Here is a 69,096-nt window from a genome sequence, read left to right as displayed (position 1 = left end):
GAAAACCAAACACCGCATGTTCTCACTCATAGGTGGGAACTGAACAATGAGATCACTTGGACACAGGAAGGGGAACATCACACACCGGGGCCTATCACGGGGAGGGGAGACGGGGGAGGGATTGCATTGGGAGTTATACCTGATGTAAATGACGAGTTGATGGGTGCTGACGAATTGATGGGTGCGGCACGCCAACATGGCACAGGTATACATATGTAACAAACCTGCACGTTATCCACATGGACCCTAGAACTTAAAGTATAATAATAATAAAAAAAAAGTTCCATTTCTGACATGTCTATAACGAACTTCATTGCTGCTTTTTAAAATTTTTCCTTTCGATAAGAAATTAAAGCTGATTTCCTCTTTACAAAAGAAAATGCCACTTTATTCCCCATAGACACCCTCTCTCTTAGTAAAACAACTCTGATTTTTATAGCTGGGCATCTTGCCACCCAGTTAAAGATATATTTCCCTTGCAGCTAAATAAGGCCAAGTGACTATGCTCTTGCCAATAATATGTAAACTGAAGTGTAGCATGGTACTCTTGGAAAGTCTCTTTAAAAAGCATCCTCTCTTTTGTATTTGTCCCTTCGTCTTCCTCCTACTTGAGATGTACATATAATGGCAGGCACTTCTGTAGGCATTTTGGACCATGAAGTGTCTTTGATGGAAACTAAGAAAAGTAGAGCAACAGAATTGAAGGTTTTACAATTCTAAAACATTTGTAAAGGTTTTGTAAAAGGTTTATATGGATATATCCTGTAAAAGTTTTACAAAACCTTTACAAAGGTTTTACAATTGAAGGTAATTAATATTACAGTATTAATTATAGCAAAGGTCATGCTTCTGCAGAAAAAAAAAAAAAGAGTGCCTTGACATGATGGTTCAAACAAGTTAGGAAAAGCAGACTGTGCTTCTCAAAATCACCAGAGAATCAGACTGGCCGAGCACACTGCCATCCTCAATGCATGGCTTCTCTGTTGCTTTAGCATTTATCATTTGAAGCCAATAGGAAGCAAGGAGAACATCAAAGCTCATTATCAATGACTGAAAGCATCCATCACTTCTGCTCACATCATTTTGACAATGTCACAGTCTTCTTGATCACACTTGAATGCTGGGGAAGCTAAGCAGTGTAGTACAACTGGACAATCAGTTCCTATGTCCAAGAACTTCTTTAAGACAGTAGGGTAGAATGCTTACTCTTGATCAAAAAGCAGTCTCCACCAAAACTGTAGGTCTTCATATTTTATCCATGTGATAAAATATCTACTTTTCTCTTGTTTAGCTTACTACATGCCTGGCCTTTATTATTTATAGTTGAACATAATCTTCACTGATATACCCCTTTTATGTTTTTTCAATGAACCTCATCAGTACATCATTAATTGGATTATTAGATAAGTGCTAAATAATCCTCCAGCTGTAAAATTCTAAGAATAATTAAAACTTCCTTTCTTAACATTCTTAGTGAACAACTTACAGGTTAAAAAACAAATTCAAAGAGATTATTTCCTGCGAAGAGTCTTTAGTACGGTAGCACCTACTTCTAGAAGGCCCATCATAAACTGTCGTCTAGTGAAAGTGATGAAAAAGAGTGACTGAGAGTCCATCTTATCAGGAGGTGGAACAGGTGAAGCCCTCACCAGTGAAAAATCTTGGCAGATGCAGCCACTAAGATTTCCTACTACAAAGAATAACAGCAGTTAGAAAAGCAGGTTGGAGAGTCTGTTTCGTTCAACAATACTTCATTCTCTTACTTATCCCAGCAAAGTTTACTCCCATAGGATAAGAGATTTGTATTAGTCAGAATACTTTTAACTTTGCAGGTGACTGACAACTTACGCCAAAAAGACTTAAGTAATGTATGACATATATCTAGAGTTATATTTGTTTGAATAGAGAGAGCAAGTTGTTTGGATAAGAGCTTGATTCCTGGTTCAAATGAAGTCAACAGATTCATTTCTTGGTTCTGCTTCCGAGTTGACTCCATTTATAGGTGAGCCAGATCTAGGTCCCCAACAGCACAAAAGAGAAAGCTTGCTTCCCCATTCAGTAGTCCTAGAATTGTGCCTCATTGTTCTGATTGCACAGACTTGGCTTATATCCCTGATATGAACCCAAGCACGATGACCAGGAAGTGAAACAAGCAGGTTGACTTAACCTTGGTCGCACACCAAACTGTCGTAGATTGAGAGAGAGTTGGCCTCGTGCTAAGCACATAAGCTGAATGCAGGGAAGTCAGCACACTGTGTTCCCAAAACAGAGAGTAGATAATGAGTGTCAAGGACAACAGATGAAACCTCCATGTATTCTCTTTGTTTTGTCCAAAATGTGAAACCTCAAAGGGAGAGAGTTCAAGGTCTCATTTAATTAATGTGTCCATCTTCAGGTCTCAAATCTCTGAGGGATGTGCACCCAGTGAGATTAGGATACAGGTCCCCGGGGTTCACTGATCCATGGCTAATCCATGGCTAATTAACCATCCCTACATATCCGGTGTGCAATGGGGAGGAAGGACCCTGCACCTATAACCAAAACACATATAGAAAGGATGAGGGGGAATGAAAAACAATGCACAATGAATCCTATTTCATCGTACACACCTATCCCATGGGCAGGAAAAGCAATGACTCACCACTCTGGCTAAAGCCCTTTGGTCAGTCAGTGTGGCTGACCTTGGCTCTGTTCTCTTAAATCATTGCCCATTTCCATTTTTTCCCCCATATCTCCTGGTTCTGGTCTGTGGAAGGATGCCCGTTGAGTACTGTCCTACTTAAGAGATGCGTAGTGAGGATGATGTCCTTTCAGGGACCTGCACCTCTTTTGAAGCCCACTTCATTTTGGTGCATGTCAGGAGCCTGAGAATTATTTTAGATGTTGACCAGAAACCTTTGGTGACTTATCTCCTCTTCTCAGAATTTTTACATTCTATGTTCAAGAGTTTGTAACACAACATTCCAGAAGTTAATTTTAATACATGTAGTGCTCTTTTACTTGAAAAAGATAAAAAGCTCAAATCAATCTGGCTTAAGCAAAAGGGGAATTTTTTGATGTAGATAACCGAGAAGTCCAGGGATAGCATTGGCTTCAGGTAGAACTTGATTTCAGCTGTGCACAATGCACGGTCTATTGATCTGCTTCTTCTATGTCTATTTCATTCTCAGACACCCTATGGTGATGACCGGTATCTTCAAACTCATACTAGAGTAAAGCCTTGTAGGTTTTGTTTCTCTGAATCAAATCAAGATCATTACCAGAAAAGTAAACATATTCTACATAGCATGAAACAAACAAACAAACAAACAAACAAAACCCACCACACAAATCTAGTCAATGTGTGGACAGAATGGTGAAGATTGCTCATGTTTCCTCACATTCCATATTTGAGAAGAAACCTATAAACTCAGATTCCCTGAGATAGAAAACATATAGTTTAGTCTAGCTCTAACCAGCTCAGCAGAGGGTGTGGTGCAGGAAAAATATTGCCTAAATAACTTGTATTTATGACTTTGTTCTGTGAATACTTCTTTTTGCTCCTGAGAATTGGAAGAAAGAAAATGTACAAAAAAGCAGTAAACAACACAATGTCTGAGATGATAGTAGCTGTGTAGCACCTCCCTGACATGCTCTGATGGTTAATTTGATATGTCAACATGGCTAGACCATGATACCCAGAAATTTCGTCAAATACTCAAGGGGATGTTGTTTGAAGGTATTATTTTCAGACCACATTAGCATTTGAGTCAGTAGACTGTGAGTAAAGCAAAGAATCATCTATATTGTGGGTAGGCCTCATCTTATTAATTGAAGGCCTGAAGAGAAAAAGATCGAGTGAGGTCCCTCTAGGAAGAGGGAATTCCTCCTCCTCCAAACTATATTTGAACATGAAATGTAACATCAGTTCTTCCCCAAGTCTCCAGCCTGCTAGTCTACCCTTGCACATTTTTTGGACTTTGTAGACTCTAAAATCATGTGAGCCAATTCCTTAAAAGAAATAATAAATACCTCTCTTTCAGTCTTTCTTTCTTTCTCTCTCTCTCTGGGTGTATTTCCCTCTCTCTCTTTCTTTCTCCTTTTCTTTCTCTCTCTCTCTGTCCCTCTCTACATATAAAGAAGTAATACACACACACACACACACACACACACACACACACACAGAGAGAGAGAGAGAGAGAGAGAGAGAGATGCCCTCAGGATTCTGTTTCTCTGGGGAACCCTAGCACATGCACTAATGTAGACGTGGTGCTAATACACTGGGAAGAGCCAATATAACACTTGCCTTAGTTTCCTATTGCTGCTATAATAAATTACCATAAATTTAGTGGCTGAAAATAGCATACATTTTTATATTGTAGTTTTGGAGGTCAAAAGTGTGACAAAGGTCTTGGCTAAAATCAAGGTGTTAGCAAGGCTGCATTCCCCTGGAGGCTTTAGGGGAGAATTCATCTTGTCCAGTTGCCTTTGCGGGCTCCTTGCATTCCTTGGCTCGTGACCACGTCTTCCACCATCGGAGCCAACAGCACAGCACTTTCCAGTCTCTCTCCAACTCTGGCTCTCATGCCTCTCTCTAATAAGGGCCCTTGTGATTAGAGTGGATGTACTTGGATAATCCAGGATAATCTTTCTCAAAATATAATTATATCTGCAAAGTAGCTTTTGCCATGTAAATTGACATATTCACAGGTTCTATGGATTAAGGCGTGAACATCCTGAGGGGGTATATTATTCTGCATACTGCAGACATTTATAAAGACTGGTATTTAGTGACGCATTCAGTCATACATTCAGTAAGTGCTTACTGTATAGTATGAGCTGAGACTTCTTTGTGCTACTCTAGAGGTCAACATATTAGCCAACAGCGAAGAAAATGCATCTGATTCTTATGCCCACGGAGCTCACATCTAACAGGACCAGTCAAAAATAGATAAGAAGATTATATGGTCTGAATGTTTGTGTCCCTCCAAAATTCAATGTTGAAATTCTAATTCCCAAGATGATAGTTTCAGGAGATGAGAACTTTGCAGGGACGTGCTCTTATGAATGGAATTTGCGTCCTTATAAAAGAGGTCTGGGAAAATGAGCACTGTAGTCCCTTCTAACATATGAAGTGACAGTGAGAAGACATTCATCTATGAAGAAAGTGGGCCCTCACCAACACCCGCCATGCTAGTTCTCTGATCTTGGGCTTCTCAGCATTGAGGACTATATGACACAAATTTCTGATTTTTATAAGCTACCCAGTTTATGGTGTTTTTGTTATAGCAGCCCAAGTGGATTTAAACAGGAAATAAATGTGTAAATAAGACAATTTCAAATAGTGATAAGAAAGTTGAAAAAACAAAACGTGATAGAGTAACCGGAAGTAGGATGAGGTAGCCTCTAAGGTGAAGGCTTTCCAGCTGCCACTTGAATTAGCAGTCTCCAGCCACGTCAGGATCTGTGAGAAGAGCATTTCAGGCAGAGGAACTAGCTGTTGCTCAGACCAGGTTGGGATTAGGGTGATTTTTTTTTTGTCTTATGTTGTTCTGTTTTTTGAGATAGAGTCTTACTCTGTCACCCAGGCTGGAGTGCAGTGTTGCCATTTTGGATCACTGCAACCTCTGCCTTCCGGCTTCAAGCAATTCTCATGCCTCAGCCTCCCAAGAAGCTGGGATTACAGACATGCGCCACCATGCCTGGCTAATTTTTGTATTTTTAGTAGAGATGGGGTTTCCCCATGTGGGCCAGGTTGGTCTCGAAGTACTAGCCTCAAGAGATCCACTCGCCTCAGCCTCCCAAAGTTCTGGGATTACAGGTAAGAGCTACTGTGCCCGACCGTGAATTAGTGTGATGTAGTTGAGAAAATGGTCACACCAGAGCACACTGACCAAGTGAAAGCATAGTACAAGATGGTGTCAGAAAGATAGGCAGAGCCATACCACGTAGGACTTTGTTAAAGGGTTTGGAGAATATGTTAGTCCATTCTTGCATTACTATGAAGAAATACCTGAGACTGGGTCATTTCTTAACAAAAAGAAAGAAAGAAAAAAAAGAGGTTTAATTGGCTTACAGTTCTGCAGGCTGTACACACATGGTGCCTGCATCTGCCTGGCTTCTTGGGAGGCCTCAGGGAGCTTTTACCCATGGTGGAAGGTGAAGCAGGAGCGGGTGTCACACTGCAAAAGCAGGAATAAGAGAGAGAGAAGGGAGAAGTCCCACATGGTTTTAAATAAGGAGATTTGTGTCAGTGAGAGCTCATGTTCTACCAAGACCATGGAACCAAGCCATGAGGCATCAGCTCCCATGATCCAAACACCTCCCACCAGGCCCCACCTCCAACCCTGGAGATGACATTTCAACATGAGATTTCAGGGGCTAAACATCCAAACTGTATCAGAGAACCCATTATTTTTCCCCCATGAGATGTTCCTTGGTAGAGAAAAATGTAATAATATTAAGAATCTGCTCACCACATAAACTGTTGATCACCAGAATACTTCCTACCAGACCATCGATTTGTCAGAGTTAGTATGCCTGCGGAATTTAAGCAGTTAGTACAAATTATTTGAGCTTACATACAAATATGTGGATTTGCTGATCATTTCCAAGTGCATTTTGCCATGGGTATGTGGAAATATCCATGGAATATTCATAGGAAAAAAAGGAAATGAGTCATGTTGTACTCCTAGCCAACAATTTAGTATTAGTTTTTTTAATCACTAACCAATAAAAAAGTATAGGTGCTCTTTGCTTCTCCCCCATTACAACATAGCTAGGTTTGGAAAGGATCTATTTTAGGTTTCTTTATTTCACAACAGGAGAAAGTCTGTGTTTCTCAACACTTACAGAGCTGCGGGAAAAAGAGCTGAAAATAAAAGGGAAAATTGCTTTGGTCATTTTGCAGGATAATTCAACTTGAAAAGAATCAATGTTACGACCTTATATTTAAAGTCCAAATAAAAAGAAATGTGTCCTGTGGTGTCTGGGAAGACAGGCCAGAAATCAGGAGCCCAGATAATTAGCAATTTGAGAATCGTGGTCAGAAAATAGTAAATTAAACAAAAAGCGTTATAGGGGAAAAATAACACCATGACAAACTAAGGCTGACTTGGTCCTTGATAAATATCTAGTTGTTCTCTCTCTCTCTCTCTCCCTCTTTCTCTATCTATAGCTCTATCCATATCTGAATTCTCCCTTCCTCACATTTCCACCCATTTTCATTAATTTATTGTTATTCTTTCTGTGTTTCTTTTAGCAAAAATAAGAAACTATATAGATATTCTTATTACCTTGTCTTTCTTACAAAAAAATGGAAACATAGTACCCTGTGTTTTGCTTTTGGTCCACATATCTTTGTAAAAAATCTTTCGTATCAGTTGATTTCTTTCTCTCTCTGTGATTTCACAGTACCTTGTTTTACGGCTCTTCGGTGTACTCAGTATCCCATAAATGGTTATTTGGGCTGTTTTCTCTATATTGCTACTATATTGCTATATTATCTATCTATATCATATTATCTATATTATATAATAGATTATATTATCTATATTGTATATTATCTATATTGTATAATATATTATCTATATTATATTATCTATATATTGCTATTATAAATAATGATGCATGTGTAACTTGGTTTTGTTATTTGTGGGCGTATGTCTTCAGACATATTCCTAGAAGTGGATTGTTGCATCAGAGGATAAATGTGTGTGGCGTTTTGTTGGACACTGCCACTTCCCTTCCATAGGGATGGTATCATTTTGCACACACACCAGCAATTTCTAACTGCCTTTTTCTCCAAAGCCTCACCAACAGACTGGGTTCTTAAGCTTTTTAATTGGTGCCAAACAAGTTAATAGGTAAGAAATTGTAGCACACGGTAGCTTTAATTAGCATTTCTTTGAATATGAGTGAAGTTGAGTACTTTCCCCATGTTTTTTAAATGCCGTTTTTTTCTGTCAGATTTTGATATTTCCTCCCTTTGACAGTAAAGGACTCTTTATGCATCCAGGAAATCAGCCTTTTATCCATGACACCTCACCTATTTTATCAGAGTGTTATTTTCTTTATCTTTTACTATGGTTTATTTGTCATGCAATTTGTTTCTATTCAGTAAAATTTACCAATCTTTTTGTTGTTATTATTATTGCAACTGGATTTTGAGTCAAATTACAAAGGTTTTCCTTACTTTAAGCTTATAAAAAAATGTGCCCATGTTTTCCTCTTGTACATATCTCTCTCATTGTTTATACTTACATTTCAGATCCATTTGGAATTCTTTCTGATGCATTATGTGAGTATGAATCCAATTTTCTTTTCTTTTTCCAAATGACTATCCAGTTGTGCCAAATTCATTTATTTAATGTCTATGTCTGCCTCAATGATTTGAGGTCTTACCTATGTTAAGTTTCCATATGCACTTCAGCTTGTTCCTAGGCTCTCTATTGTGTTTCATTGGTGTGTCTGTCTGTTATATCTCAGTATCACATTTTAAAAACAGAACTTAATAGCGTATTTTAATGTTTAGTAGGGCTAGTTCCCCTTTATTCCTCTTCTTCTTAAGGGGTTTTCAAGCTATTTTTTGCACATTGATTTTTGTTGATTTTTTTCATTCGGTCTTCAGAACAACTTATCTTATTCCAGAGAAATAAGCAAACAAATGAACACATTATTTGTATTGCAATTGCACTAAATTTATACATGAAACTGAAAAAAATTGATATCTTTATGAAGTTGCATAATCCTATCCAAGGACAGATATCTCCTTCCATTTGGTAAGTCTTTCTCAGAAATGCTTTCAAGTTTTCATCATATATGCTTTGCTCATTTCTTATTAAGTTTATTTCTAAGTATTAGAAGGGAAGGGCAGAATTATAAGAGATTTTTTTCCTAACATTTTCCAATGATTTATTCTATTTATGAAAGTTATTGATTTTTATGTAAATTTTATATCTTGTTGCCATACTTAAATGTTGTGTTAGTTTTACTTTAGATCTTCCTCGTTAATAGGTGCTCTTTGACACATAATATATTATTAAATTTTATAAAATGTTAATGGATGTTGGAAAAATGCATGCTCAATTTTTAAAGTAGAAAATTCAATATATCCATGAACTGGTGCTCAAGAATTCTGCTAGTCAAATTTTCTGAGTTAGTTTTGGCATATTTGATCACAAAGTCTGTTGATATTTGTTAACGTTTCCCAACTGAAAAAGTTATATTTAAAAATTTTTTCCTTTTTCTAATAGCTTTTGCTTTACTAATTTGAATCCATGTGATTTGGCAAGTGATAATTTGTACTATATCTTCATTGTGCATTATAATCATCAACTTAACTATGTTATTTATATATTCCTCAAATTAAGGTTATCATTTTGTTTTATTTTTTCTGTCTCAACAAAACATTTTTACTCTTTTTAGTCTAAGTTTTCCTTTTACCTTTTGTTTTACACATATTTCTTCTAAGGAGACTCTTATTTTTGTGGCTATCGTGTAATTTTACTACATGTTTTCAAATGTGGTAGAGACCACCAAACTGTTCTCCCAAAATATACTTAGTGATTTGTACCCCACCAGCAGCCAACGAGAGTTCAGATTGCACCATATTTTCACAAGTCCATACATTTCACCCAAATGATGGCGGTAAAATGGATTTACATTGTGACTTTTTAAACATTTTTTCTTTTCTTTTTTCTAATTTCAATTTTTAGATTCAGGGAGTACATGTGCAGTTTATGTGACTACACTGCATGATGCTGAGAAAGGGGTATGGATCCTGTCATGCAGATAGTGAGTATAATACCCACAAGGTGGTTTTTCAACCCATGAGTCTTTGTGTCCATGAGCACCCAATGTTTAGTTCCTATTTTCTTGTTCTCCACTTCTGCAAAATGCTTGTTTAGATACTTACTTGTATTTCCCTTATTAATTTGTAGTTCTCTAAACATTCTGGATGCTACTCATTTGTTAGTATACTCACTGGGAATTTTTGTTCATTTTTTATTTATTGATATTTTTTAACAGTTTTTGGTTTCAATTTTAGTTTCTAAATGGTATTTTATAATGAACAAAAGTACAGTTTAATACAAATAGGTTATTGATCTTTGCTTTCATGACTTGTGCTTCTTTTGTGTCTTATTTAAAAATGCTTCTGTGAGTTCTAGCCAGAGCAATCAGCCAAAGAAAGAAAGAAAGGTCATCCAAATAGGAAAAGAAGTCCGAATATCTCTCTTCACTGACTATATAATTCTATACCTAGAAACTGTAAAGACTCCACCAAAGGTCTCTTAGAACTAATAAATGACTTCGGTAAAGCTTTAGGACACAAATTAATGTACAAAAGTCATTAGCATTTTGATGCACTGATAACGTTCAAGCGGAGAGTGAAATCAGGAACACAATCTCATTATCATATAGCCATGTACAAAAAAAAAAAAAAAATGCCTAGGAATACATCTAACCAAGGAGGTGAAAGATCTCTACAAGGAGAACTACAAAACACTGCTTAAAAAATCATAGATAACACAAAAAAATGGAAAAATATTCCATGCTCATGGATTGGAAGAATCAATATCGTTAAAATGGCCATACTGCCCAAAGCAATCTATAGATTCAGTGCTAGTGCTATCAAGCTACCAATGTCATTTTTCACAGAACTAGAAAAAAAAATACTAAAATTCATATGGAACCAAAAAAGAGTCTGAAAAACCAAAGCAATCTTAAGTAAAAAGAACAAAGCTGGAAACATAGACAAATGAAACAGAATAGAGAATCCAGAAATAAAGCCACACATGTACAGCCATCTGATCTTCAACAAAATCAACAAAAATAAGCAATGGGGAAAGGACTTCCTATTCAATAAATAGTACAGGGATAGCTGACTACTCATATGCAGGAGAATGAAACTGGACTTCTACCTTTTATCATATACCGAAATTCACTCAAGATGGATTAAAGATTTAAATGTAAGACCTCAAACTATAAGAAACCTGGAAGAAAATCTGGGAAACAGCATTCTGAATGTTGGCCTTGGGAAAGAATTTATCATTACGTCCTCAAAAGCAATTGTGAGTCCTGTCTCTACAAAAAGTAAAAACAATTAGCTAGGCATGATAGTGCATGCCTGTGTGAGGCTGAGGTGGGAGGATAACTTGAGCCCAGGAAGTTGAGGCTGTGGTGAGCCATGTTTGCACTACTGCACTCCAGCATGGGCAACAGAGTGAGACCCTCTTTCAAAAAAAAAAAAAAAGCAATTGACAAGTGGGACCTAATCAAACTAAAGAGCTTCTGCATAGCAAAAGAAACTATCGACAGAGTAAACAGACAATCCACAGAATGGGAAAAATATTCACAAACTATACATCTAACAAATATCTAGTATCCAGAACCTATAAGGAACTTAATTCAACAAACAAAATAACAAATAACTCCATTAAAAAATGGGCAAAAGACGACTGGGCATGATGACTCATGCCTGGAATCCCAGCACTTTGGGAGGCCAAGGCAGGCAGTGAGGTCAGGAGTTCAAGACCAGCCTGGTCAATGTGGTGAAACCCCATCTCTACTAAAAATACAAAAATTAGTCGGACGTGGTGGCACACACTGGTAATCCCAGATACTTGGGAGACTGAGGCAGGAGAATTGCTGGAGCCCAGGAGACAGAGGTTGCAGTGAGCCAAGATTGTGCCACCTCTCTCCAGCCTAGCCTACAGAGTAAGAATCTGTCTCAAAAAAAAAAAAAAAAAAAAAGGCAAAAGACATGAACAGGTACTTCTCCAAAGAAGACAAGAAAGCAAACGACATATGAAACGTTGCTAATATCGCTAATCATCAAAGAAATGCAAATCAAAATTACAATGAGATACCATCTCACACTAGTCAGAATGGCTCTTATTAAAATGTCAAAAACAACATGTTGAGGCTGTGGAGAAAAGGGAATGCTTATACACTATCGATGGAAATGTAAATTAATTAAACTGCTGTGGAAGGCAGTTAGGGAATTTCTCAAAGAACTTAAGACAGAACTACCATTTGACCCACCAATCTCATTACTGGGTATATACTCAAAAGAAAATAAATTGTTCTACCAAACACACAGGCACTCGTGTGTTCATCACAGTGCTATTCACAATAGCAAAGACATGGACTCAATCCAGGTGCCCATCAATGGTGTGTTAAAAGAAAAAATTTAGCCACATCAAATTTAAAAGAGTTTAATTGTGCAAAGAATCATTTGTGAATCAAGCAGCCTGGTGAGCCACAGTAGGCTCAGAGACTCCAGTGCAGCCACGTAGATCATGGACAGAAAAAGGAAAGTGATCTACAGAACATGGAAGTGAGGTACAAAAACAGATGGATTGGTTACAGCTCAGTGTTTGCATTATTTGAACACTCTTTGAATAGGTGGCCACCTTTGGTCAAAACTCAGTGATTGGCACAAGAGTAATTTACAGTCTATTTATAATTCAATTTAAGTTACAGTTTGTGATGTACAGAGAAACGTTTAGGCTGAACTTAAAGTATGTAAGGAGGCAGTTTTAGGCTAAACTTGATTTAACAGGTGCATTGAATACAGAAAATGTGATATACATACACCATGAAATACTACACAGCCATGAAAAGGAATGAAATCATGTCCTTTGCAGCAACATAGGTGCAGCTGGAGAGCATTTTCCTAATTGAATTAATGTAGGAACAGTAAACCAAATATTGCATGCTCTCACTTATAAGTGGAAGCTAGGCACTGGGTACTCATGAACGTAAGGATGGCAACAACACACACTGGGGACTACTAGAGAGAGGAAGGAGGAAGTGGAGCAAGATTTGAAAAACTATTGGGTACTCTGGGCACTACCTGGTGATGGGATCATTCACATCCTAACTTCAGCATCATGCAATATACTCATGTAGCAGACCCACACGTGTACCCCCAAACCTAAAAGTTGAAATCATTTTTAAAACTTATAAATAATATAAAATATTTATAGAAAATAGAAACAGAAAAACCCTTCTTTGAGGCTTTTCTTTCTTTGTTTCTTTTCCTTTTTTTGTTCTCTTTGAGGTTTTAAACATAATCTCTAATATTTTCTACTGAGATTTACACTGTTTCTTTTTCACTTTTAAGTTTTAGATACATCTGAAATTGACTTTTTTGCATGGTGTAAGGTAGGCGTAGAATTTAATGTTTCTCTATATGAATAACCAATTTTCCCAACTTATATTTAATAGTCTATACTTCCCATGCTGTTCTAAAATGACACTTTGCTTTACTTCAAATTTTCTTTATTTATGGTACTATCTATGGACTTTCTATTGTGTTGTATTGGCCTCTTTGTCTTTACCTATCTTAAAATTATGCAGCAGTGCATTTTATTGCTTTATAATAAACCTTGATATCTGGTGGAAAATTTATGTCAGTTTTCTGGCTATTCTTTGCCTTTCATGTGAATTTTATAATAAGCTTGTCAGGACATGAAAATCCTTGTTAAGATTTTTACAGTCATCCTTTGGTATTGGCAGAGATTGGTTCCAGGAATCCCTGAAGGTACCAACATTCATGAATGCTCAAGTCCTTTATATAAAATGGTATAGTAGTATTGGTATATAGCCTACATACATCCTTCCATATACTTGCAAATATCTCTAGATTACCAATAGTGCCTAATACACTGTAAATAACCATGTAAATCATTGTTTTACTGTATGTTCAGGGAATAATGACAAGAAAAAAATGTTTGTACATGTTTAATACAGATGCAACCATTCATTGTTTTCCAAATATTTTACATCCACAGTTGGTTGAATGCAGGGATGCAGAACCCATGGACCACAGAGGGCAACTGTATTTAAAATGCTTTCTATTTATGCATTAATTTCTTGTAGAATTAATACTGAGTCACCCTATCCATGAATACGGCCTACCACTCCATTTATCTCGTTTGTCTTTAATGTCATTTCCCCATAGGTTGGGTATTTCCTCTTATTTGTGCTATTTGTTCTTGTTATACTCAATTATCTTTCAGAGAAATTTTAAGTGCATGAAAAATGTCTTTTATATCTACAAGCATATTTAACATTTCTGGTGTTCTTCTCCTCTTTGGGCAGATTTGGCTTTCCATCTGTCATCACTTTCCTTCAGCCTGAAGAATTTTAACATTTCTTGTAATGGAGGTTTGTTGGCAATAAAGTTGTTCATAATATTACCTTATTATACTTTGCATGTGTATAGTATTTTTTTTGCGATTTCCTTTCTTGCATTACTGATATTGGCAAATTGTGTTTTCTCTTAATTTTCTTGATTAGTATAGCTAGAAGTTTGTTTGCCCTCTGTGGTCCATTAGTTAACTTGATTGATCTTTGCAGAGAACCAAATTTTGCTTTTAATGACTTACTCTATTAAATTCCTTTTCTATATCTTTGACTTCTGTTGTTTTCTTTATTAGTTCCTTCACTACTCTTACTTGTTTTCTTTGCTCTACTTTTATTTAACTTAGGATGGAAGCTTATATAATTTACACCTTTCTTTTTTACTAATGTGTAGGCATGAAAATCATAAATTTACCTCTAAGTATTGTTTTTATTTCACAAAGTGTGTATGTTGTGTTTTTGTTATCATCTAGTTCCGAATATTTTCTAACTTCACCTAGAACTTTTCTTCTGACCCACGAGTTATTTAGAAATCTTTTTGCTCTTTTTTTGAAAATTTCTTTTTTTACTTTCTTTTTTGCAAAATATTTTTACTGGATATAGTATTCAATAGCAATTATTTTTTCATTTCAGCAGTTTAAAAATGTCAATTTCTTGTGTTTTATCTTGCATTGTTTCTGATGAGAAACAATGTCTTTTTTCTTCCTTTTTGTAACCTGTCTCTTTTTCTCTGGTTGCTTTTAAGATTTTCTCTTAATCATTATTTTTTATAAATTTGATTACAATATGTTTTGTGGTTTTTCTTGGGCTTGTTTTCTTGAGCTTTATTGACCTTCTTGGATGTGTATGTGGATAGCTTTCATTAAATACAGAGAATGTCTGACTCAGTATTTCTTTAAATACATTTTCTGACTTCCGTGGTCTCCATGGGAGTCAATGACATGTTTGTTAGACTGCTTCATATTATCTTACAGGTCAGTGAAGCTCTGCTTTGATTGCTTTATACTATTTTTTATTTTTTAGAATTGGGGGGGGGTCTCACTCTGTCAACCAGGCTGGGGTGCACTGGTGCAGTCAAAGCTTACTGCAGCCTTGAAATCCTGGGCTCAAGCAATCCTCCCACCTTAGGCTCCTGTGTAGCTGGAATTACAGGTGTCCACAACCACTTATCCTACATTGTTTTCTACTTGCTTGGATTATATCATCAAGTTCCCTGATCGTTTCTCTTGCCATGTATATACTCTATCATAGTCCATCTAGGAATATTTTTTTTCTGATATTTTATCTTTTGGCTTTTGATATTCTATTTCTTAATGACATAATTTCCTTTCCCCCATCTAACCCCCACCCCACAAATCCTAGCTGCCGGTAACATCATTCTGTTCTCGGCTTTTATGTGTTCTTTCTCTCTCTTTTTTTTTAAGCTTTCACATATGAGAGTTTGCAGTGTTTATCTTTCTCTGTCTGGCTTATTTCACTTAGCATAATGTCCTCCAGGTTCATCCATTGTGTTATAAGTGACATAATTTCTCTCTTCTTTAAATGCTGACTAGTATTCCATTGTGTATATATACCACATGTTAAAATCAACCCATCAGTTGATGGACGCCTAGGTTGATTCTATAAGTTGGCTATTGTGAATAATGCTGAAATAAACATGGAAGTACAGATATATCTCTGACATAGTGATTTCAAATCCTTAGGATGTGTACCCAGAAGTGCGACTGCTGGATCATACTGAAGCAGGGTAGTTCCCTTGACCCCTATGCAGGACTTGTAAAGGGGTGGCTCGCTTAGTCCACAGCACTCAAACCCCTTGCAGGAGCAGGGGGCATGCAGGTGAGCAGGTGCAGGAGCCGGGGAGAGTGCCTTAAAACCCCATACCAGCCTGTGGCAGCATGTAGGGGTTGCCCACGAACTCTTGAGCCACAGAGGGCATGTGTTACAGTACACTCCTTTAGCTTTGCAGTCCACGGATGGCTTAAGTGTTAAACAGCTCAGTGGAGGGTCAGTGTGACAGCCTCTTTCACCCACACCTGGGTCCTTGTCTGGTGTCCAGGAGGAATGAGGTTGTGCAAACAGATTGGAGGGTGGTTCATGCAAAGCATTTTATTGAGCAGTGGAAGTGGCTCTCAGTGGGATGGGGAGCTGGAAAGGGGATGGAGTGTCCAGCAGGTCTTTCCCTGGGGTTCAACCATCCCTGGCCAAACTCCTTTCCAACAATAGTCTCCAATGTCCAGCTGCTTCTTTCTTCTCGATGTTCAGACACTTTTCTCTTTTAGTTTTTACTAAAAGACAAATTTAGTGAGTTTAATACGTGAGCTTCTTGGGATTACTACTGGATGCCCAGCATACTGAGTGAGCTCCCTTTACTCTGGATGGCTGGAACTTGAATATCTTCTAGTCTTCTGGTCTATGGATTTCAGTAGTTGTCCAGTTTATTATTGCTCAGTGCTTTGTTGTTCTCCAGGAGTTATTTGTTCTGATTTGTAAAATGCACAGAAATCTGTGCAGGGGCTCTTTTGAGTCTCTGGCAAATGCTAAGATTTCTGGGCATCTTTCTCTGAATAATTCCCTTCTTTTCATTCAGCCCCACAAATTCTAGACACCTAATCCTTCCCAAGTTCTGATAAATGTTTCTTTAATTTAAAGAGACCACACCGTTCTTAAATGTTTTCCACTTCCATGCACCAGTCTGGAACATGCTTCCAAGCAGAAACCTGGGGAAATGATAGGGCTCATCTCATTTGTTTCCTTTCTCTCAGAGATTATAGTCTCGCAATTTTTTCCCCAAAGTCTAGAAATAGTTATCTTTCATAATTTTTTTCACTTTTAATATGGTTTACATCAGAAACTGTTTACATCAGTAGTTACTCCAGTACTAGTTACCTCATCATGGCTAGAAGTGGGAGTTCTCTGCATAGCACTTTACTCTTCAAAGAAGTCAAGACTACTACAGTTAGAAAAAAAAATCTCATGAGTTATCAATAGATCAATCCACCCCAACCTCATAGGACTTGAATTTCATTTTCTAACTATTCAATAAATGGCTATTTAGGCTATACTTGGTCACCTCTAGTGATGACGAGATCACTCTCTCCAAGGTAGGCATACATTTCAGGCTGGCAGGATCATCTTCTTTTTCATGTTCAGAACTCCATCTCTCTGCAACTCACTCTTGTCTTACCTCTTGATTCTGTGTATGGAAGACACTACTCTCTCTTCCACTAACCAGTCCTACAAATAGTTGACAGTAGCATCATGTTCCCACAGGGCATGCCCAGTTTCTTCAACTTATTCCACAAGAGTGAACAAGTAAGGTAAAAAGACAACTGCTTTATTCTCCTCCCTGCCCTTAAGTATATGCCCTAAGACTTTTGAAATCTCAGGAGAAAATTCCTTTTGAAGCCCTCCTGCACTCTTAGCTTGAATCAGACATGCTTAATTTGATCATTTGATCAAAGGATCACTCAGCCATTGCAGTCTATGTAGTTAGCATCTTCAACATCTCCTAGGACTGTACGAATAGAGCCTCTTCCTAGTTTTATGATGCAGAAAACGCCAGTCCTGACCATGCCCTCCAATGGAACTACAGAATTATTAGATAATTGCTTCATTTATTGGGAAGTGGGAACTAGAAGAGAGCAAAGTATAATTCTATTGAATTACATGTTTCCATTTTCTAATTGATAACTTTAAGAATAAGATTGAACATAACATTTCAGGCCCCAATGGTCAGTTAACATATCTGAAGATTAGGGGGTACATTATGGTCCTAATATTATTTGTTACTCAACTTATTTTTTTTTTTTTTTTTTTTGAGATGGAGTTTCGCTCTTTTGCCCACACTGGAGTGAAGTGGCGTGATCTTGGCTCACTGCAACCTCTGCTTCCTAGGTTCAAGCAATTCTCCTGCCTCAGCTCCTGAGTAGTTGGGATTATAGGTGCCTGCCACCACACCCAGCTAATTTTTGTATTTTTAGTAGAGACGGGGTTTCACCATGTTGGTCAGGTTGCTCTCAAACTCCTGACCTCAGGTGATTTACCTGCCTCGGCCTCCCAAAGTGCTGAGATTACAGGTGTGAGCCACCATGCCCGGCCGACTTTTCAGTCCTAAAATTGAGCTTTCAGTACTTTGTTTTTACTCCAAAGTCAGGATTAATCTTACTTAATAACTGTCTTGTAGTGAGGTTAAATAAAAGTCCTGAAAAACATGTTCACCTGCACCTCTTCATTCTTAATAAGAACAGGTTTGGGGGCAGTGGGCCTCATAGACTAAACCTGACAGTTTGTTTTAATTGGTTTCTGATTCATTTCTTTAGGCTATGCCTTATTTCTCTTAGTCTCCAGGTCTGTACAAATCTGCATAACAGCATTAACAGAACATTGCAAAACATAATTCTCACTCATTAAAAAAATGCAGATGCTAAATGTCACACATTTACATTTTGAAACAGTGATTTCCTTCAATCTACTTTATCTTATTTAACTTTTAAAAAATGATTTTCCAAGGGCTATAGTGTAGGAAAACCTTGGTAAGTAACTTTACCTCAAGCATTTTTTAATCACATAGAGAGATAACAGTTGCACCAAAGTGTCTCCTTATTAGCATGTAATGTCTCTTATGGTGTGATGGGTTCTGCAGCTGAGGAATAGCTATAAACATTTTTTGTTGCCTAAGACAAAATGGTTGATGGTTAATACTTGCTTTCTCTTAACAGGCTCTTTATTTGCCCAATTAAACTTGTCTCATAAACTCTCTCATTTTAATATAATGATGAGGCTCTAGGGTTAGATCTGATGCTGGAGTCAGATATTTAGCTGTTCACCTTTACTACCCATAGAGAGGAAATGTTTTTCAGTAGCTTGTGATAAAAAATAGAAGGGAATAATAGATTTGAAGTATCTGATATTTTGTAATCTGTTACATTTTCCTTGTCACTTCAAGACATGGCTGGAAAAAGAAAAGGAAGTGACCAGAAGATAGGCCTGGAAGTTGGTTTCAAATAGAGGAGTTGGACAAACTCTGCACTGCAGGCTTTGACAGTCAATGAACTAGAGTCTGAATAGCAAGGACTAACCTGCAACTTCTATCATTAGTCTTCACCTTATTTCTAATGCTGGGTGACTGTGGACCCACAGGCATTAGTCACCACCAAATAGGGGTCAAGAGCTCTCTAGTTTTAGCTAATTTTTATTAATTTCTCTGTCCCCACTCCACCACCAACATTCTTTTTTTAAATTCACCAAACTACATTGCACTCTTACTGTGAGCCAAGCCCGAAACTAGGTGCTAGAAATGCAAAAATAAATGTCAAGTTCTCTGCCTTAAAAGAAATTCACAGATAGGACTATAAAACAGGCAATTCAAAAACAGTTTGATAAGGCTTACAACCAAGATTGGCCAAGTTCAAAACTAAATTTTAGTGGATCAGAGAGAATTTCTTGAAAGAATTAAAACATAAACTAAACTTAACAGATAAGTGGTTAGCTTAGACAATGCAGGGGTAGAAGAGATGAAAATGTTGGGAATGAGAGAGAAAGGAGACTTCAGGTACCACAGTGTGGAAGTCTGAAGGAACATGATGGCCTCAGGTAATGATAATTGGTTTAGTGTGGTGGGGACATTAGGCATTTGTATGTTAACCCCTATTTCTATTATTAGTATGAATCAGTTGCCCAAATGAGAGACCTACCTTTGCATATGCCTTAGTATTACAGCCTCAGACATGGCTTTGAAGTATAATTCCTCTCTCTATCCTCACTATCACTGCCTTAGGTCTCCCCTGGACTATTGTGTCTTCTACCTGGAAGTCAAGCCTTCGTGCTGTCTTCTCTCCATTCCAGCCTCCACGGGAAGAAGAGATAATATCATTTTCTAGCTGTATATAAAAAAAAGTACCAGGAATTTTTTGTTGACTGCAGGTATTTTTAAAACCCTTTATCTTGTCATACAAGTCTCAATCTAACTGAGCTGAGCTTACCTTACCAAGCTACATTCTTGCCACTCCCACATCATACAGGTCATTCTGTAACCCATCACATATTTTTAGAATTCTACTTTGAGGTCTTCCCTGAGACTTGAATGTACAATTTTTCTTCTCTTTTTAGACAAATATCTACTCATCTATCAAGATCCAGCTCAAATGCAATTTTGCTATGAATCTCTCCGTGGCTTTACTGATGAAATTAGTCAGTCTATCATTTCTCTTCTCTTAGTACATTGTGAATAATTCTATTAAACATCTTATATTATGTGGCGATTATGTTTTCATATCTATAAACAGATTGCAAGGTCTAAGCATATCCATTTTGTGACTCATGGTGCCAAACTCTAGATACTGTAGTGAGTTGAATGACGGCCCCCAAAAAGATATGTCCATGTCCTGATCTTGGGAACCTGTGAATGTTATCTTATTTGAAGAAATAGTCTTTGTAGCTGTAATTAAATGAAGGATTTTTTAGATAAGGAGATCATCCTGGATTATCCATACAGGCCCTAAATCCAATGACAAGTGCTTTTATAAAGGTGAGACAGTGAGATATTTGACACAGAACAGGAGGAGCCAACGTGACCCTGGAGGGGTCATTAGAATATGGTCCCAGCCAAGGAATGCCAGCAGCTACCAGAATCTGAAAGAGGCAAAAATTGGATTTTCTGCTAGAGCCTCCAGAGGAAGTGTGGCCCTGGCAATACCTTGATTTGAGATTTCTTACCACCAGAACTGTAAAAGAATAAATTTCTGCAAATTTAAGCCATGCAGTTTGTAGTAATTTATTGCAGAAGTTACAGGACACTAATAGAGAGACCAAAAGGTGGTGACTATCACTATTATTGTCATTAATAGAATACAAATTCACCAGGATATAAAATGTATACATTGCATTTCAGGTTCCTTTTTATGCCATAAATATAAATAACAAGATTCACCTATATCGTTCATTCATTAATTTATTCACATATAAGTATTTATGGTTTGAGCCTTTTCTATGTGCTAAGTACTATGCTTAGGACCTTAAATATATTATCTACTTGAATATTCACAGCAACATTCTTAGGGAGAAATAATTATTACAGCTTTGCAGATGACTTGAAAGAGACTCTAAGTTTTAAGTATTTTTTCAGTCATGAGGAAGTGACTGAGGCAAAATTAAAACCAGATTTTTCTGAACCTAAAGTCTATACCCTTAACCCTGATGATCCACAACCATATGATTTTAAAACATGCAGCCAAAATTAGGTATGTGACAACATAAACAGTATTTGTTTTAGTGATTCTTCTTTTGCCAAAGTCCAAAGTTACATGTCAATCAAAAACATATTCTTAAACATTCTCATATTGGATAAAACAAATAGACTTCATTTCACTGTTTTTATTAATGGAACTAAGTTGCATAGTCCCATTCCAGTGATAAATATTATTTATCTAAAACTTCAATCTTAGAATTTAAAAATAATATAGGATTTCTCACTAATAGTTTTTATTAGTGAAACAAGAGAATTCCCTGACGCCCTTTACAGGATGTGTGACAGGAGTGTGGCTTGTGCGTTCAGCTGCTATGTGCTCAAACCCCTTACAGAAGGGGAAGCATGCAGATGGGCAGGTGCAGGAGCTTGGACAAGCACTCTGGGACTCCAATCCCACAGTAGCATCTAGGGTGGGTGCCTCCAACTCCTGAAGCCCAAGTTGGCATGGCATGTGTTACAGTGCACTCCTTTAGCTTTGCCATCTGCAGATGGCTTAAGTGTTAACCAGCTCAGTGCCCTCTTGGTACTCAGGTCCTTGTCTGGTGTTCAGGAAGAATCAGGTCACACATGGACTTGAAAGATGAATGCAGGGGTTTTACTGAGTGGTGGAGGTGGCTTTCAGTGGAATGGATGGGGAGCTGGAAAGGGGATGGAGTGGGAAGATGATCTTCTGGAGTTTGGCTATCCAGCAACCGATCTCCTCTTTGACTGCCCCCAGTTAAACTCTTCTTGGCGTTTGGATGTTCCTTCTCTTCTCTCTGCTGTGCTGTTCTGCCATTCTTTTACTCTTCTGTTCATCTCTGCCTTGTGTGCTTCTGGAACCTGGGGTCTGGGGTTTATATGAGTACAAGATGGGAGGATGTGGTGGGCCAAAAGGCAACTTTTGGGTGCAAAACCAGGAATGCCTGTTCCCACTTAGGGTCATGGGTTTTCAGACTTGAGGGTGGGGCCTTTGCAAGGGAACTGCCTTCTTCTACACAGTATTTTCCTGTCTCCTTTCCATGTCATTAGTAGCAGATACACTTGAATCAAAGTAATAATAGGATTCAACCAAGGTAAAGAGAGGAGAATTTGAGTTTTCACTCAAAAATACAACTCTGTTCTATAAGAAAATAATTTGGTCATCAACTGCCTTAATCTTTACTTGGATTACCTTAATTACATTTTGTTAATTCTACTCTAGTTTCTTCAGAGACTGACAGGCACAGTTTTGTTATCGTATTTTATTTAAGTGGATCAGGTTTGTAGACAACTTGTTTTCAGAAACATCAACAGGATTATCTTCTGTATCAAATAAAGGATGATAATCTGTTTTTAAAGCTTATAGCAGAATAGTTCTGAAAGCAGTAATGGAGTCCAGGAAGAGATGAGGTAGAGATGGCAAAAGGCCATTGATTGCCCAGAAGTTTTCTTACAAAATTTTAGACCTTGCACAAATATACAAATACCATTAACCATAAATAATTACATTACTTTAGCCTGAGCTATATTTAAGCTAGGTCATTTGTTAGTTTGCTTATTTGTTTTAAGATCAGTGTTTCGTAAGGAAAATCATGTTTATGGTAAGACAAAAACTCAATCCACACTACTAATACAGAGCTGCAAATATCTACAAAGCCACTTCTGTCTTACTTTTTCAGGAAATAACAGATATAAAAGAGATTATTTGTATGGCATGAGCCTCATATTTGTCAGAGCTTAGTCATGGATGTCTGCCAACTTGGTAGTGTGAAAGCACACTGGACTGAATTGGGAGACGTAGGTGCTAATCCTCTTTCATTACTAATTGTAGGAACCTCAGATAGTCACTTTTCTCCCTGGGTTTTAGTTTTTTATTATAAAGACAATGAGTAGGGCAAGATGCCCCTGAGGTCCATTTCTAACTTTAAAAGTTTACCATTTCAATCCCAAAAGAAAGGAATTAGGTATAATATTTTTATTTTGTTTCATCCAAGATCAAATAATACCCATTTACAGTGCAACTTCTAAGAGGCTCCATTAGCTTCATATTGTTTCACAGAACTTCAGGCTTTGCCTTACAGAGTTATTTTACAAAATTATGGGCTTAACATATATTTTGGAGGTTGAATTGACAAGATTTTGTGGTGATATGAATACGGAAATAAAGCAGAAAAAAAGTGTTAAAGATGAAATGCTTGTTCCTGGCATAAACCATTGGGTGGTTGCTAAAATCAGAAATACTGGAAGAAAACTAGATTGGAAGGAAAGGTCAAAAATTTCGTTTTGGGCAACTCAAATCTGGGGTGCTTCTAAGAATGAAATGTATATGTAGGTAAATATTCAAGTTTGGAGTTTAGAAGAGAGGTCAGGCAGGGAGATATGAATATGGCTATGATAAAAATATGTTAATGGAAGCAGTATGAAAGCAAAAACCAGGCAAAGCAGGTAGTCATAGGGCAGGGAGCTCTTACAAGTTTCCTGTCCCTTCCCATCACCACTGAAGGAGCCTTGCTTTGCCCCAGGGACAGAGGAGGAGGATGTCTTAAGTTACTTGCCCTTGGTAGCTATGCCACAAGCAAAATGTCCTATTACATCTTTACCCCTTTTCTTTCTTCATCTAGAAGGACTTTCTTCCTTGTATTTCCAAATAAAATCCTACTAATTCTCCAAAAACAATTTAAATGCCTTAAACCTTCCTTAATACCCCCAGATCAAAGTTGCCTTTGTTTCTTCTGAGTTCAAATATTCCTTGTCCTTCTTTGTTAATCATTTTCTTTTTATAGGATTTACTATCTTTATCAGACTGTCAATCCCTTCATATCAGGAACCAAGTCCTCTCACCTTTGCTCTTAGCAAAAAGGTTTTAAGCAAAGACTTACTACCTACCTATTGAATTGAAACAGAATACAAATTGTTGAGGTATATTGTTGCAACACAATGTATTTTGTAGACGTGTAATGTGTATTTTTGAGATTTGTCATTATCTCCTTCCAAGTGAAATGGGAGAGTTCTCTGACCCCCCTGACGGGACATGCAACAGAGGCGTGGTTTGTGTGTTCAGCTCCCACATACTCAAACCCCTTATGGGAGGCGGAACATGCAGATGGGCAGGTGCAGGAGCCAAGGTGAGCGCTTCTGGGCTGTGGCCCCATGGTAGCTTCTAGGCGTGTGTGCCTGTGACTCTCAAAGCCCCAGTGGGTGTGTTACAGTGCTCCTTTAGCTCTCCATATTAAGTCATCATACACAGATGACTTAAGTGTTAGCCAGGTCAGTGTCCTTTTGCTACCTAAATTCTTGTCTGGCATCCAGGAAGAATCAAGCCACATGGACAGATTGAAGGATGGTAAATGTGGGGGATTTTATTGCTGGATAGAGGTGGTTCTCAGTGGGATGAATGGGGAGCTGGAAATGGGATGGAGTGGGAAGATGATCTTCACCAGGAGATCAGTCTTCCTGCTGCTGATCTCCTCTCTGAACGCCCCCAGACAAACTCCTCTCGATGTTCAGATACTCCTTTTCTCCTCTCCTTCTCTGCCACACCATTCTGCTACTCTGCTGCTCTTCTGCCCCTCTTCTCTTCTGCTCATGGAGCCTGGGATTTGGGGTTTATATGGGTACAGAATAGTGGAATGGGGCAGGCCAAAAGGCAACTTTCAGGCATGAAAACAGGAATGCCTGTTCCTATTTAGTGCCATGGGTTTCCAGGCTTGAGAGTGGGGCTTTTGCCAGGGAACTGTCCTCTTCTACCCAGTATTTCCCTGCCTCCTCCCCATATGACAAGCAAATATCCTCTTGAAGTTAGGTGTCCCCATGTGACTTGCATTGGGCAACAAAATGAGAACAGAAACAGAGGTCGTCACTTCTGAGTTGAGGCATGTAGAGTGGTGTGTTTCCCCTACACTCTCTTCCCCTGCTGGGGAAGCCCCTGCAGACGTGGAGGTGCTTTACAAGCCTGGCAGCCTGCAGTGCTGAGCCTCCACATGAGGGCAGTTGCCTTGGAGAGTTGCTGGATGATGAAATTTTTGAGCTGTTTGTTCCCCAGCATAATGAAATTTATCTCGAGGTAAAAGAAAGTCAAGTTTTAAAAGAGAGAGAGAGAGAGAGAGCTGAATTCAAATCCTGGATTTGCCACTTCACAGTAATGTGACTTTTAAGAAGTTCAGTAAAATCTTATACCTCAGTTTCTTTGTAAAATGGAAGCTGCTACTCTCTCTACCTTCCACATTTAACAGAAGGTTATAGAAAATATCATAAGTATTGATCATATAACAGATGCTTAATAAATAGTATCTATCTATAATATTATATCATATATATCTTACATTTTCGCACTTTCTGGGTCACCTAGCACAATGCCAAGAATAATACCATGGCCTGGGTAAAGTTGGTGGATTAATCTGAATACTTATAATAGAATACCTATAGACTATACAATGAGAGACTTACAGAGGTACTCAAGAGACCATTTCTAAATTAACAAAGAATGCAAATGAAGTCTGGTATAAAGTTGACCCTGACCTTTAGAGAATTCAGAGGGCAGTGTGTTCTTAAATAATGAACTGTACTTGAATAATTTCTTCAATGTGTTGGTTCCAGCCTTTCAGCATACATTGCATACCAGACCTCCCTGTTCTCACTGCCTTGTTCCTAGATGATTGTTCTGTAATTAACCTTGGACAACTCCCACCCTTCATTTTTCCTCCTCTTGTATCCTTCCTAATGTATCATTTAGCCAGTGTAGAGGTTTGGCTTGATCCAGCTTCTAAGGTTTTGATTTCTCAGACTCATTACACACTGGCAACATGCCATGATCATCAACACTAGCCATTTCTATTTAATAGAAAATTAATTATTCTACTCCATAACATTCATGGTTTTTTTTCTTTTTTTACTGCTATTGCTCTGTTTGCCTAAGAAAGATTTCAGATTAAAAAAAACTCTCATTACAAAATGGTATTTTGTTCTAAATGTCTAAATAATTTAAACTCAATCATAAAGATGTAAAGGATATTTTGGAAGATGTTTGATGTTGTCAGGGAAAGAGCATGGGCTTTAGAATGAGAGGAGAATCTGAATTTTAGCTTCTCCACTTGATAGCTCTTTATTTAGGGTAAATCTGGCTTTTTACAACCTCACTGTCTCACTTCCTTTATCTGTGAAGTTCAGATAATAATAATATTTACATCTTAGATTAGTAAGACTGGATGAAGTAATATTTAAAAATCCATGTAAAATCCATAGAAGTGCCTACTATAAAGTTAGCACTGGATGAAAATGTGGGTTCCATCACGGAAGTTACAGTTTACTTAGGAGATAAATGGAAACATTTGAAATTGAAGAAGGAGCTCTGTAAAATTGATCTTGAATGAGCATCTTTATCCACAGAAAGGGCGATTAAGGGCTGATTTCTGTGATAAGCACTTTAGGTGCACCAGCAGGGCACAGGAGGAGGCGGCCAGTGAATGCAGGAGATGAGAATTTTAGTGCTCAGAGAACCTTAAAGAGAAACCAATGATATGATGCAGGATTTGAGATTTTATCTGAACTCAGGAGTGTAGATACAACTTGGATAGATGAAGACATTAGGTGGGAGGTAGAAAGCACAGCTGAGGTGCTATGTTATGACAATAGAATTTTTTCATATATGGAAAAGAATAAGATGATCAGCTAACTGGAGCTACGAGTTTGCCTTAGGAACCAGCATAAAAATGGGAGGGAAGGATTGCATTCATTTAGGGAGAATCTGAGATCCACAGTTACTTTCACTTTACCTTGAAGGAAATTTGGAGCCATTTTAGGGTAGTAACATGACAAAGCAGTGCTTTAGTATGATTCTCTCTGGCAGCTGTGCTTGCAAGATGATATCAGATGTAGCACACATTGGGGCAGAACGGTTTGTTAAAGAGATGATGAGAGTAATACTTATTTGGGAGATGGAGACTTGAAGTAGTGGCAAAGGTGAATAGAAGATAAATGGTGACATCCACAGCCATTCTCAGGAAAACATAGGGTTTGGCAGTAGATTCCTAACAGGAAATTAAGAAGAGGTAATAATTATGAATGACCTATAGATGAGTGTTTGTGCATCAAACTCAGAAAGTCCATCCCACTCACCAAAGAATCTTTGAAAACTCCCTATTGTGAAGCATTCATTGAATTTTGCATGATGAATTAGAACAAAATTGTATGTTATTATGTTTTAAGGTGGCCTTTGTGTTGACTGGTTTATTGGGAGAGACAAAGTATCAATACCAGTCTGCTTTGCCTGGTACCTAATAGACCTATAGGCTCAAAATGGAAAGATGTGGATATCTTGTATTTTATTTGTTTACCCACTTTCTCATCATGGAGCTGGAGACTCAGAAGGCAACCTAGACAAGTTCCTGCTCTGCTCTAAATGTGGTGATGACTTCTGTCGCAAGAAAGGGCTTGTTCCATCATATCAATTCTCGTATAACCTGAAAATTCCTCATGCGGTTGGCTTTCACACCCTGTGCATGTCTGATCCTACTCTCTTCCTTTTATCAATGGTGGTTTATGCATGGACTCCCCCTTTGTTAGCAACAAGCTCACATTTACCTAACTCACCCCAATGGGAAATTAACATGCCACAAAGTCAGGGGAAAAATGAACTAAATTGAAAAATGTGCTAAGTGGGAACAAAATGTGTACATAAATTTGTATCTTTCAGCCCAACATTTAAAGAACTGCATCAAGAGAACAGGTCTGGAGAGATCATTTAGTCCATACAAATAACTTCAGCGAACGTAGGGGCTCTCAACCCTGACTACGTAGGAGAATTTTACAGGAACTTCTGATAGATACCAATCTCATCCCCAGAGATCCTGTTTAATTATGTATAGAGGGATACCTTGAGATCAGGACATTTTGAAATCTCCCTAGGAAACTGTAAAGTGCAACTAGGGTTGAGACATATTATTTTGTACCCTGGCCTGGCTGCTCATTAGGATCAATTGGGGAGTCTATAAAAAAATATGCCCAGTTTCAACTCCCAAAAGATTCTCCTGTAAGTGGTCTTGGGCAAAATCTGAGCATTGATGTATTGGAAAGTTCTCCACGTGATTCTCCTGTAGAGCCAGTTTGAGAATCTATGAGCTGAGGAGTAACTCCTAAACATCAAAATCCCCTGAAAAGGTTGTTAACACAAAAGATTGCTGGATCCCATTTCCACAAACTCTGCTTCAGTAGTTGTGGGTGGAATCAGGTAATTTACATGTCCAACAAGTTCCCAGGTTCGGTTGCTGTTGCCAGTGTGGAGACTCCATTTTGAGAAACACGGAAGTAAAACTCGTCTATATTAAAAATATCTCTGAAGTAGATTAGTCTCCTTTGTAAATATCCTACAACACTTTAGCCTCACCTTAATGCATCCAATTTATTTCCTTAACAAGGTCTTAGTTATTTGAAGTTGAGATGGTCAGTGAATTCATATGAACACCACTAGTTACCAATTAATTCCTTCACTTATTATCCCTCTCTCCCCCTAAAAAGTGATTTTTTTTCTTTTGTAATTTCAGTTCAGAAGAAATGTAAGCAAATAACTGCTAACCACTCAAAATTTGATTTTTGACTTCTAAGGGTTAAGGTCCACGGATCCACAGTAATTTTAAAAAATCATATAAACACAAAAGAGTAGGAGGCACGGATAAGACACCATTGTAGGTATCATATAATAAAACTCAAGATCACGTTCACCCATAGGTTAGAGAATGCTATCTACAAAGCACAAAGGAAAACAAATTGTCACTTTTTTTTTTTTTTTTGCTGTCAGTGGTTGTAAATGAAAGAAGATATTTTGAGGAACAGGATTAATAAAACATTAAAATAACTAGGAAAAAAGGCTGGTAATTAAAGATGTACTGTAATTCAAACCCAGCCTGAACAATGGCTCTTCTCTTCTGATGCTGCTTCTTTTTAATTACAGAAATAACAGCTCTTCCTGGATCAGCCCTCTCCCGTCTGTCATCTCCAACAGATACAAAGCCAGCTTTAAAAAGACCAAACCTGCAAAAATCATTCATGCTCTCTGCCTCCATGTTTTTCTTTCCAACCTAGTTCCTCCAGAAAATGTAAAAGAGCAACCGAACCGTCAACTGGTACAATGACTTCTACACGTCAGACCTCGGCCACACCACAGCCATCAGATTATTCTATCACAGCGTCTCTCAACCGTGGAATATGGTCTCCAAGGGAAACAAGCCAGAGAGGGCTCAGGAGCATTGCTATAAAGCAGAAGGCAAATGGAAATCTTTCCCCAAAGGGCACACTAGGATTGTTAGGTGAGGGCTGCTCAATCCATTAAAAGTTTAAACTAAAAAAAAAAAAAAGAAAGAAAGAAAAAGAAAAATAAACCTTTTGAAAAAAAGCAACCTGTTCCAGATTTTAAGTATAAAAGAGAGTTTATTCAGGGGACCGAAATGTTGACAGTGAGTCAATCGGGAGGATATTTTCAATCAGGACCGTCTGACTGACAGCTTTCATATTATTAATGCACATACTAGGATACATCAAAATTGAAGGGCAGGCATTGTGCTAAGTCAAACTTCTACCTAAAAATGCATTACATTTTGTCTGTAAATCAAGGTCAGTTATTAAATTAAGGTGCTCTTATCCCTAAATACTTTATTTCATCATCGTGTTTAATTAATCACAAACCCCTTACTTGGGATTCTTTAGGAAGTGATGAGCAAAACCCATAAAAAATTAAGAGAAAAAGTGACAGATATCTTTAAAAAAACAGGGAATAAGTGCAAGGAAATTTAAGTATAAGTAAAAAAATTTGCATGATTCTTTAAATAGATGATAGATACAATAATAGTAATTTTGGAGCCCTACAATTCCACAGCACATTAATCTTTCCAAATTGTTATTTTTCATCATTAAAACAATCATGTAAAACAGGTAGAGTACATCAATATTCCAATTTCACAGATGCGTACACTGAATCAAGGAAAAGTTAAGTATCTATTAAGTCATCCAGCTTACTGGAAATGGAACTGAGACTTGAAAGCATATCTTCTAAATCCCACCTCTTCTCTAAAGATGGTGTCACCTCTTCTCCAAAGATAGTGTCAGGACATAGAAAGCAGAAGTTGAACTGTATGCACTATTCTGCCTTCCATATTTATTTTTCCCAAGAAGTAATTTAAATTACGACTTTACATTTAAATTACTGATGTAAATGATGAGTTGATGGGTGCTGACGAGTTGATGGGTGCAGCACACCAACATGGCACAAGTATACATATGTAACAAACCTGTACGTTATGCACATGTACCCTAGAACTTAAAGTATAATAAAAAAAAACACCACACATCAGAGATAATGCTTGTGAAACACTTTGCTAAATGCTAAATTGTGCAAATACTTTGGAAAAGAGTGGCAGTTTCTTAAAAAATTAACAAAGAATTACCATATGACCCAGCAATTCCACTCCTAGCTATGTACCCAAGAGAACTGAAAATATACGTTCATGTGAGAACTTAGGGTTAAATATTTTGTAGCAGCTTTATGTAAAATACCCAAAGAGTGGAAACAACCGCAAAAAATGTACCTCAATGATGGATGTGTAAATAAAACATGCTGTATATATAACAATGAAATATTATTTAGCCACAAAAAGAAATGAAGTTTCTTTTTCTATTACTTGGTCATAAAGTGTTTTGTTTATTTGTTTGTTTGTTTGTTTTTGTAGCATGTACTGACCTGGAAAACCTCATGCTAAGTGAAAGAAGGCAGTTACAAAGGACCACATAGTTTTGATACCATTTATATAACATGTCTAGAACAGGCAAATCTACAGAGATGGAAAGTAGGTTAGTGGTTGTCTAGTACTACAGTAAGCAGGGATTGGAGAGTGTTGGCTAAGGAATACAGGGTTTCTTTCTGTGGTGATTTTTTTAAAAAGTTCTAAAATTGATTGTTGTGTTGTTTGCACAATGCTGTGAATATCCTAAAAGCTATTGAGTGATACACTTTAAATGGGTGAATTGTATTGTAGGTAAATTATGTCTCAAGAAAACTGTGAAAAAAACACACAAGCATACTCTGTTTCAAGTGGTGCATAAGATCATCTCTACATTCAAAAGAGATAAAAGAAACTCTCTTTCTTTACTTCCTTTACTTTTTCTTCTATCAGTCTTCCCAGTTTTTAGGATCAGAACGCAAGTTGTTGTGATAAGTAATTTGCAAAGTACGAAGGAGTTTGATTCACTTTGATTTGCCTGAGATCTAAACCCAGATGTAGTACTTTGATGGGCATTCTGAGTTTTCAGCATCTTACTGACAGAAAGACTGCCTGGAAGGGCATAATCCTTCTGTACAAAGGACACTGAGTATTCTTTAATCTTGTATCTATTTTTGTTTCTGCCTCTTACCTGGATTCTTGTGTTGCATCATCCACATTTAACATAACAATTCATGACTTCAACTCCAGGCCATTAGATTAGTGGGTTTAAAAAACCCTGTAGCCAAGCATGGTGCCTTAGGCCTGTTATCTCAGCATTTCGGGAGGCCGAGGTGGGAGGATGGCTTGTGGCCAGGGGTTCAAGACCAGCCAGAGCAATGTAGTCAGATCCTGTCTCTACAAAAAAATGAAAAAACTAGCCAGGCATGTCACCCGCATGCCTGCAGTCCTAACTACTCAAGAGGCTGAGGTGGAAGGATCGCTTGAGCCCAGGAAATTGAAGCTGCATGAACTATGATTATAGGATGGCATCCCAGCCTGGGCACACAGCAAAGTGCTGCTTCTAAAAATAAAATAAAATAAAATAATATAATAAAATAAAATAAAATAGAATAAAACAAAACAAAACAAAACAAAATAAAATAAAATAAAATAGAAAAATTTAAAAATAGACACTGTAACCACTATTACTTACTTGACTTCCCATCTTTCCTTTTTCTAGTTTTTAGAGAAATGGCTCTTAGTATCTCTGCAAACCACCTACCTAATCACTAGCTTCATTTGATATAATAAGATAAAATTTACATAAAATCATTCCCATAGTAACTATCTACACAATTAGATACAATAGTTCTCTAATTTTAAGAGGTGACTGCTCTCTTTTCAGGTGCAAAGTTAACCTAAAAAGAGCACAATGTATTTTTTAAAAAATACATTAGTCAAATCTAAGCAGGCATGTTAAACAATAAAAGGAGGTGATTTCATCACATGCACAAAGCTGAAAACTTTTTTCTTGCTTAATTATTTAAAGATTGTGAACTTTTTGATGGAAAGATGTGTTTTTTAATTCATTTTTATGCCCTTAAATATCTTGAATATCTTGAATATTTCTTACCATATAATGGGTGCTTAATGTGAATGAATGGATAAACAAAGGAGTGAATGAAAGTCTGAATTAGCCACATCTGTTTTTAACAGACTGGAATTAAAGAGCCCTGGACCCGAGACATGATTTTTTCAATTCCTTTTTTTGTACATGTGTGTAATTTGATATCGGTTAGACTTAGTTTTCTCATCAGCTACATGGGGTTGCTAATGTGTTGTGAGCATAAATAACGGTGTGAACTCAGAAAATCTGAGACAGGTTACAGTTAATTTAGAAAGTTTACTTTGCCACAGTTGATGATGTGCATATGACACAGCCGTGGGAAATCCTGACCATACGTGCCCAAGGTGGTTGGGGCACAGCCTGATTTTATACATTTTAGGGAGACATGAGACATCAATCAATGTATGTAAGAAGTGCATTGGTTCGGTCTGGAAAGGCGGGACAACTTGAAGCAAAGGCAGGAAGACTGGAAGTGGGGAGGGAGCTTCCAGGTCACAGATGAGAGACACAGAAGAATAGGTTGCATTCTTTTGACTTTCTGATTAGCCTTTCCAAAGGAGGCAATCAGATATGCATCCATGTCAGTGAGCAGAGGGGATAACTTTGAATAGAATGGGAGGCAGGTTTGCCCTAAGCAGTTTCCAGTTTGAGTTTTCCTTAGTGATTTCAGGGGCCCAAGATATTTTCCTTTCACAACAGCATACAGTTCCAGAAAAGCAGGTAGCATTGAAAACATGTAGACTATTAGCTTATAGGCATTACTTTATGTAATAATCAGGTGGGTCACAGAAAAAGCCAGAGCTTATAGATAAACAGGAGAAGAAAGAGGAAAAGAGGATGAAACCAAAGGAAATTTACTAGCTGAATATGATTGTGATCAGCCTGATGATTTTGAAGAACTATGAGGAAAAAATCCCAAATTTGTTGCAAATCATCATTATGGTTTGTTGCAAATCATGTCCTCCACTCCGTGAAGCAGACATTTTTCTTACTGTCCTGAAAACTTTGATGGTGGGGACTTGTAAAGAAATAAATTATGACTTAAAGAAAGGTCAAGAATAATCTATTCCAGCTGCGGCTTGAGGAAGCTAATTTGAATTTAAAAGAAAGCAAAAATCCTTTTTATTTCCCTCCTTTCACTCAAGATTTTTAATATTGTGGACTTCTAACAGATATAATTTCATGGCATTAATAGAGGACTCAAAAGGAATACTCAAATGGTAGAAAATCTACCAATAGTTTGGAGAAGAATCCCTGATACATTTATTGAAAAAGTAAATTATGTACGGTAGCTGTCAGGCCCAGACAAAGGTTGTTCTTGTTAAATATAGTGAACTCCAAGTTTCTCTTCAAAGAATCAGTATGTCAGTATGTTCAGCTCTCTTATTCTCTGTTCTCCATTTTAAACTGTGACTTCCTGGTTCTCTTTGCCCCCTTGCCTCTAGTTTCTGTAAACAACTTTCCCACCAGTTCTAATCAATAGTTCAAATCTGTTCCCCTGGTCACCTGCTTTGACCTGAGTCACCCCTGGTCACCTGCTCCATCCCAACTCATCCTGAGTCATCTGTTCTGTAACCGTCCTTCCTGCCAAACTACTTGCCCCACCACTCCAACTCATACCCCTGCTGTCTTTAAAATAGCCAATCAGAATTAGCTTAGACTGTGTGGTCCAATCTTAGCCAATAGGGGAATGACACAGCAGTAGGGGCTACCTGTGTCAGGAATAAAATCCCCTTTGCCTCCCTTGTTCAGGTGTGCTCTTGGCATTGCTCCATCCATGAGATGCACCCTTCTATGGAAGTAAAAAATTGCCTTGCTGAGAAAATTTGTATTTGAGTGTTACTCTTTTATTTTTGTGGCACCAAAAAATTTGCTTCTAACATTCTTCTCCCAACATGGCACCCAAACCTTGCCCTGCTCTGCTGCCTCATTCAACCTCTTCCCATTGTGGTCACTTATGATTTTTGGCACGTAGTTTCATTGTTCTGTCTAATAGTCCTCCAGAGTTCACTGAAATCCTGCTACCTGGGAGTGTATCCTTGGCTAGCAAGTATTGGAGAAGACGTGGTCTCATTCCCTGCAAGACCCTAAAATCTGCTGTAGAAAATTCATCCTTCTTTCTACCACTCATTATTTCTTATAATCTTATTTTATCACTGAAGCTTTGGGAATTTAGTAGAGGGCTCTCTTAACCTCGAATTGTTGCTACTTTTCAGCTATTTTGGTGAGATAAAACTTTTCAGTTATATAATAGCTGATTTTCCTAAAATTTTTTCTTGACACAGAAAGACTTTTATTAAAGATTATATGAAATAAACATATTTGACCAGCTCCCAACTACTCTGGTCAGATAAGCTTTCTTTTGGGTTTATATTCTTTAAAACTTCTGCAAATGTTCAGAATACTTCTTTTTAAAAGAGTTTTGTGAAAGATAGGTTATTTTGCAAAGTAATACTACTAAAAGATGTGAGAATAAAACTATTTATTCTACAAAAAATACTCACATTTTAAGGTGAGATTAGACTTGGCAAAGTCCATTTTATTGATTTCTTATGATGAGATAAATTTTCAAATATTTACTATATATTATGCTATTTGCAAGTTATTCTTAGATATTCAAGTTATTCTAAGAATAACTTGATTCTATAGAATATCAAGTTATTCTAAGAATAATTCTTATTCTTAGAATTATTAACACATATGTATTTAGAGAAATTTTAATTGTATGCTGTGTCATTTTATACAGGGTTAGGCATCCCTAATCAGACTATATTTGTAAGGTGTATATGGAACATAAATGAATTTTGTGTTTAGACTTAGGGCTCATCTCCAAGATACCTCACCAGGCATATGCAAATATTTCTTAATCTGGAAATATCCTAAATCTAAAACACTTCTGGTCCTAGCATGGTAGATAAAGGATACTCAATCTATAATTGATATTTCATATTGGAACAAGTTTATCTACTGGAAAGTTGAAGAAAGATTGAGATTTCTTTTTTTTTTCTAGTCTCTTTCTTCTAAAATATCATTCACCATGATAGATCATATACAGAGCCATAAAAAGTCTTAATATTTCAAATAATTGAAACCCTATGGAGTATGATTTCTAGCTGCAACAAAATCAATCTAGAAATCTAGATGAAAAGATATTTTAAACATTCCTAAACTTTTGAAGCCCTAAAAATACACCACCAGGTAAGCCATGCATCAAAGGAGAAATAACAAGTTAACTACAAAGAATAAATTGAATATAAATAAAAATGAAACATATCAAAATTTAATGCATACAGTTAAAGTATTCCTTGGAGTTTTTTCTATACCTTTTAGAAGAAATACAGAGCAAAACATTTATATGATTGGGTAGGCAAAAATTTTTAGGACACAAAAAACATGAGTCTTAAAAGAAAAAAATGATGAATTAGATTTCATTCAAATTAAAAACTTATAGTCTTTGCAAGACACCATTTAGAAATTAAAAGGCAAGCCACAGATTGGGAGAAAATATTGACAATACTTATTTCTGACAAATAATTTATAACTAGAATACATTAAGAACTCCTACAATTCAATAAGACAAACAACTTTTAAAACTGCCAAAAGATTTGAACAGAAGGCTCACAAAAGAAAATGTACAAATGAACAATAACATAAAAAGATGCTTAACATCATTAGTCATCAGGAAAAGGCAAATAATTGAAATAATAGGTAGTGCAGAGTGTCGCTGAAGATACAAAGCAACTGAAAATGTTCTTGCTACTATTGGGAAAAGTAAAATTTTGCAACCACTTTGGTAAAAAAATTTGGCAGGTTATTTTTATGAGGTTAAAAGTTCACTTATCATACAACTCAGCAATTCTACTCTTAGGTGTTTACCCAAGAGAAACCAAAACATATATTCACATGAAGACTTAGGTATGAATGTTCATAGCAACTGTGGTCATAATAGCAAAAAACTAGAAACCAACAGTCTATCAAGAGATAAATATATAAATAAACTGTGGTTTATCTGTCCATACAATGAAATACTTCTTGGAAACAAACAAAAAAAAACACACACACAAATCTGTAATATATACAACAACATAAGAGAATATCAAAAATATGCTGAGTAAAAGAAGCAGATCTAAAGGAGTAGGTACTGTATGATTTCATTTATATACAATTCTACAAAGGCAAAACAATTTGTAAAGATAGAAAAAGTACTGGGCCAGACATGGTGGCTCATGCCTGTAATCCCAGCATGTTGGGAGGCTGAGGCAGGTGGATCACCTGAGGTCAGGAGTTCAAGACAAGCCTGGCCAACATGGCAAAACTACTTCTCTACTAAAAATACAAAAATTAGCCAGTCATAGTGGTGGGTGTTTCTAGTCCCAGCTACCTGGGAGGCTAAGGCCGGAGAATCGCTTGAACCCAGGAGGTGGAGACTGTAGTGAGCCGAGATAGTACTACTGCACTCCAGCCTAGGCAACACAGCAAGAGTTCATCTCAAAAAAAAAAAAAAAAAAAAAGAGAAAGAAAGCATATTGGTGACTGCCAAGGGCCAAGGATGAGGGTGTAAAGTTGAGTTCCTGGGAAAATGAAGGAACTTTTTGCTTTGGTGGTGGTTACTTGCTGTATACATTTATCGAAAACCATTGAACTATACACCTAAAAGGGGTGCATTTTATTATATGAAAATTATGCCTCAATTAAATTGATTTTTTTCAAAGCTGACAAAAAACCCACCAAGATCAGCTTTGTATTGATGAACTAAAGAATTAGGTTTTTCCCTTGTTTTTTACTTTTTTCCTCTCTTTCCTATATGTTTTTAAATGTGCAAGCATTTCTTCTATAGTAGAAAAATACCAATATTCTTAAAAGCTCCTATACAAATTTCCATATAGGTTTGCTTTCTTGTATTTCATACTGCCTTGTTACTTCTTTGCTTTTTAAAAAGACTGGAGTACTAAGGGAGTATTAAAAAGAATATCTCACATATTCTTCAATTTTCAGGCCACACCGTTTTAAAGTAAAATATCCCTCGCACACAGGTCTTCTACATGTTTTATTTGCCAGAAAATTATGTGGGTTGAAGAGCTCAGCAGAGCTATTGTTTGTGATCACTCTACTACCTCATCTCGACCTTTATGTCACCAAAGTTGAGCTTCTGAGGAACATAAGGAAGGGTGCTTATTTAGCATTTCCAGGGTACTGCCGATCCTTCCTTCTTCTCTGGTCTTAAAGCCACCTTAGCAAAGTTAACATTGGAGACTCCCAGTTTCTACAGGCAGTCTGATTAAGCAGGTTGTTGAAATGGTACAAGGGGTAATTTTGTGTACATTCATTTAAAAAGTAAAAAGGAATACCCTGGCACAAGGCCATGCTGCCTTCTCCTACTTAGTAAAATTAATTAAATTGGCCTATTCCTAGGTGAGTTTTTCTGCTTGAGTTTGAATCGTTAGTGCAGGTAAGGTTTACAAAACTCTGTTTGTCTAGGTGTCCAATTAGATTTTCCAATTTAGGCTGTGCTGAGCTGATATACATTTTTGAGCCATTCGGTGCATTTTTATTTTCTAATTTTCTGGGTCATGTTTTCCAGCACTACAGAGGCTAAAAGAACATACTTGATGAATGAGTGAAATCAAAAAGGAAACAAAGCCTTTCTAATACATGGAGAGAATCCAGAGAAAATATTCACAGGCCTCTTCTTCATTTATCTTTTAGTGGCAATCTTACTATTGTCAGTCATTCACTTACTCATCTTATGTGATCTCTTTTATTTTTCATTTATTCTGTCATTTGTTTATTGAGTCCATACTAAGTACCCAGGCCTCAAAGATGTGATGATAATAACAGCTACCATTTTCAGAACATCTTAGGTTTGAGGCATTGTACGTACTTCGTTTCTAACATTAAAATTATTTTTGAAAGCAACGTCTTAATTATCCTTTTTCTAGATGAGGGCAATGAAACTGAACCAGGATTTGAACTCAAATATCATCGATAGAAAAACTCAGACTCATTTCATTAAACCACCCTGGCTTCCAAGTCACATTCTAGAGATAAACTCAAAAGGTTTAATAGTAATTAAGACAGCATGCAAAGCTGGAAAAAGTACAAGTCTAGGAGGTAAGAATTCTAATTCTATCTTTGACAAACTAGACTTGGGATCTTGGAGAGACACTTTATCTGTGGGAGATGGATGTATAAATCCCCTATAAAACAGGAAGTGCATTAAGTTATTTTTTATGATTGCTTCTCTTCCAATTGTAAACATTTCTAATTCTGTCATTTTTGCCTTGAACATTATAAACAGTTGACTTGAAATTTCAGTTTTTAGAGATTTTGCAATTTTAAAACTTATTCTGTTTTCTGCTTTCTCTCCTTTCTAACTAGCTCAGCAGTTAAGCTCCAAAATGATAAAAAGAGGTATTGGGTACCTAAATTTGGGGGAAATCAGCTATTGAACTATCAACTGATTCCAAATTATGTCAAGCAACTTGTGAGCTGGCGGCTCTTGAGCTCCAGTTTCTCACATTCCTCTTGGCAATGGTCCTCGAACATGATAACATAATGATGTTCTGAATTTGGTGATTTTTTAAATATTTTAATCTTAATGAATGAATACAGAATAAGTTGTGTTTGCTGAGCTCAAATTTCACCAAGTGTGAGAAAACTACATTTCAGTTGTATGTCCTGTTACACAATGTTCTTGGAACTTCTCATATGTCATTCTGTCTGTTCATGTGCAATCTGATAACTAACTGCAATTAGCAAACGAAATATTTATATATGCTGCCACATACTCAGTCCATATGTGCAAAATATTGCAAGTTCCTCAGTAGCATTTAGCATCACCCATTGTTATGTTAGTTTCTTGAAATAGACCTTATGGTGCCTTACAAAGTGTGTCCAAAACGCATGCAATTTCCTTGCTTTGCATGTTCATGGTAGAGCTGAAGTCAGGCTCGGTGAGGTTTGTTCTCTAACAAAATTCAGCACCACCAACACAGAGTCATCCTCTGTGTCACTCACATCCTTAACTTATAAGTTACTCCCTGTCCCACAGAGCAGTGTACATCCACATGGCCCAACCAGTTACTGTTTTATTTTAAACGATTTCTAGTCATTGCTCCAACAGAAATAGTGGAAGGTCGCCCTGAGACTCTCAAAAAGGAAATTTTAACCTTGAACAGAGACACATTCTCTATAATTAGCACATGCACAACAGGACGAGTTTGTTGACTTTTTAAAAACTCTTCCTGAAAGTGGAAATTCATAAATGGAAAGAAAACATGCATTGGATTGACTTCTGAATTAAATTAAAGGACATTCAACAGTTGAAAGAATACAGGGCAGCTGCCCTCCATAAAATACCGGTATTTGTAGGCTTTCTCCCCTTCCAAGTCTGATCACATTACATTAAGCAATGGAGAGTGTAAGGAAGTGAGATTCTACCTGCAACCTTAGGTTTGTGAATAACCTTATTTATCAAAAACGTTCAAGCGATCCCAAATAAATCACAACACAAAACAGAGAGGGAGAGGGAATGCAGAAGAGACAGAGAAGAGGGAGAGGTGAAGGAGAACATGAGGTGATTGACGTGCCCCTTGTGAGGGGTTCTGGTACTTGTGCTGGTAGGAAGTATCTGGTATGAACAAGATACTTGTAACCTGAGCTAATGATACAAGCCAATCGAAATTGCTGAAATGTGGTGAGCAGAGAAAGGTCTTGGTTATTAGACCAATATAAATAAGAACATCTCTAAACATAGCTAAGATCTAGTTCCAGGAGATATTGATGCCATTAATTTATGACCTGTATGTTTTTTATAATACAAACCTTGTTAATAATACAGTCTCTTGAAACGTACAATTCCGCAGCTCTTAAGAACAACCTTGAAAAAGAAGGTAGTTTATGTTACAATAATGGCGTCGTGTCACTACAGTTGGAAGGAGGGAGGGATGCATTATTTCCTGTCTTTTTATATTGTAATAGATTTGTGGTGGGATGGTTTAAGAGGCTCCTGCTGTCTCAAACTGTTCCCTTCAAGTGCTGACCATGAACTGGGCTCAGAGATGATTTGGACACTTAACATTCTCAAGGACAAAAATTTCTCCCTATGTGGCAGAGAGAGCAAGATGGGAAGAAAAGATTATTTTATCATTCTGCTTTACTGCTACCAAGGCAAACTCAGAGACAGGGGAGAGACTTAAAAAACAGAGATTCCAATACTGAGCTTGCAGCGCATAATTGCATACCGTATAAATTAATGGCATAAATGCCTACAAAGGAATAAAAATACACAGTGCTATTTAAGCAATGGTTTAAACAAATACAGCATATTTTCAGTTAGAAATGCTAACTTGGCCACTCACTGCCAAATCTCTTTGCAAGGCCTGTCGGCCACACTGTTTCCCCCACCGTGACAGATTGGACTTAATTGAAAAGTTGCTAGTTCAGAGCTGTCGCTGAAAACTTGTATCACAAAAGAAAATCATCCTCGTGATTGCCCTTCAGTCTATTTTTATATAGGCTCTTCATCCTGGTCATCAATTTTTTTTAGGAATTAATATTAATATTTCCCAAAGCCATAAAAAATATTTAACCCAGAGGGGTACTATATTTTAAAACTATCAAAGTCTCAGAGATCATTACTGCTTCTGATTCTTGTTTCCTGACATCAGTGAACTTTATGTGCCCTGTTCATTACATGGGATGGTTTTTAAAGAGACGCTTGTAACCTAGTTAGCTTGCTCTCAAAATGAAGTGAGGTGAGCAAACTGGAATAAATAATCTATAGGAGAGGGAGTAACATGAAGGCAAATAAGGAAGAAGGTGGGAAATCAAGAAGTTAATGAGTCTAACTGTCCCAGTTGGGAACACTCCATATTTCTTTAAGTCTTGTTTCCTAAATTTCTCTCCAATGCCTATTGCTGCATGTGACTTAGAGCATCCTCATGGACAAAATCAGTTTCGGTGAGTTGTCACGTAATGATCTATCTTTCACAAAAAATTACCAGGAGTTTTCTGTTGTCCAGAGCTACACTGCAGGCAAGCTTTATGAGCCTTTTCAAAGGAAATAGAAGGCGTGGTTGCTACTCAGAAAGTAAAAATTTAATTGTACCTCAGTAAATATCAGTAAGTAGTTATCTTGGTGACTGTGATCCTAAGGAGCCCCCATGCCTTGCTACTCAACATTTGCTCATGAATCAGCATCATCAGGATTACCTGGGAGCTTGTTGGAGATGCAGATTATCAGGCCCTGCTTAAATCTGCAATTTAGCAAGATCCTACAGTGATTCAGTATGCTCTCAAAACTCCAGAGGCCTCTCCCCAGTGAATATGTATGGGACACCTGTGTGAATTTCCTTGAAAAATTCTTTAAGTTTAGAAAGTATCCTCTACTTTTCTTATTCTCATTTTTAACCACATAGACCTGCAAAACAGATGGCTACATTTAGAATTTAAGAAAACAGGTCCAGGAAAGGCAGTCTGATTTTTGACATTGGAGTTTCCACCATCCAGGTGCTTAGTCCATTTGGAGACAGGAAACGACGCCCGAAGAGTGAGGACTAAGGACGCTGTGGGTTGATGGCAAACTCAATTGCACACAGGTGCAGAGGATACATTAAGTAGCTACTGCGCTGACACATATTAGCATCAGCTATGTAAGCATAATTATTGGTCAAGGGCAGATTGTTGTAAAACAGCTAATAAACAGGAAACATTAACTTCCCTCACACTGGACCTTCGCAAAACCAATATTAGGCCTATGTGTTCTGTACATGTATTTTCTCTGAAGCCAATTAACCTCTTTATTGGAAAACAAGAGCTTCGTTATTGTTGAACATGGCAGCTAATCCTTCACAGTAGATAACTTTCATTGAGCAAGAGTGGAATCAGTTGTGTTTACTTCACTGACTGACATTCCTATACAATTAAAAGCAAGATTAATTGTTTAATTTCCTCAACATTGGTGCTGGTGAGGGCTAGGAGATCCATAAAACTAAAAACTGTAGTTTTTCATTTATCCAAGGCCAAGGGAGCAGTGGAAATTAATTTTGGTATGGTATATATCTTTTTATTATCCTGACCATGTAAGGAAGGTTGAGGGCTTGAGTATCTTTGCAGAATCAATTTTTATTATTATTTCCCTCCATATAACTTTGAAGGTTTAGAATGGAACAAGATACGAGCCCGTAGATCTGTCAAATCACTTTGATGTTTCAGACTTAGACTATTTGGCTGATACACAGTGCATGGAATATGCTAACAGAGAAGAATAACAAAAATATGAGCAATGACCACTTCAGTAGATAAAAAATGCTGAAGGTATACTTAATAATAATAACTTGTACCATTACAGTGAGTCCACCCAAACTTGCAGGAAGAAATTTCATGAGCAATAATAGTGCAAAATCATCGACCTTGCTGAATTTACTTGGAAATCAAATATATGAGATTTGCAGTATAGGGTAACAAATCAAGAGGATAGGAGCTCTGTGGGGGGGTGTGTGCGTGTGTGTCTACTGTGGTACTCTTGTTATTTTGCATTGATGTTTCATCAACTGATCCATTGGCTTTGCTTTCTGCAGTCATTTGATTCCCGAACTATATTGCTCCCCTTTTTCCTTTTTCTTGAACTTTCTTCTCCACATATCCAAGTTAAAGTCCATCCTTCCTTATTTCATTTCTTAGAGTGGAAAACTTTTGTTTCCTTTATTTTTTAAAGTGACTTCAGGCACGGAAGTCATAGAGATACAAATATCTAAGGCCGGCTTCTAGGTCAGAAACAGAATGTGAGCAACCTGTGCAACTTTAAATTGTTACATATAATTTTCTAATAGAAATGTTAAAAAGTAAAACAAATTATTTTAATAATGTACGTATTTAACCAAATATGTCCAAATTATTATCTTTCCAACATGTAATCAAAATAAGAATATGATTGAGATATTTTACATTTTTTTGTGGGGGATTTGAAATCCTACATATATTTCACACTTCATAGCACATCTCAATTCAGACTAGCCACATTTTAAATGTCCAATAGCCACATGTGGCTAGGGGCTACCATATCAGCAGATGATAAGTCTTATATCACAAAGGACTGAATGTTTTTTCTTCCATGAATGCAAAATACCATTTATAAACAGGGAAAGTATACTTTCCTTATTAGACCAGGGGAAGGCCCATCTTCATCAAGGACAATAACACATATAGGACTTTAGAGTGTTTGTTGAACAACTGTCAATTTGAAAACTATTACTTTGATAGGTACTTTTCATCTTATGGTCTCTTGTTAAAAACCTAAACACCTTAACATAACTATATGTTATTTTTCCTCATTCATTTTTGGTTGAGGGTCGTATGGAAGAGGACATAGACTTCCTTCTCTGGAAGGGTTCTTGCACACACCTCTTTTGATTTATAGTCTCCCAGAAAAATCAAAGGACTTGGATAATTCACACTGATAAAATGTAATAATAATGTCACCATTTATGTTGATGTTTTCTATTTTTTATTACAGCTTTGACTGTCCTTGGCATGTTATAGTGTCTTTAAAGTATTTGTGATGACGATACCCCATCTTCTTTCTAAAGCTTTCCTCTGCCTCCTGAGTAGAGATGTGTACAGCATGTCTTATTAGTCAGAAAAGCCCACGGGATGTCCTGTCTTTCAAGTACTTTAAAAAAATCTCTTAGGTTTGTTCTGCCACTTCCAGCAACCTTTATCAAGGGAAAGAACATAATTCTCAATGTCAACTTTGTGATCCAGATCACAGAGCATGCTCTAAAATGGGTTTATCAAAGACAGCTCATATTATCTTTTAGGGCACAAGTTAAGAAAACTGTAAAGGAATAGAGATGGCCCCAAATTTAAGACGACCTGAAATATGAAAACCCAAACCCGTTAAAGAGATGCAGTGGAGGGAGTTTCTTCTGTGGCTCAAAATGATTTTTCTTTTCACCATTAAAATTGCTTTAAATCAAAATCTCTTCATCTTCCTTACATTTAAGTATTCGTTTGTAAATCAATAACTACTTGAAAGACTAAAGAAAAGAGAAAATGAAAGCTGAAGCATTGGGAATCAGTGCCAAATTGAGATTAATAAAAAATGAAGATAAACTATCTTTAAATTTACCGAAAGTCAAGGGGAAAATAAGGTCTAACATTTAAACTTTCAATTGTGCTCATTTTCACCTTAATGTGTGCCTGAAGAAATTATGAAATAAAATTCTACAATTATCTATACTCATTAATGGCCTTCTTAAAACTAATGTCCCTGAGCGCCCCTACACGCCACCATGAAATACACACCCGCCCAGACATATTTCCAGTTTCGTTCCAAACAACTCCATGATGCCCTTGTGAAATCATAGCCACTGATTAATGTTTATCTGAGGAGTATAACCGTAAGTTTCCAGAGCTGCTGGAAAGCCAGTTCTTACCCAAAACAGCTGTGAAACCAGACTGACTTTTAACCTCCCCTGTTGAATACAGGAACTCTTGGCACAATTACAGTGCAAGTAGCACAGAACCTATGGGGTTACCATTATAGAAACAGACTTGGCCAGCAGGAAATGTTTACATCCTGCACGAAACCCTGATGTTTGACATAAAACTGAAACTGCTCACCATAGTTTTAGAAAACAAAAGTCTCCCTCTTTGAACTTGCCTCGTGGCCCAAACGAACAAATAGTCCCATTTCCTTTTCATCAAATACCTCAATCCCAACTATTTCTTTCATTGAACTGTTTTTATACTCTGTAGATACAGGAAATAAACAGCTCTGCAGTGTTCTGCCTGTAATGGAATACAAGCCACTTCCACCAAGGATAACACTCAGTAAGTAACAATAAAGAGAGACAGACTCTGGGTTGGTCCTTGCAATTCCTCAAGCATCTCCTAGGTAAGGCAATTATATTTTAATAAAAATGAACCAGGCTTCATACTACAAAAGCAACACCACCAGATTTCTCTATAACTTACTGAATTTGAGTCTTAGAACTCAAGAGGTAATATTTACATGCTGGCTTTCACCAGTTTCTCCTTTATCAAAGATAGCCATGTGAAGATGGCAAAATGAAGAAAACCTGGGCTAAGAGGTTGAGCTGGCTGAACCCAAGGATTTAGAAGAGATAAGTTAAAGCCTTTTTACAACTTCCAGCAGCCCTCGGCAAAGTTACAGCACCAGAAAACCACCTGGTCACCCAGTTTCCTGCCAGTAACTGGACAAAAGAGGGAGGCTAGCGAAGCCCCCCAAAGGACTGTTAATTAGTTTAAGGGACAACCTACACCTGATGCCCTTGATTATTTCTCCTCCCCTGTTAGCAAAAAATTAAAGGGACAGGAAACATGAAGAGGTCACCGACTATTATCTTTCATTGTGGCTGATAAATGCATCTTTCTCTTTTTTTTTTTTTTTTAAAGCAAATTACTGGTATTGCTGTTTTCTTAGGTGTAACGCAGAGCCTCTCAGAGGTCAGACAATTTTGTTGTGACCTCAGCAGGCTACTATGATTAGACTATATTGGTTTGTTCCTTTCATGTGTTAAGATGACCATGCAAATGCGTGGACTTCTTAACTGCAGAAGGCCAAAAGGAAATCGGGCAGCCAAAAGGAAATTGTGCGTAATCATCCCTCTTCCAAATTTACTTGGATTTCTTAAGCATATATGGGCAGAGAATGTTTGAAAGCCTTTGAAGCAATGTGCCTGGGGGCAGGGTGGAAAGTGGGTTTTAGTGCTGGATCCATTCTGTTATTTGGAGTATCTTATAAATATATTTAATCTCTCCGTTTCTTCATCTACAATGAAGGAATAAACATCGCCTTCTCAGGACATTCAGGTATAGTGGGGAAGGGTCCAGGCACTCTAGACCAGTATCTATACTTGAATATGAGGGAAGGAAACTGCTTCTCATTTGAAATCTTCAAATTCACCATTTTGGTTGTTTCTTCATTCAACTGAAAAAAAAAGTCATGACACTATGTATTAATTTTCCATTGCAGCTGTAACACAGTGCCACAGATGTTGTAGATGAAAACCACAAATTCATTTTCTTGCACTTCTCTAGATTAGACGTGTGACATAGACCAAACGGGGGTAAAAGCATGGTATTAGCAGGGCTGTGTTTCTTCCTGGAGAATCTGTTTCCTTCCTTTTTCCAGCTTCTAGAGGCCACCCACAAGCCATGGCTCATGGCCCTCTTCCTCTGTCTTCAATATCAGCAAGATTACGTCTTCCTGACCATAGCCAAGACAGTTTTCTGATTTTTAAGGAGCCATGTGATCACATGGAGCTCACCTGGATAATCCAGAATATTCTTCCCCATCTCAAAGTCCATTTTTAATCACATCGGCAAAGTCTCTCTTGCCCTGTAAGGTAACATGTTCACAGGTTCCTGGGAATAGAATGTGGAAATCTTTGGGAACCACTGTTCTGTCTACCATACTCTGGAAAGTAGCAGCATCTTATAAATGCTCATTATTTATTAGAATACATCTTTGCAGCCTTGACCCTGTTTTTAGGGTATATATGGGCAATTCTAGAACTTTCCACTGTCCTCCAAATAGTTTCCGAGTGTCGAATGTGATAATATCAAGTAAATTGGATAGGAAATAAGATTTAACTGCATCTAATTTTTTGGTCAGATTATGTACAAGATATGCTTTTGACCAACTATTTTAAAATGTCAGTTTTTTTACAGAAAAATTAGGCCAAAGGTGTTGAATAATCTAACAACTAAGTTGCTGGAACTATACATTTCAAAAATAGTAAAATCAATATCATGTCTTAATCACCATCAAAATGTAGACATCAATATTTCTGTCCCTTTTAAATATTCCCAAGGTCATCCAAAATATCAATGACTCTCATATTCTGATCATTTTTCTCATTATAGCTACAGGCTTCTTTGACCCAAATTGTTTTCAATTTACACTACTCAATTACACTCAATACCCACCAGAATCCTGCTATAACACATTCTAGTCCTTTTTGATCTTTTTAGCTGAGTGCTTCCTTCCTGCATTATTAAAGTTTAAATGTTAGAATTCCCAGGAGTCCGTTTTAGGGTAATGTTATTTAGTTACACTAAATCCCTGCCTAATCACATCAGGTCCTACAGCTTTATGTAACATCTGTATTCTAACAAATGCCAAAGTTGTATTTCCAGGCCCAACCTCTGCCAAAATCACATATGACATCTCTACCTAGATGCCTAATACCCATATGAAACCTACACTTTCAGAAGTCTTGCCCATCTCAGTAAACGGCAAAATGGCAACTACATTGTTTATGTTGCCCAAACTCTCCAGTGTTCCTTGATAATCTTCTGTCTCTCACAGTCAACATATGTAAACTATGACAGCTCTCTTCTTTCCAAATGCATCCAGAATATGATTGCTTTTCTCACTGCCAGACTTACTATTTTTCTAGCCCATGACACCATCATCTCTCACCAGGATTACTGCAGTAGTTCCTAAATGCTCTTCTTGCTTCTATCCTTACCTTCTCCTTTGTTCAAAAATGCCCTGTGATTTCCTATGTCACTCAGAATAAATTACTACAAAGTCCACATTATGGAAACAAGGCCCCATATGATCTAGCCTCTACCTCACTGCTCTCATTTCCTGCTGTTCACTCGTTTGCCTACTAGGCTTCGGGCACTCTGGCCTTGTTGGGTCCTTCCGACTTGCTATGCTAAAGACCTTCCATTTTTCCCTGAAGATCCACTCTCCGTGCTTCTCTTCTCTCTTCTGTGCCCTGAGAGGGAGAACGGTATGGACTTTATCAATGGGTGCCTTAGCCTTCTGTTTTCAGCCAATAGTGGGCAGTGTCAAGAAATCAGAGGGAGGACAAGAGTAAGATTAGAGTGTATATTCACTGTCTGCCTCTCTACAGGTTCTTTGCTGGCAGGACACAGGCATCCTTTGTTGAAGGGATTTATTCCTACAAAGTAGCCCTCTTTACACATTTCTCTCTGTCTCTGATTCCTACAATTAATCTCACCCCTTGCCCTTTTGGGTCTAACATCAGTAATGGAGACCTACTGTTATTAGTCCTAGGTACTGCATTTTTCCCAATGACTTTCTTATATTCTCTTTGTTCTTTATATAGAGTATTGATTAGACTCTACTCAAATTATTTTGCTGGGAGCCAGACTGATATAAATGCCAATCACAGTCCTGCTTTAAGGTATTTGCAGTTATTCTTTTCTTTTTTTAAAATAATTTCAACTTTACTTTGTATAGATTCAGTGGGTACATGTGAAAGTTTTCTACATGGGTATATTACAAAATGCTGAGGTTTAGGGTGTGATTGATTCCATCACCCAGGTACTGAGCATACTTCCTAATAGTTAGTTTTCCAACTCTTTCTTCCCTCCTATTCTCCCACCTCTAGTAGTTCTCAGTGTCCATTGTTCTCTTATTTATTTATTTATTTATTTATTGAGATGGAGTCTTGCTCTGTCACCCTGGCTGCAATGCAGTGGCACAATCTTGGCTCACTGCAACCTCTGCCTCCCAGGTTCAAGCGATTCTCCTGTCTCAGCCTCCTGAGTAGCTGGGACTAAAGGCACATGCTACCATGCCCGTATAATTTTTGTATTTTTAGTAGAGATGGGGTTTCACCATATTGGTCAGGCTGGTGTCGAACTGCTGATCTTAAGTGATCCACCTGCCTCTGCCTCCCAAAGTGCTGAGGTTACAGGCGTGAGCCACCGTGCCTGGCCCATTGCTCCCACCTTTATATCCATGTGTAGTCAGAGTTTATCTCCCAGTTATAAGTGAGAACATGTGTATTTGTTCTGTTCCTGCCTTTATTCACTTATGATAATGGCCTCCAACTGCATTCATGTTCTTGCAGAGAACATGATTTCATTTGTTTTTATGACTATGTAGTATTCTGTTTTTATGGCTACATAGCAGTAAACTAAAATATATATATAAAATATATAACACATTTTCTTTATCCAATCCAGCATTGATGGGCACTTATGTTGATTCCATGCCTTTGCTATTGTGAATAGTGCTGTCATAAATATATAGTGAAGGTATCTGTTGGTAGAATAATTTATTTGCTTTTGGATATATACACAGTAATGGGATTATTGGGTTAAATGGTAGTTCTGTTGTAAGTTCTTTTATTTATTTATTTTTTAATACAGAGTCTTGCTCTGTTGCCCAGGCTGGAGTGCAGTGACACGATCTCAGCTCACTGCAACCTCTGCCTCCCACATTCGAGTGATTCTCCTGCCTCACCCTCCTGAGTAGCTGGGATTACAGGCATGCGCCATGATGCCTGGCTACTTTTCTGTATTTTTAGTAGAGAGGGAGTTTCGCCATGTTGACCAGGCTGGTCTAGAATTTCTGACCTCACGTGATCCACTCACCTCAGCCTCCCAAAGTGCTGGAATTACAGGTGTGAGCCACCGTGCCCAGCCTGTTTTAAGTTCTTTGAGAAATCTCCAAACAGCTTTCCACAGTGGCTGAACCAATTCCCACCACTGGTGGCATTCCCACTAATGGTGTATAAGTGTTTCCTTTACTCAGCAGCCCTGCCAGCATCGTTGTTTTTTGACTTTTTTTTTTTTTTTGAGATGGAGTCTTGCACTGTTACCCAGGCTGGAATGCAGTGGTGCAATCTCCGCTCACTGAAACCTCCACCTCCCAGTTTCAACTGATTCTCCTGCCTCAGCCTCCAGAGTAACTGGGATTACAGGTGTCTGCCACCACGCCCAGCTAATTTTTTTGTATTTTTAGTAGAGACAGGGTTTCACTATGATGGTCAGGCTGGTCTTGAACTCCTGACCTTGTGATCTGCCCTCCTCAGCCTCCCAAAGTTTTGGATTACAGGCTTGAGCCACCGCACCCTGCAGTTTTTTGACTTTTTAATAAGAGCCTCTCTGATGGATGTGAGATGCTATGCCACCATAGTTTTGATTCACATTTCTCTGATGATTGGTGATGTTGAGATGTGAGATGCTCTTCCACCATCTTTTTGATTCATGTTTCTCTGATGATTGGTGATGCTGAGATGTGAGATGCTATCCCACCATAGTTTTGATTCACATTTCTCTGATGATTGGTGATGTTGAGCATTTGTTCGTATTTTTGTTGGTCACTTGTACGACTTCTTTTGAGAAGTGTTTGTTCATGTCTTTTGGCCATTTTTTAATGGGATTATTTGTTTCTCGTTTGTTGAGTTTGTAATGTTCTTTGTAGATTCTGGATATTAGACCTTTCTCAGATTTGTGGTTTGCAAATATTCGCTCATTCTTTAGGCTGACTGTTACCTTGTTGATAATTTCATTTGCTGTGCAGAAGCACTTTAGTTTAATAAGCTACCACTTTTCAGTTTGTTGTTGTGATTGCTTTTTAGGACTTAGCCATACATTCTTTTCCAAATTTCTTGTAGGATTTTTATAGTTTGAGGTCTAACATTTAAATATTTAATCCATCTTGAGTGAATTTTTATGTATTGTGAGAGATAAGGTGTAGTTTCATTCTTCTGAAAATATCTAGACAGCTACCCCTGTACCATTTATTGAATAAGGAGTCTTTCATGTATGTTTATTGCAGCACTATTCACAATGCCAAAGACTTGGAATCAACCCAAATGTCCATCAGTGACAGACTGGATTAAGAAAATGTGGCACATATACACCATGGAATACTATGCAGCCATAAAAAAGGATGAGTTTGCATCCTTTGTAGGGACATGGATGCAGCTGGAAACCATCATTCTCAGCAAACTATCGCAAGAATAGAAAACCAAATACCACATGTTCTCACTCATAGGTGGGAAATGAACAATGAGATCACTTGGACACAGGAAGGGGAACATCACACACTGGGTCCTATTGTGGGGAGCGGGGGAGGGATAGCATTAGGAGATATACTTAATGTAAATGACAAGTTAATGGGTGCAGCACACCAACATGGCACATGTATACATACGTAACAAACCTGCACATTGTGCACATGTACCCTAGAACTTGAAGTATAATAATAAAAAAAAAAGGAGTCTTTTCCACATAGATTATTTTTGTCAACTTAGTTTGTCAAAGATCAGATGACTGTAGGTATGTGACTTTATGCCTGGGTTCTCTAGACCATTTCCTTTGTCTATGTGTCTGTTTTTGTACAACTGCTAAGCTCTTTTGGTTACTGTAGTCTTATAGTATAGTTTGAAGTTGGCTAATGTGATGCCTCCAGCTTTGTTCTTTCTGCTTAGGATTGCTTTGGCTATTCAAGCTCTTCCATTATTCCATATACATTTTAGAATATTTTTTTCTAGCTCTGTGATAAATGACAGTAGTTTGATAGGAATAGCATTGAATCTGCAGATTGCTTTGGGTAGTATGGCCATTTTAATAATACTGATTCCTCCAATCTATGAGCATGGAATGTTTTCCAATTTGTTTGTGTTATCTACAATTTATTTCAGCATTGTTTTGTAGTTTTTCTTGTAGACACCTTTCACCTTCTTGGTAAGATGTATTCCTAGATATTTTATTTTCTTTTTATTTTTTTTGCAGCTATTGTAAATGGGATTACATTTTTGATTTTGTTCTCAGATTGAATGTTATCAGTGTATAGAAATGCTACTAATTTTTATACATTTATTTTGTATCCTGACACTTTACTAAAGTCCTTTATCAGTTCTAGGAGGCTTTCAGTGGAATCTTTAGGGTTTTCGAGGTATAGAAGGTGGAGTCTTTAGAGCTTTCTATCATATAGTCAGTGAAGAGAGATAGTTTTTCTTCTTTTCCAATTTGGATGCCTTTTATTTCTTTTGTCTGATTGCATTGGATGGGATTTCTAGTGCTACGTTTCAAAGGAGTAGTGAGGGTAGGTATCCTTAGCTTGTTCTCAAGAGGAATGCTTTCAGTTTTGCTCATTCAGTGTGATGTCAGCTGTGGGTTTGTCATACATGGTTCTAATTATTTTGAGGTCTATTCCTTTAATGCCTAGTTTGTTGAGGGTTTTTTATTTTTTTTTTTAATCATGAAATGATGTTAAATTTATCTAAAGTTTTTTTCCATGTCTATGGAGATAATCATAGTTTTTGTTTTTAATTTTGTTTCTGTGGTGAATCACATTTATTTATTTGTATATGTTGAACCAATTTTGCATCCCAGGAGTGAAGCCTACTTGATCATAGTGAATTAACTTCTTGATGATTAGGTTTGCTACTATTTTGTTGAGGACTTTTGCGTCTATGTTCATCAGGGATATTGGCCTGCAGTTTTCTTTATTTGTTGTTTCTTTTCCAGGTTTTGGTGTCAGGGTAATGCTGATTTTGTAGATTGAGTTAGCAAGGAGTCCCTCTGCCTCAATTTTTGGAATAGTTTTGGTAAGATTGGTACTCCCTCTTCTTTGTCTGCATGGCAGAATTCAGCTGTGAATCCATCTTGTCCAGGAAATTTTTTTGGTTGGTAGGTTTTTACTATTGATTCAATTTTGAAACTTGATATTGTTCTGCAGGGTTTCAATTTCTTCCTGATTCCACCTTGGGAGATTGTGTGTTTCCAGAAATTTATCCATTTCCTCTAGATTTCCTGGTTCACAGAGGCCTTCATAGTAATCTCACAGATATTATAGTATTTCTGTGAGATTGGTTGTGGTGTCTGATTTTATGCAAGAAGAATTCAAAGAGCAGTGAAAGAAAGTTTCTGTGTTTCTGGAAATTTATCTGATTTGTTTTTTCTGATTGTACTTATTTAAATCTCTCCTCTTCATTAATCTAGCTAGATGTCAATCCATCTTGTTTATCCTTTCAGAAAACCAACTTCTGATTCTGTTGATTCTTTGCATGGATTTCAGGGTCTCAATTTCATTCAGTTTTGTTCTGATTTTAGTTATTTCTTTTCTCCTGCTAGTTTTGGAATTGGTTTTTTTTTGTTTTTCTAGTGCTCAGGTGTGATGTTAGATCATTAGTTTGAAATCTTTTTAACTTTTTGAGATAGGTCTTTAGTGCTATAAACTTTCCTCTTAACACTGCTTTTGCTGTATCCCAGAGATTTTGGTATGTCATGTGTCTGTTTTCATTTATTTCATAAATTTTCCTATTTCTGTCTTAATTTTGTTGTTTACCTAAAACTCATTGAAGAGCAAGTTGTTTAATTTATATATTAATTGTGTGGTTTCGAGGATTATTTTGGTATTCATTTCTATTTTCATTCCACTGTGGTCCAAATGTATAGTTGATGTTATTTCAATTTTTAAAAGTTTATTCATTCTTGCTTTATGTCTGAGCATGTGGTTGATCTTGGAATATGTTCTGTGTTTGCACTTATTCTTTCCCATGCTAAGTTCATTCATTGCATTGATAGTCCTATGGCTCATTTCCTCCTTCATATTCTGTTCAAATATCACCCGCAAAGAGAGGCTTTACTTGACTAGTCTATGTAAAATAACACAATGTCCTGCATCTCCCTATCCTATTGCCTTGTTAGTTTTCTTTTCCTGAAAGCATATTTCTCCCACCAATGTGCTATGTATCTCTTTGTTTATTGTCTGTCTTCTCCTATAGGAAAACAAGAAAGACTTTGTTTGGAAAGGAACTATGCTGTGCTCTGTAGTATCCCTCAAGCTTAGAACATGACTGTCCATATACAAGGCACACAGTTACTGTATGTTGAATGAATAACTGAATTGAATCACATTTTGAATAACATGGGCAGAGGTTGTAGTTAATGAGAGCCCTGGGAAGACTCCATTATTATGTCTTGACGTCGCATCTGGAAAAGGACATTATATCAAGTGTCTAGTGTTTCTCCCACATGACCTCTATATTGTTTCTAATCCTGCCCTCTCTATTCAAACTTTCTTTCACTCCTCTTTGAATTCTTCTTGCATAAATCAAATGAAGGGAAACAACTGTGGAAGATATAAATGTAGTTTGAAGACAGAATAAAAGAGAACCATATTGAAGACTGTGATGAGCAGAAATAGAGTGGAAACCTACAAAGTTTAAGCAGAATATGAATGAGGGGAATGGGAAGAAGGATGAGTCTAGATCTAGAAAGAGAAAACTATTCTACCCTAGAGACACCTGGGATTGACAGTTCATCTATTGTTCCTGATTTATTTTTAGGAACAAAATAGAAGGGTGGGTTGGTAGTCGAAGTAACTGTGACTTGATATATGTTACCTACTTATTATAAGTTATCTTTAAGGCACCAGTAGTGTTTACTGAACAGTTTATTTTTAAGATTATGGAATAAAAGCATAAGAGAGTAGACCACAGAAGCAAGTAAATTTTCAGGAGGTAAAGCTACATTTCTCTCATTTTAATCATTAAAAGTTGCAAACAGACCAGGTGTGTGGCTCACACCTGTAATCCCAGCACTTTGGGAGGCCGAGGCAGGTGGATCACCTGAGGTCAGGAGTTCAAGACCAACCTGACAAACATGGGGAAATCACATCTCTAGTAAAAATACGAAAAAATCAGCCAGGCCTGGTGGCAGGTGCCTATAGTCCAGCTACTCCGGAGGCTGAGGCAGGAGAATCACTTGCAACCAGGAGGTGAAGGTTGTAGTAAGCCGAGATCACGCCATTGCACTCCAGCCTGGGTGACAGGAGCAAAACTCCGTCTCAAAAAAAAAAAAAAAAAAAAAAAATTGCCAACAGACAAAGTGAGTAATACCACCTAAAATCACTGTGTAGCTTAATAATAACTGTGAGTTTCAGGAACTGGTAAACGTATTTCATCTTTTGATGAATTTCCCATTAATTTTATAAGTAGAATCATTGAAAATCATGCATTAAAATATACATGTCTTCTGGATGAGAATCACTTAGTGTTGTATATTTTAAAAATCTGTTCAGTTGTTTAACATGAATGTTAGAAGTGCAGTTTAATTCCCCCAAAATTTTTCAAGTATCTTCTATATATTAATCACATATTCATATTCTAAAGAGACATAAATAAAGAAAACTCCTGGTTCTTCCCCTGAAGAAATTTACAGTCTATTAAAGGAAACAAGCATTTTACAAGAAGTGATTATTATCAAAGGTGTTTTGCTAGAGCACACATAAAATACTGTGGGAAACTGAAGAAGGGAAAGGCTAATATCTCATAGGATAATTAAACTAAAAGACTATCAGTAAAAGTTTTAAAGGGAATCACACTGGAATTTAACCTTGGAAATTATTTTTTTGGTAATAGTTCTGTAAGAAACATCACTCAGGTAAAGAAAACATCAGGGATAAAAATAGATTTTCAGGAAATAGTGAGAAAAGACCAAAAAATGAGTAGGCAGATAAGAATTCATGACATTGAGACACATTAAGGATAGGATGAAAAGATAAGAGAACCACTTGTTTTCTATATATATAAAACTATAAAGAATGAATAAGGTGTGACGGATTCGAAAAACATTTCAGAGTTAGATTTGACAAGACACACTAACTGATTGAATTTGTGTGGAGAGAATGGAAGAAGTCAAAGTTGGCTCCTAAACTTCTAGTTTGGGAAAATAAATGTGCGAATAATAACCCAAATATTGAATAAAGTAAGGACATCAGGTTTCAAGAGTTGGAAGATGGCTGCAGTTTGGAACACAATGTGGAGAGGAACCTCTGTAACTTTCCTTGTATAGGTAAATTTATACGTGAGGCTAATTCATGGAATGGATTAAATAAACCATGGAGAAGACGTCAAGGAAAAAGAACTGAATTTCTATACTAGAAATAGATGGAGAACAATTACATTTGCGTTTGGCCATGTAGATTTTGCCCTGTACAATTTTAGGAAGACAATTCATTTACACTATGAAGTGAATGGTGTTACTGGACTTGTTCAATGTAGGCATCCTGAGATTAGAAAAAATAAATCAGATAGAATATCTCAAGAGAAGAGACATGAGATTGAAGGACAATGAGGAACACCAAATGTCAGGGGTAGAAGACAAAGAAGAATCTAAATATATGAATAAGAATTGTTAGAAAGGTAAGATGTAAATCAGAAGTACTGTGCTTGGAAACAGAGGAGCCTGGATTCTCAATTTTAAATTCCATGAAATGATCAAGTAAGATGCAGAATTAAGGAATGATTGCTGGTGCCAGTAAGATCCAAGATTAAGGCATGGATCAGAAGTCATAGTGTAGCAGGTTAAATAATGACTTAGAAAAGATAACATGGAATTAATGCATGGACATTATATCTACAAAGACTTTGGTTTAATATTTTTGTTATTTGGGTGTACATTTTATCTCCCCTTCTAAATTCTTTGTTCTTTCTATTCAGAGAAAGAATATTATGAGACCTTATTTTTTACATATCGCTACAGCATCTCTGCAGAGCATTCCATCCTGCTGAACAAGGCTAATAAGCTCATTCCAGCCTCTGTGTTCCTAACATTCCCATGACCTGGAACACCTTCTTTCTGTGACTCTCACATAGGATTCAATGGTGTTCTACAGAAATTATACATTCTAAATTAACGAATAGGCATTAAAGTTTTGCTCTTGTTTACCTAACTCTACAAATTATATTTTACTGATTGACTATTAATTTACATGTCTATCTGTTTAGCTGTAGTGGAGACATCTATCTCTGTGCTATTTCTAATAAATGGAGTTGTTGCTTTGAGAGCTGTATTCAGAAGGATTTTGTATCTGCTCAACTCAAAAGTGCAAAAATATCCGTCACAAAAAACTGAAGGGTGACCCATGCTCATTTTGAGAATAATGACTTTATCTGTTTTTATAGCCCCAACACCTTGTGCAATTTCTGTTCCAGGCAATGAATAACTGTTGAGAGAATGAATGAATATAGTCTGAATTATAGTTGATTTGATTTGAGTCTTAATAAATAAACAGGATTCAATTTAACTTGATCCATGCTTTTCAATCAATGCCATGATACACCTGTGGCACGGGCTATAGATAATTTGCTGCTAAAATAATTTGCAAAGCCTTGCCAATTATTTCATTTAAAACAATAGATTTGGTTCACAGTATATAATTCTCTCTTATATTCCAACTTTATTTCCGGAATGAAAGATAAATGAGGAGATTTAGAGCTGAATTTCTAAGAAGCATAAGAGATGCTGGTTACATGCAGTTATGGTGGTGTTTCCCAGGTATGCGCTTCATCCATCATAATAATGAGGTACATAGAAAATCATAAAAAGTGTTGAGTCACTATAGATAAGGGAGAGAAAGAAAAATATCAGACAGAAAGAAGGTATTCCAGGTCATGGGAATGTTAGGAATAGAGAGGCTGGAATGAGTTTGGCACAAGCAAGGACATACACTAGCCTTGTTCAGCAGGATGGAATGCTCTGCAGAGATGCTGTAGAGATATGTAAAAAATAAGGGGTCTCATTACGGTCATACATGAGGTGAAATATTGGGAAATATGTTCTCCCTTCGCCTGGAAAAAAGGAATTGGATTTCTACTTAATGAGAGAGTCAGTGTGGTTTATTACCAAGGCCAAAAACATGGAAGAAATAAAAAGCCATTCAATACAATCGTAGATTCTGGTTGAAAGAGGGCAATGCCACAGAAACATTTACTGGTCAAGTTTTTCAGACTGACCTTCAAAAAGTGAAATAGCCATTATCCTAACAGCGCATGAAATGCATACAATGTAAGTAAGTAATATCATTTTATCATTCTAGGTCATGTTAACCTTCTTGAAGATAGAGCCAAGTACTCCCTAAGTTAATCATCAGTTACTTTAGACTTGGTGGCTATTTTGGCTTTAAGTTTTGTTTAGAACAAGCATGTGAAAGACTGTTGAATTGCTATATTTGTTTATGTAAGGTCAGACTAACCTAGAGGTCTTCAAGTATTATAAAGTGGAAAAAAATTTAGATTAGTCCACTGTTGTGTGTTTGATTGTGCAAAAGATAAACCCTTCTTTGCCACCCTACGAGGTCATGCTACTCTTAATGCTAAGTGCACTTTACTGAAATAGTAACCATTCAACTGACTGTGAAATACACTTGATGCATAGACTTATCTAGAAAGTTTCATCACAAAACATTTTTTTTCAGTGTATAGAAGAAGCAAATGTAGGCATTGAGAGTAGTGTCAAATCTTGAGAATTACTTTAAGACATTATAAAAGAGAGCCCTCAGTTATAAAGTTAATAATTCACTGACTCATGTCTAAACAATCAGCATATTTTTTGGTGAAGAGACTACTGGTCTGAAAATTAACAATTAATTTTATATTAAGTTTGGCAGAATGGGAACGGCACAGTCAATAGTGCTAGCAAACACTATGATTTATGTATCACTTTTAATTAAACATGAATTCCTTAAAGTTATTATAAAAATGAACACATTGAATTTGGTTCCTTTATGATAAATATTTTAGTAGGGGTATAATGGGTGCAATTTTGTACATGCGTGTTTTTTTACATACCATTGGTGCTACCTGTCTAAATGCCAATATATGGATGAAAACAATAATTACAAAGATAAATGACCCAAAGGAGACTTTCAGAACAACTGATAATGAAGCTGAGATGAATTTGATATTTTAAGTGATCTTTCTCAAGGAACAGCATGTTATTTGGAAGCAACCATTCAATTTTTTAGCATTAAATGTTTTCCAGCTATTACAATTGAAACGAGCTAAAAACTTATGACTAAGTAAAATTCAGGAGGAGAGAACATATTTCTATACGTTAAGCTTGGAAAAAAGTCTTGAATAGGAAGGCTGCTATTTTTCAAAAAATAAGCATTTTCTTTTCCTTAGTAGAGGTCAGTTTAGAAGTCTTCAGAATGATTTAGGATGATTGGCTTTAAACTGAGTAACTTCAATAAAATACAGATGCGTGATCTCAAGTATTGCTTTTCTAAGAAGTATAATGCAAGAAATATTGTGGCAAAGGAAATATGAATGAGGACACAAATGAGAGGGAAACTTTTACCTCCAAAAATCTATTGATAAACCACAAAGTTGAACAATGTGGAAAAATAAACAGAAATCATACTGTAAATATTTAACTTTAGAAATATATGTAGAATAGCCCTCTAAATCTAAGTAATATTCTGTGAATTATTTGATGAATGTTTTATTTAAGAAATATTAATAGACTATTCATTAATTTCCAGGCACTGTGCTGGGAAAAAGCATAGAGCAGGAAGTTAAGAGAGAGATTTGTTTTCTGATCACCCAAAGCTTACAGGCTACTGAGGGTGACAAAGACTCATAAAATCATACTAGCAAGTATATGATTACAACTGATGCCCATAGCCTGTCAAAAGAAAGAAAAAGGATTCTGACAAAGAAATCCAACTTTCACTGAGAATTCCAAGAATGTCTGAGCTTCAGTTTTAAGTTTGAGTTGAAATCAACTAGGGGAAAGGGGAACTCTCAAGTTAGATTTGCTGAATGAATAAAAAGAAATTCCAGATAGTTGTCCTGTGGCAACAGATAGCATAGTAGCATAGTTCACCTGCAAAATTTAACAAAAGTCAAAGAGGTCAGAGCACAGAGAGCAGAGTTAAATTGGTTAAAAAAAAAAAAGTAGGCAGAGACCAATACATACAGGGACTTGGTCTTTGAGGAACAAGAATGTACTAGTCCGTTTTCACACTGCTATAAAGAAATGTTCGAGACTGGGTAACTTATAAAGGAAAGAGGTTTAATTGACTCTCAATTTCACGGCTGAGGAAGCCTTAGGAAATTTACAATCGTAGCGGAAGGGGAAGCACGCACCTTCTTCACAAGGTGGCAGGAGAGAGAGCCTCTGAGGGAGGAACCGTGAAACACATAAAACCGTCAGATCTCATGAGACCTCACTCACTAGCATGAGAATAGCATGGAGGAAACCACCTCCGTGATCCAATCACCTCCCTCCCTCCACACATGGGGATTACAGATCCCTCCCTCCACACATGGGAAGTATAATTCAAGATAAGATTTGTGTGCGGACACAGAGCCAAACAATATAAAAGAAGAAGCCATTAAAGGATTTAAGCCAAGTGAAATGATCAGTTTGTGTTTTTAACAGTTCCCTCTAGCGGCAGTGTAGAAGATGAATTCTGAAAGGATATGCAAGGATATGGGTAGAAGAGGTCGGAAGTCATTGCCTTAGAATGAAAATAGGTGCTTTAGCTTGCACTTTCATGGTAGTAGTAATGAAGATTGAGACACATGGAGAGTTTCCAAGGTAATTAGGAAAGAAAACTGAAAGTCTTTAGCAATTGTGCTGATCAAGTTTCTTGGTTGAGAATAACAGAAGCCAACTCCAGAAGATGAGGAATTTATTGGAAAGGTATCAGGAAGCTAACAGAATTGATGGGAAATTGGAAAATTGATGTTGGAAAACACGTGAGAACAAAAGAAGAGTAGGTAGCCAAGAATACAGCCAAAGTCATTCCAGAGGAATAGGCTGGTAAGAACACCACACTGGACTCTCAATCTCACCACGTCCACTGTGTATAATCACAAACTGTTCTTGCATCTTTGCATATTCACATCTCAAGAGTCAAAGACCTAGCTGGGGAATCCACTTTCCATAGTCTAATTTATAAGCCAATGACTTGATGGCTGTGGAAGAAAGAAGATAAAATATTTGCTCTGGCTCAGTTTCTACCCTTGGATAATAGGCTGTGTCTCCCACAGTGACCCAACCAATCAAGGAATACCCTAATTGTTAGTTTATTCACACTATGCCTAACAATAAAATTGCAATGGATGCACTAGACAGTGTTGGACTGGATATGACTGATAGTGGAGAGCAAGACAGGAAAGATGACCATGGCATGCTACTTCCTTAGGTGGGAACCCTGAAAAAGTGATTGGTTTCATTTAGGCTTAGGGATTTTTTTTTTTTTTTTCCTGAGGAAAAGGGGGAATCAAGAGGGTTTTTTTTGTTTGTTTTTTTGTGGGTTTTTTTTTTGGGCAGGTAGGTGCCTTTGGGTAAGACTTGGACCTAAATTTTATTATCTTATTCCCTTTGCCCCAAAGCATTCAAATATTGATATCTCTAAGAAGGGAACTCTGTCTGCTGTTAGTTAAAATGAGCAAAGTTTAGTCATTATTACTAATAGAGTATGTATCTTTTTCATCTTAATCATTTAAAACCCTCTTTCTTTGATAAAATATTTTTCATAATATTTAATGTAAATAAAATGAGATGGTTCCCCTCATTCTGTCACTCTATAGCACACTTATTTTATTAGTGCCTTAGGTAACAGACACGGATGAGAAAGAGTTTACTGCTGGTTATTGTAGGTACCTACCAGAAATCATCCAGAAAATTAATTCTGTGTATCACTGAATTTTTAATTAGTAGCTTACAAACGTTCTGGACATGTTAAAATAACTGTAGTCTGTGCTCACGTAGTTCAGACTAAGAAAGGTATTCTCTGCAAGTGAAGAATGACACTCCATGGGGAATCAGTTTTAAACAGTGTGTTTTGAGGAAGGGCCATTCTTAAAAATGAATAGGTGCTCCAACTCCCAATTAGTTTAAAATACTCATATACAGAACATAAAAGATGATTGGAATTAGTGTATAACTCAAAATAAATGATTTTTAAAGTTCTTTTCTAAACTCAGCTGTAATTTGTATAACATAAAACACACCATTTAAAAAATAATGTTTAACTGAGAAAGAAAAATTGTATATACATCTTGTACAACATGATGTTTTTAAATATTTATACATTGCGTAATGGCTAGATCAAGCTAATTAACGTACGCATTACCTCACATATTTATTTTTCATGATAAAAGCACTTGAAATCTACTCTCTTAGCAATTGTCAAGAAAATAATACATTGTCGTTAACTATTGTCATCATGCTATACAATAAGTATCTTGAACTTACTCTTTCTATCTACTTGAAATTTTATATCCTTTGACCAACACCTTCCCAACTGCCTTCTTTCCAATCCCTGGCAACCATCATTGTATTCGCTGCTTCCGTGAGTTCAAGTGTTTTAGATTCCACATGTAAGTGAGATCATGAGGGATTGTCTTTCTGAGCCTGGTTTGTTTCACTTAACATAATGTTCTCCAAATTCACTCATGTTGTTTCAAATGACAGTATTTGCGTCTTTTTAAAGGCTGAATGGTGTTCCATATGTTCTACATGTTCGTTATCCATTCCTCTGTTGATGGACACTTAGGTTGATTCTATATCTTGGCGATTCTGAATAACGTTGCAATAAAAATGGGTGTGCAGATATCTAACATACTGATTTCATTTCCCTTGAATATACATGCACTAGTGGGATTGCTTGATCATACAGTAGTTCTATTTTTAATTTTTTGAGAAATCTCCATTGTTTTCATTATGGCTGTATTAATTTTTATTCCACCAATAGTGTACAACGGTTTCCCTTTCTCCACATCCTTGCCAATGCTTGTTATTTTTCTTTTTTCTTATAATAGCGATTTTAACAGATATGATGTGATATCTCTTTGTTGTTTTAATTTGCATTTCGCTGATGATTAGTGATGCTGAGTGTTTTTTCATGTACCTGTTGACTATTTGTAAGTCTTCTATTGAGATGTCTATTCAGGTCCCTTGCCCATTTTAAACAGTGGTATTTCTTTCCTTGCTGCTGAGTTGTTTGAATTTCTTATATATTTTGGATATTAACCCCTTATCAGCCATGTAGTTTGAAAGTAGCTTTCTCCCATTCCAGAGGTTGACTCTGTTGGTCCTTTCCTTTGCTGCATAGAAGCATTTTAGTTTGATTTAGTGCCACCTGTTTGTTTTTGCCTTTTGTTGCCTGTCCTTTTGGTGTCATTTAAAAGAAAATGCCAAAACCAACATTATGGAGCATTTCCTCTATGCTATCTTCTGGTAGTTCTCAGTTTCAGGTCTTACGTTCAACTATTTAATCCATTTTGAACTGATTTTGGTATGTGGTGTGGGATATTGGTCTAATTTCATTCTTCTGCATGCGTATGTCCAATTTTCTCAACACCACTTATTGAAGAGACTGTCCTTTCCCCATTGGGTATTCTCAGCGCTTGTGTCAAAAATTAATCGACTGTAAATGTATGGATTTATTTCTGGGCAAAATCCACCATTTTATAGTGTATGATTCAGAGAGTTTTTAGCATATTCATTATGTTGTACAACTATCACCATTATCTAATTCCAGAACATTTTCATCACCTCAAAAAGAAACTAGTATGTATCAGCCATTAGGCCAAATCACCTCTCCCCACAATCTTCTGCATATATGAATCTACCTTCCACTTGTATGGATTTGTCTGTACTGGACATTCCATAGAAAAGGTATCATACAATATGTGACCTTTTATGTCTGGCTCATTTCACTTAGCATAATGTTTTCAAGGTTCATCTGTGTTGCAGCATGTAACAGTGCTTCATTTCTTTTTGTGGTTAAATAATATTCCATTATATGAATATAATACATTTTCTTTATTCATTAGATGATGAACATTGGGGGGCCATTTCTACATTTTGGCCATTATGAATAATGCTGCTATGAACTCTCGTGTTCCAGATTTTTATGTAGATATATGTTTGTATCTCTTTTTTCTTTTTTCCTTTTTCTTTGGAGACAGAGTCTTGGCCTGTCACCCAGGTTGGAGTGCAGTGATCTCGGCTCACTGCAAGCTCCACCTCCCGGGTTCCTGCCATTCTCCTGCCTCAGCCTCCCGAGTAGCTGGGACTACAGGCGCCGCCACCACACCTGGCTAATTTTTTTTTTTTTTTTTTTAGTAGAGACGGGGTTTCACTGTGTTAGCCAAGATTGTCTTGATCTCCTAACCTCGTGATCTGCCTGTCTCGGCCTCCCAAAGTGCTGGGATTACAGGAGTGAGCCACCGTGCCCAGCCATGTTTGTATTTCTTTTGGGTATATAACTAGGAGTGGAATTGTTGGAGTATATGGTAAATCTTTGTTTAACTTTTTCATGAACAAAACTGTCTTCGATAGTAACTGCAATATTTTATATTCTTTCCAGCAGTGTATTAGTATTCCACTTTCTCCACATTCTCACTAACACCTGTTCTAGTCCTTAAAAAAGTTATTATTATTGCCATCTTCATAATTGTAATGTGGTTCTCATTAAAGGTTTAATTTGTGTCTCCCTAATAATTAATGATGGATATTTTTATATCTTTTCTTCCCTAAAAATGTCTCTTTTGATCCTTTATTTTTTGATTGGGTTACTTGTCTTTTTACTGTTGAGTTGTAAGTGTTCTTTATGTATTCTGTATGCTAGACCTCTTAACAATTGTATGATTTGCAAATATTTCCTCCCAATCTGTGGGTTGTCTTTTTCCTTTCTTGATAGTGTCATTTAAAGCACAAAAGTTTTTAACTTATTATAGTCAAATTTATGCACTGTTTATTATTATTACTTATGCTTTTGGTGGCCATATCTAAGAAACTATTCTCTAGTCCAAGACTTTGCAGACTTACACCTATGTTTTCTTCTGATAGTATTATGAAACACTATACATTTAGCTCTTGGATCCATTTTGAGTTAATTCTTGTGTATGGTATGAAGCAGGGGTCCAATTTCTTTTTTCTGTAGGTGGCTATTCATTTGTTCCAGCACTATTTGTTGAAAATTCTATTTTTTCCCTCATCGCATGGCCTTGGTACTCTGTGGAAAATCAGTTTTATATGGACATATGGATTTATTTTTGGACTCTCAATTCTATCCCATGCATCTGTATGTGTGTCATTATGCCACTACCTCACTGTCCTAATGAATGTAGCCTTGTAGTAAGATTTGAAAGTGAGATGTGTGATTCTTCCAACTTTCTTTTTTTGTTTTGACTATTCAGGGTCCCTTGAATTTCCGTATAAATTTTAGGATAATCTTGTCAGTTTTTGAAAAAAAAAAGAAGAAGCAGTTGAACTGTTGATGAGTTATGTTGAATCTTCAGAAAAATTTTGAAATTGTGATTGCCTTAACAATAGTAGGTCTTCAAGCCCATGACACAGGATGTCTTTTTATTTATTTAGATATTTAATTTATTTCAACAATGCTTTATAATTTTCAGTGTACGAGTCTTTCACTTCTTTGGCTAAATTTATCATTATGGTGGATAAAGAAAATATGCATACACCATAGAATACTATGTAGCCATAAAAACTGATGAAATCATGTTTTTCCCAGGAATATGGATGGGATGGGAGGACATTACCCTAAGTGAAATAACTCTGAAGCATAAAATCAAATACCTCACCTTCCCTCTTTAAGTGAGAGCTAAACAATATCTACACATGTTCATAAAGATGGAGATAAACACTGGGGACTCCAAAAGATGGGAAAGTAGGAGTAGGTTGAGAGTTGTAAAACTATTAGGTACTCTGTTTACTATTTGGGAGACAAGTTTACTAGAAGCCCAAACTTCAACATTAGACAATATACCTGTGTAACAAAACTACATACGTACCCCCTTGAATTTATGATTTTTTATAAACAGAGAAAAATTATCATGTGTTTTATTCTTTTTGATCTATTGTAAATGGACTTGTACAAATTTTACTACAGGTTGTTAATTTCTACTGTTTAAATATCCAGCTGATGTTTATATATTGTTCTTGTATCCTACAACTTTGCTGAATTCATTTATTAGCTCTAAAACTTCTAGGAGTTTATATATATAAGATCATGTCATCTTAAATACAGGTACTTTTACTTTTTTCTCTTCAATCTGCCTAACTTCATTTGTATTTGTTTATCTTGTTTAATTGCCCTGACTGGAACCTCAAATATAATGTTTAATAGAATGACAAGAGCAGACATGCATGTCCTTATTCCCGATTTTGGAAAGAATATTTTCAGTTTAGTAAATAATATTTTAGAGTAGATTTTATTCTTGTACTTTCTTTTGAGTGCTGGTGTACATTACTTGGGAATTTGCAATACTTAAGTAAAATATTTTAAAAATCCAGAGTGAAGCCCTGAATCAGCAGAAGCAGGAAAGTAACTCACGTTTTGCCTCTTGGTCTTATTTATTTCTTTGCCAATTCAATTTCACATTCAAATTGTTCTATGACATTAGCTTTAAATGAGTTGTCCTTTTGTTGAATCACTTGCTTTTCAGCATTTTCTTTTAGCTGAAAAGCATGATAAAATATTTTATCTTTAAAAACCTGCCTGCAGAGTGGTATCAATAAGATGGTGGAGATACCAACCTTTGCCTCCTCACCAGAAAAACAATTAGAAAGTTATCCATGAAAGAAAATAGCCCTGAAATGGCTCAAGAGTCCAATTAAGAATATGCAGCAACACAGTGGAGCAAACAAGAGAGAATAGCCACACAGCATTTTTGGGGAAGATAGGCATACCTAGGCTATCTAGAGATGATAGGAGCAAAGAAGGGCAAGAGCTATTGAAATCAGCCACAGGACAGGTGACACCACAGCCACCAGCAGCCTGCTCTGCAGAGGACCCCATCCGTATTTGCTATTAAGGACCTCAACAGCCTTGTGGTAAGGCTACAGAGTCCCTGCAACTTTTACAGTGAAAGTGTGTTCCCCTAGTGTTCATTGGTGTGGATCACAGTGGTCTCTGTCATAAAAAAAAAAATCACTAAAACACTGACAGATTTCACCACTGAGGTAACTAGTAGCCATTGCCACTGTGGACCCCCTGAAGAGGGAGTTCCTAGTGCATATCTTTCTCCTCCAAGAAGAATCTGTTGTTGTGCTTCCTTGTGACTGCACCCCCACCTCCAACCCTGTACCTGTGTTCAGGACCCCAGTTTTGCTGCCACTCTGTGAGTCCCTGCCTCTTAAATATAAAAGTTACAGTTAAAGTGAGCTAGATTTAGCTCCAGACTTCAACTCTGCAGATGCTTTACAAGTTCTTGCACCGTAGACACTACTGCAGCAGGCCTATCCATGCCTCAAATTTCAGAACATCGGTTGCTCTGCACATTCTTGTGTGGCTGCTTCAGGATCTCCTATACCTACAACTGGAGACACCACCATAGTGGTGTGCCTGAGCCCCAGACCTCAGAATTGCTGCAGCTCTGGTTGTGCCTATACTCTGAACCCTGGCTACCCAGGTGCTTCCCACGCAGCTTTATCTTGCACATCATTACCAATGCTGTGGCAAGTCCATCTGTGCATAGGCCACAGTGCCACCACTGTTCCATATCCCACAGTCGTGATCTCTGCACGCATGCCTGCATTCTAGACTCTGGTACAGTGGCTGCTCCGTGGGTGCTACACATCAGACTCCAGTGAAACCACCACTGCAAGCATGCCTGTGGTCTGAAACCAGTGACAAACAGATCCTATCAGCCATTACTTCTCCATTTGGGAAAAAAATGATAAGGAAGATCCCAGCAGCAGCTTTTACCTGCTGGGTAAATGCACACAGTTTTGGCTGATGGGGACCCCTAAAATCTTCACAAACACTGACCTCAGCTGACAGAGCTGCAAAGAGACGATGCCACTGAGCCAGATCCACCATAGCCCACCCAATTGGTGCCCTCACACTCACTGTCAAGTGAATGTCATTCCCCACCAAAACCAGTTCATAGTGTGCAATAGGTGACTGCAATAGGTGACTGCTCCATTACATGCATAGACATCTACACAGCACAAAAAGAAACATGAAAAAAAAATGGGAAAATATGATACCAAAAAAGGAACATAATAAATCTCCAGTTACCAGCCCTGGAGGTAATCTCCAGTTACCTTAGCACTTTGGGAGGCCAAGGCAGGCAGATCATGAGGTCAGGAGTTTGAGACCGGTCTGACCAACATGGTGAAACCCCGTCTCTACTAAAAATACAAAAATTAGCCAGGTGTGGTGGTGCACACCTATAATTCCAGCCACTCAGGAGGCTGAGGCAGGAGAATCACTTGAACCCGGGAGGCGGAGGTTGCAGTCACTGCACTCCAGCCTGGGTGACAGAGCAAGATTCCATCTCAAAAAGCAACAACAACAACAACAGACAAACATAAGAACAAAATCAAAATGAGAAGCCTGAAAAAGAGATAGAAATTTTTTTAAAAAAGAGAACCAAACAGAAATACTAGGTCTAAAGAATAAAATAAATTAAATGAAATATGCAATAAAGAGCATCAGTAGCTTACTTGACCAAGCAGAAAAAGAAATCTGTAAACTCAAAGACAGATCATTTAAAAATATCCCATCATACAAGAAAAACTATAAAAAAAAAGTCTATGCAATTTCTGAGACACAATCAAGAATGTTAACTTTTTCATTATACTATTTTAAGAAGGACAAAAGAGAGAGACAGGGCTAGAAAAAAATCTTTAAAGAAATAATGACTAAAAGCTCCCTAAATCTGGAGAGAGAGATGTACATCAAGGTATATAAAACTTAAATATCTCCAATCAGGTTTAACCCAAAAGAGTCTTCACCAAGAAACATTATAATCAAACCATCAGAGGCTGCCAGGGGAGCCTCCCTTCCCCAGGGAAGCGGTAAGTGAATGTGTGACCGCAGGAAACCATGCTTCTCCTATAGATCTTTGTAACTTTTGAGT

General features: G+C 37.1%; 1 long non-coding RNA gene across 1 annotated transcript; it reads left to right on the top strand.

Moving 5' to 3' along the window:
• The first annotated feature begins 8,653 nt into the window (after nt 1-8,653).
• LOC105543106 lies at nt 8,654-29,674 on the top strand. The gene is made up of 4 exons (XR_001006576.1): nt 8,654-8,759; nt 9,234-9,267; nt 13,109-13,149; nt 29,286-29,674. It is a non-coding gene; the product is annotated as an uncharacterized LOC105543106 (long non-coding RNA).
• The last annotated feature ends 39,422 nt before the right edge of the window (nt 29,675-69,096 follow it).

This window comes from Mandrillus leucophaeus, unplaced genomic scaffold (assembly GCF_000951045.1).
Source record: "Mandrillus leucophaeus isolate KB7577 unplaced genomic scaffold, Mleu.le_1.0 Scaffold275, whole genome shotgun sequence".
NCBI lineage: Eukaryota > Metazoa > Chordata > Mammalia > Primates > Cercopithecidae > Mandrillus > Mandrillus leucophaeus.
The sequence above is the reverse complement of the archived record's forward strand: the minus strand, read 5'-3'. Positions and strand labels throughout refer to the sequence as shown.